The sequence below is a fragment of the Haliotis rufescens genome, unplaced genomic scaffold (genome assembly GCF_023055435.1).
Source record: "Haliotis rufescens isolate VD_foot unplaced genomic scaffold, xgHalRufe1.0.p SCAF_6, whole genome shotgun sequence".
Lineage (NCBI taxonomy): Eukaryota > Metazoa > Mollusca > Gastropoda > Lepetellida > Haliotidae > Haliotis > Haliotis rufescens.
This window is the reverse complement of record NW_025964334.1, coordinates 23,755,342-23,827,430: the sequence shown is the minus strand read 5'-3', so window position 1 is coordinate 23,827,430 and position 72,089 is coordinate 23,755,342. Positions and strand designations below refer to the sequence as shown.

Below are 72,089 nucleotides of genomic sequence, written 5' to 3'. Positions count from 1 at the left end.
CTGACCCACCAAGAGTGTCAGTCGGCATATATCAAATCTTTATATTGTGATAACTGTCTTAATCTGTTTACGTAAAGGAATTGTATGTTTAAACATAGGATTAGTATGTTCACATGACCACATCTCAGTAATTAATTATGATTTGGTAATCATGCCAATCATAGTAGCATGTTCAATCAGTGTCAATCTAAATTAATTAAATGAGCATTATTAAAAAGCGAGAAGTTACTTGCAAAATGGCAAACGCTCAAGTTGACATCAAATTCATACCATCCCATCGTGGAGGTAGGATTCTTTGTTTTCATGGATTTATGTTCCGTTGCAATAAGAAGAGAGACACGTGGCAGTCTTGGCTGTGTCTTGAAAAGACATGTCCTGCACGTGTTTCGACTGAAGGTCCTTGGTTACTCCACTGGAGACAACTGGCGACATCTTTCGAACCACTTCGGCAACGACGGTCCAAGAACTAACAACTTGAGCACGACTGATGGATGGTGCCGTATCCAGAATGGAGTATGCCGACCATCGCTTCACTTGGAGTAATGTAAAATGATACATTGTTGTGACATTGTTGATGGTGTGTTTTGTGAATAAAACGAGAGTGACAAAACTTTATATTATCTTGTTTTGTTATTAAAAGAAGAAATATATCTTATTTATGTGTCATATTTCGTGGTGATGTGAAACATGATATGGATTACTGTGTTGTTTTAAACCCTTAATGTGTTTTCATAAGGATTAGACATGGGATTTTAAACGCATTGTGCACTAAATCCGACCTAAATTGGTTCGTTAGCAAATCTAACGCGAGAGCCACACACAAGTTGAGTCAAATTGAGCTATTGTCCCGGTTCACTCCCAAAACTTCTACATGCCAAAACGTCTACATGCCAAAACATCTACAGAGAGTTGTCATGGCTGATTGAGTTTACCCATTGTTATAATGGTTTAGTCCTCCTTTAATTAAGAAGACTCATTAGCTTCTTTTCGATGTTGTTTTAGAAAGGCAAGGAAGGATACTTTGTGAAGATTAAATAGTTACAGATGTACCTAATGAAAACAACTTATTTGTAGATAAAGAAGATTATAATAAAAAAGACCCGTCACTTTTAATGAAATTAACTGGTTTAGGAAATCACAATTATACACTGTTTAAGATAAAAAAGTTTCATGTGTATGCAGGAAAAGCAACTTACAAGTTGTCGGGCTGAGAGTAGTTTGAACCTTAAATTGGGTTTACTCAATTTATTGTGGATTAACACTATAGTATATAACTAGAGTCCATCATGATGACATTTGACAAACCAAATTCTCTCTAAATCCCCCTTCACTCACTAACGAACCCCCTTTAGAAGCCACCCAGCAAATAAAAAATTCAATTTTCAAAAAGCCAATTGGCAACTCTTTACAAAACTATGCAACCAAACCGACACCCCCCCCAAAAAAATACAAAACAGCAACATAGACACATTCAACACCAACCTTACCAACACACTATTCGATATCGCAAGCCAATGCATACCCAAAACCAAACCCGCCCCTTCCCACAACCCAGTCCCCTGGTGGAACGACGACATCCAAAACTCTAGAAAATTAAGAAAAAGAGCCCTAAATAGAAGTAAACGGGATAAAACAAAAAAACCTGAATTCATTCATCTCAGAAACCATACTAAACAGCTTATTAAAACGGCCAGGAAAAAACACTGGCAGCTCTTCTGCAATACCCCCAAAATTAGCGAAAATAATTCAAGAAAAATCTGGAACAAACTTAAATGACTAAAAGGGACATTACGAAAATCAGTCCAACCCAACTTCAAAAACTGCCCATCCAATTAAGATCATATAGCTATCCACTTTGCCAAGACCAGAAGCACCGCCAATTACCCCCCCACCCCCCCCCCCCCCCCCCCTCCCATTCCAAGATACAATCAAAAACCCTATCCGACACACACCCCATTGAAAACGGTACTCCACAAGGAAGCATCTTATCGCCAACACTATTCAATTTTATGATAAATGACATCTTCTCAGATTCCAAAAATAAAGAAAAAAATACCACAGCGAAATTCGCAGATGACGTTTCCATTTGGACCTCCTCGGCCTCCATCAATTTATTAAAAACCAGAATGCAATCTGCTTTAAACAATATAAAAAAATAGGCTTCCAACTGGGGATTCCAAATCAACACCCAAAAGACCATTGGCATGCTCATCAAAAAACAATATATGGAAAATTACACACCCAAACTTCACCTTAATGACAAAGAAATTACATACCAAAAAGAAGCTAAGTTCCTAGGGGTTACATTTGACCGACACCTTACATGGGGCCCCCATATATCAAAATTGGTCAACTCTTGTGAAAAAGATTTAAACTTAATGAGAGCTATCAAAGGTAACAATTGGGGGTCTGACAAACAAACCCTCCTCAACATCTACAAAACACTTATTCAATCCAAAATCGACTACGCCGCTCCGGTCCTAAGCGGCATTTCAACTACTAACTACAACAAAATAAAATCAATTCAATATAAGGCCCTCAAAATAGCTACCGGCACCAGGACTGGTACCTCACACCACGCCATACTCATGACCAACACTCTCTCCATTACACACAGAATACAACAGACAATCCTCAACTACTGGGCTGGGGCGCAACACAATCCAATCTTTAAAATACTCAAACAAAAATATAACAACATTAACAAACAAACGGCATTCAAATTCAATAAATCCCCTGACCAAGCCCCATAAATGACCCACCTACACAAGCTAATACACACCCACAATCTAAGCAATATATCACACACACACCCCTCCCTACAATACATAGCCGACCTCCCACCCCCCCACCCCCAGTTGACACAACGCTCCACGAACTTTTCATACAAAGCCCCGGCACCCCAACTGCAAAAAAGGCCGAAGCAACCCTTAGACACCTCCACAATAACTGGCCGACACACACTTACATTTACACCGACGCATCCCAAACCAATGGAAAAACAGGACTAGGAATAAACATAGACAAACAACTAACTCAATAGAGTCGTTAAGCCAGCCGGCGCCAACAACAAGCCCACACCGCACACCACCAACCCACGTCACAACCCTCAGATCTGTGGAACCAGGTATACATCATACATGCAAGAAGTCGTTCCTGTATGTGACCAATTGTCTTCGCCCTCCTGCCTGACAGACAGACCACAACTTACACCAGACTGTTCAGCCGACTCAAAACAGAAGTCCAACAGAGATACAACCGTCCCCTCGCTCCTGCCACTGTCCAGACGGATTTTGAGAAGGCTGCCATTCGTGCCGTCAACACAGAGTTCCCGAATGCCGACGTCATAGGTTGTTTTTTTCATTATTGTCAGGCGATCTGGCGGAAGACACAGGATCTTGGATTAGCAGTACAGTAGAAGGAAGATCCTGGATCAGAAGAGCTGCTGGACTTGCCCTCCTGCCCTTGCGTGATGTCCAGGACACCTGGTTGGATGCTAAGCAGGCAGCTCCACCAGTTCCAAGAACTGAAGACTTCAATGACTATATGGTCATCAACTATATGGTCATCAATTGACGATGAAGCTCGGTTTCCAATACCTCTCTTGAATCACCACCAGACAGCCGGCCCTCGCACCAACAACAATCTTGAGGGATTTCCCCATGGCCTTAACAGAACCTTACCCCACCGCCACCCGAATATCTACCGATTTGTAGAAGTGATTAAGAAGATTGAGTGTGCAGACAGGACAAAAACAGTTAGACTTTGGTGCCGCCCCACCCAGCAGGAAGCGAGTTTACAGAGAGACTGAAAATCGCCTGAGACGTCTTAAGGACATGTTGACTCAAGGACAGAACACCCCTATCGAGTTCCTTGATGCTGTTGGTCATCTTCTCAAACTTGGTTAAGAGACTTGAAATATAATAGTTTTAGTGCTGTATGTGACAGAGTGAGGCCAGTTGTGACATTAAATTAGTGTGTGTACTATTTATTTATACCAGTGCTATATATAAGTTTATTATAAGTTGCCATTTTTTAAACATTTTTTCATAAGATGAAAGAAATGATGGTGCAGAAAAAAGACTAGCAATTAACATTATAACCGTGATGCAAATGCGTTACTTAATACAGTCCACAAAGAACAATATATAGGGCGCCTTTTTACTATTTATTCGTTATATGACATCAATAATTCATTTATGGATACTAAAGAATGAATTTATATCACACATTTGATTGTTTTTTATCATGAAATGTTTATTAATATGGAAAATCGTTTTTTAGATATCAATAACTGAATTCATTATCAAATGATGTACTTTATCATCTAAAAAATAAAATATGGTATTGTATCTATAGCCTTCGTCTCCGTGAACTTTATGCCCATTTTTTAATAATTCGTGAAGATAGGTACAGTTTCGTAACATTTGCATTTATAGTCATATTCAGATGATGTCTCATTGTAGTGCGATGTCTCATTGTATTGCGATTTGAATATTATTATTTACTATCGTACTTACTTATTGTTTTAAATGAGACGTTTAAATTTAGATGTAACCACAAATTAGAATTATTGCTTGTACGTTCACCACAATTGACAAATACTCTAAAATCTATGACTAGTAAACCATTAATGTACATTGAAAAATATTATAATGTAAATGCCACAATGATGGATCCAGGATCAAGTAGAAGATATATGGACAGCAGCGCTGGAAATTTATTCAACAGGCCCGTGAAAACAACACTGCTTTAGCTCAATGTTTAGCACTCCTGGCGGCCATTATGCGACGGCCATCTTACACACAACCCCGCGCTCACGTCTACAGGTCTCTTCCTGTGGTACGGTAATTAGTATAGCCCTCTCCCTCAAGTGTATCCTCAAGGATATATTCTACTCTCATTAACTAAATGATGCCCTTTCCCAGCGTCACGGCTATGGAGCTGAGACGAAGAGGCCAAACCATCATAAAGTAATTAGGGTCCAATAAAAACAATGCCCCACCAAACCTCATAAACATGATCACTGAAAGTCGTACTACAGACGCTTAATGTCAAATCACAAAAAAAGCATTTGAATAGCAATAACATGTAACAGGATCATGTATTCTCTTAACACCATCGCAAGACACCATGTAATCACATCTAAAAATGAAACATCAGCAAGTACATATAATAAAATGTGTATTAACACTTTTCGTCAGGAAATCAAAAAGTCATCTCCTTGTCACCACGTCCAGGTTCAGGTAGACATGCCCATGGGTCCTCCTTTGGTCAAAGGTTTGTTCCCCCTCTAATGAGTGTGACACGCGTTGCACACGGGTATCACACGCGTGGCGTACGGGTTCCACACGGGTGACCAACGGGGTGCACACGGGTTGCGTAACGCGTTGCCCATGCGTGTAAGGGGAATGAACTTCTAGGCCGTAGTGTACCAAGTTTCATTGAATATCATAAAATGCTTCGCGAGTTAGGCTGCAAATAACATAGGCATTAAAACATATTGTGAAGTTTTACTTTCAAAGAAAAACCTATTAAGAGGTTTTCCTTTAAAATTAAAACCTATTATGAGGTTTTCTTTTCGTTCCGGAGGTTTTACTTTGAATGTAAAACCTCCAATCCCAGGTTTAACCAAGTAACTGGATAAATGACAACAAGAAGCAATTCAAAATTTTAATTCAATTAAAATTGAATGTCATGTGTACAGTTCCGCGCGGACATTTAAAAGCGGCATCATTTGACTTTGAGGTTCCAGATGTAGATGGTTGTAGTTCAACAGATGCAGATGTAGATGGTAGTGGTTCTACAGATGCAGATGTAGATGGTAGTGGTTCAACAGATGCAGATGTAGATGGTAGTGTTCTACAGATGCAGATGTTTATGGTAGTGGTTCAACAGATACAGATGTTTATGGTAGTGGTTCTACAGATGTAGATGGTAGCGGTTCTACAGATGCAGATGTAGATGGTTGTGGTTCTACAGATGCAGATGTTTATGGTAGTGGTTCTACAGATGTAGATGGTAGTGTTTCAACAGATGCAGATGTAGATGGTAGTGGTTCTACAAATGCAGATGTAGAAGGTAGTGGTTAAACAGATGCAGATGTAGATGGTAGTGTTCTACAGATGCAGATGTTTATGGTAGTGGCTCAACAGATGCAGATGTTTATGGTAGTGGTTCTACAGATGTAGATGGTAGTGATTCTACAGATGCAGATGTAGATGGTAGTGGTTCAACAGATGCAGATGTTTATGGTAGTGGTTCAACAGATGCAGATGTAGATGGTAGTGGTTCTACAGATGCAGATGTAGATGGTAGTGGTTCAACAGATGCAGATGTAGATGGTTGTGGTTCTACAGATGCAGATGTAGATGGTATTGGTGATATGCCCTTCTTCCCCTTCTTGCCACAAATGACATCTGATGCTTTGGCTTTGAGGTCATCATTGGTACGTTTATATAACCGAACGGCATCACTACGATTACCTGGAATAAACATAAACATGAAGATAAAAATCATTATAATTCATGGAGGTGGAAGTGTTTACCGGTTTGGGGATCAAAATCTACTATTTTTATATACTGAGTCAAATTAAAAACTTCACATTTTTAAAAGTAATTCCATATATGATATACAACGGACAAATGTATCAGAAAAGGTAATTTTTAATCATTAATGTCCAAAGAAGGATTTTAATTAACGGTGATAACCATAATTTGTTCCAAGCACCTACGGTATTCGGTAGTAACATCAACAGTTTAAATCATAAGTCCCAAGCACGAGAATCTGATGGCACACAAGTTCAGTAGCGTGTATGGCCACCATGTGCGTTGACAACTGCTACACAACGCCTCCGCATGGACCTTGTGATGCTTGTGAACACATGATTAGGAAGACGACGCCATTGTTGCTGCAAAATAGTGCCAAGATCTTGCAAATTCTGTGGTTGGTTCTGGAGAGTGCGCAGACTTCTGCCAAGAGCATCCCAGACGTGTTCGAAGGGATTGAGGTCGGGAAACCTTGACGGCCAGTCCATGACTTTGACTCCCGCATTGTGAAGGAAATTCCTTATCAGAATTGCTGTGTAGGGTCTGGCATTGTCGTGATGGAAGATCATACCGGGTCCATGTGCTACCATAAAAGGCAGAAATTCTGGTGCCACTATCTGGTCGCGGTAAGCAGCAGCGTTTGCGTTGTCACGGATGACAAGAAGCCTGGAACGTTCATTGCCACAGAAAGCACCCCACACCATGACACTTCCGCCTCGAAATCTGTCATTTTCCTGTACACAACACTGGGCGTAACGTTCATGACGGCGCCTCCACATCATCGCCCTACCATCAGCAAATCGAAGAATAAATCAGGATTCATCACTGAAGACGACTTGATTCCAATTCCTCTGAGTCCATCGTAAGTGTCGCTGTGCCCACAACTGACGTTGACGTCTGTGTAATTGAGTTAGAATCGGCCCCCAGTGTGGCCGTCGTGCTTGAAGGTGAGCAGTTCTCAGACGGTTTCAAAAGTTTGCGCACTCAGTCTACCCCAAACATTTCATTTCTGGTTGATGTAGCCGTCGGTTACGGAGACAATCTGACGATCCTCTGCATGTGACGTCACACGTGGTCGACCTGGCTGAGGGCGATCAGCGGTGGTACCCGTTTGCTGTAGACGCGTCTGTAAATCATAAACAGTCCGTCGACTACAACCCATCGTCCTTGCGACTTCAGCTACGGACGTTCCCGTCTGCAACATGCCGATGGCACGTTCACGTTGCACATTTGAAAGGCGTGGCATGACAAATGGCTGTAAAGACTTTTGTTTTCTTGTGTTTTTCTTTTTTTGTTAATGACTGCTAACAAGTTTGGCTGAAAACACGTGCGGCCACGTAACCAGTTTCACGTGAAAAACCACTTTGCCCCTATAGTGCTGTGCACATGATTTTGATCGATTCACCTGCACAAAAACGGGTGTTATCTGAAGACAATACGTGGCCATTACTGTTTAAATACACAATAAGGGCCCACAATGACAACTGGTCAAAATGTTAAAATTTTAGGATTGTGAAGTTTTTAATTTGGTTCAGTATATTAAATCTGCAGACTTTACTTCGGACTGAAAATCAGATTCTTCTTTTATGTTCTTACTTTCTTCATGGTTTAAGTATTAAAATGTCCTTTTTTAAGTGTGTTTTAATGACAAATAATCAAATATACATTATAATGCCTTTGCAACCACAACCCACCGATTACGAAAATCATTCTCATGTACCAATTTTAAGCTAATAAAGATAATTTTTCAAATTAGTTTTGAAGGGCACGTTTGACCACAAACTATAGATATACAAATATTTATATGTATTTACAGTATTTCATCTCCTTTATGTATTATGGTCAACTAATATCTTGAAGTTTAGGGATACATATTTCTAAAAAAAGGAAAACTTGTCAGATAAAATTAATCTAACACCTTCATTGTCTTCTGTTAAAACCGTTAGAACAATAAAAAAGTCAATATTTATGCCTACCTGTGTGTTCGAAAATCTGCTGCCCGCTAATACTAGCCTCATACAGGCGGGTTGCAGCTGTTGATCGCAGGAATGGTTCGTCTTTCTGCCAGTAAGTCCGGCCATCCAGCACACCCGTTTCTCATTGTTTTGTAGAGTATTATGACCCACTGGAGATTCCAAAAACCACTTTTCCTCCCTTGGTTTTTTAGGGCAGCGAAGTAGAAAGCGTTCGCCCGTGTAGGCGACTGCGGACTGAAAAACAGATAAATAGAATGCGTGAGTGAATGAGTGAGTGAGTGAGTATGGTTTTACGCCGCTTTTAGCAATATTCCAGCAATATCACGACGGGGGAAACCAGAAATGGGCTTCACACACTGTACCCATGTCGGGAATCGAACCCGGGTCTTTGACGTGACGAGCGAACGCTTTAACCAACAGGCTACCCGACCGCCCCCAGATAAATAGAAATAGTTAATCAAAAATCGTTTGGGAGAATTGTTTTTTTTATTATACTATGACCTCTTAGGAAGGCTTAACATGACCTTTGGGGCTTTCAAATTAACAATAATCATTAAACGATTTGCCGTTTGACCTTCGTTCCAAATTGAACCTTTTGGATACTAACCCAGCCCAAACTTTAAATATTTTTTCTGACGGCATTCTCATAGTATTGCATAATTGCAGTATTTGTTTTCGTGCTTTCATGAGGGGTGCCAATAGTGGGACAAGAATTTTTTACTCCTTTACCTGGTGACATTACTTCATGAAAATATTAATAACCAAAGTTTTGAAAAATATAGGGACTAGATACTGAAAAAAGGTCCTGTATATTGAGGAAAGGTTATTCTATTAAAATATGTAAATATATGTGGGTTAGAAATAAATTAATATAACCATTGTTCTTGCCACAAGGATTTGTGTCTTTCAAAACCTTCAGGTAACATCTCTCCTGAAGTTCCGTGTTCTTGTTTGTCCGGACCCTTTTTTACTCCACCTTACGCTCCCGAATACCACCCAGGTTGGTTTTGGACACATCTTCAACGTACTCTAAATACCTGCCCCCATTCTTATCAGTGTAAGGGCCGGTGATCTGAGGATTCAAGTGAAGCCTCACAGCACGATGCTCTTTTCCGCCTCGTAAAGCAAAATGAAGACCTAAAATGGAATCAATTAAGACCAATTTATAAGATTTACAAGACCCAACTTTTAAATTTTAAAACTCTTTTGAACGGCCATTCTTAATTTAGAGCTTTAAAAGAAACCAACGAAAATGTTTAGGAACGCTAATGGCTAACTTTCAAATTTCATCCATGTAAATGGCATTTCAGCATCTTTATATTTATCAAATGAGCCTCATCCAAGAGACTGTTTTCGTCAAACTGTGTACTAGCAGGAGGGGGTAAAAAAAATATGGTTCACATTTTAATGTACCTTTAAATTACCGAAAATTAATGCTTTTACCTGTAAGATACAAAACTGTTTCATGTAACTATTGAGGAGAGCTGTCCCCAAGAGCATCTTTCTTCCACAGAGCATCCTCCTCTTCTCTTGTTATCACCTCGGTCGGCTTTCTGCAATCAGCTCCTAATCCTGCGGCGGATCGCTCACGCATGACTGCATCCCGAGCTTTCCGACTGTCTTGAAATATGTCATCGTCCATTTATTTGAAGGATGAGCTACTTGCTTTTAGAGCTGATGCTAGTGCGGTAAAGAGCCCATAAACAGTTGTATCGGGATATAGTTCTCCATTGTTTTTTTTGGTCTCAAAAAGGAAAAGCTTTAAGCCAACATTTAAATCTCCGGCGCTCAGTTGCATAAATTTTTGATTGAAAATTGATGACGATAGTCCCAAATTTTCCCCGATAGGGCGATGTAACCGCTACTTTTGCCACCTTTCAAACACTCCTATGGCCAAATCATTCTTGTAGGTTGTAGATTTCGATACACATATTTACAAACGTTTATCAAGTTCTTCTTCGGTTAATGGCTTTCCAAATCGATAAGAAAAGTCATCCCTTTCTTCAGTGAATGGAGACTGGGTAACCAAATGAAAGTCGTCGTCGCTCATCTTTCCACTTCAGAGTCTCTGGTGAAAGGACAGCGAGGTTTCAATACACGTGCTTTTAAACAAGTGCTTATCAATGCTGCACAATTTGCACGTGCAGTAACTGCTAGCCGTTACGTCACAACTACCTCTATGTAACAGTTGAATTGTTTAAAGACGAACATCTTGTAAAGCAAAAAACACCTTTAACATTGTTAATTTTCGTTTTGAAAAGTTTAAAAGAAGTGGAATATTGCAACACAAACATTTAGAAACCGAAGATTTCACTTTCATTTAAAAGTAAATATTTTAGTTGTGTTTTGTTGTTGACACATCGAAGTGCTCTTAAACGCCTGGCAAGTCAGCGAATTTCATGTGCAAGTAATTATATCACGTCTTCAAGGAAGCGCTATAAAGAAGCGCCTCATTTATAGATGCTCGTTGAAACATTTAATCAATTTAGATGGTTTATAAGTTGGAAAAACACTTTCCCTCGGTTTTGGCTTCGCCCTTTTGGTTTTTCCCTCTACCAAGGGCATGCTCTGTCTACCAAAACCCCGTAAGCGTGTTTTCTCCAATACACATCATCCTATACGAACCAAAGGTCATGTTTTCACATAACTTAATAAAAAAACACATGAACAGTACTCAAGTGAGGTTAGGACCGAGATATATGTGCAGTGGTGGACGTAAATTCACAATGTGGTGGCAATGTTAAATGTCACATCAAAATCTCTTAGATACAATACTGGTGGTTTCATGTAAGTGTAGGCCAAGTATCAGCTTCTCGAGTCTAGGCCAGGTTCCACAAAGCGATAGTGGCGGCGTAAAACCATGGTCTTCTTCCTCTTTCATGTTGGAGGAAAGTAAAAGGTGTAGACCTTTGCTGTTGAAATGAACACGGGCATGGAACTAACAAACTAAGACTCACAATCCATTAACTTCAGATCTGTGTTCGCATCTTTCATGGATCCAATCGCGTCCCTGACACTGATAAGAGTCTAATTTATTGTCTGGCGTCTTGTGTCTATTAATGGAATATGCATGTAAGTTTAATGATTGATTATCTTTGAGTACGCTCCAATACAGACGCATCCGGAAAACATTCATTGAGCCGACGGAAAACTCACTAACGGCCAACATGGTAGTCTGAATCATCCGAAAACACACATACGACCAGGGAGCTTGATTCCATTTGTTGTGTAACCTGAGAGGAGAGTTTGATCTAAATGTGATATATTGGTGAGGTTGTAACCAACATACATTTAAGGTTCCATCTCATCAGGTCAAAGATTTTATTCTTAATGTGGTGCTATGTAAACATGTTCCACATGTTCCACCTTTCAATATTTCTTTCTCGGTTTTGTTAAAAAGATAAAACATTGTATGAAGTTTCAACATTTCAATTATTTCAAAAATAATATTGTGTTTTTTCATGTATTTGGTTTTACTGACATAAACAAATCTGAATCCTCTCCTGTTGTGATACACCTTATAAATGTTTCAGAGCCCTGTGTCATGTGTCTTGAAAGAAGATTCTTCAGTATGTTTCAGGCTTTAAAGAATTTCGCGTATCTGGCGTGAATTTATACGAACGTCCTAGCCTACGTGTCCGTCATCAAATGTGTCGTAAATCTATGTTAACGAATGGGTGCTACTCCTGTGTGGATAAAATATATTGTCAGTGTGCTTCAAGAAATACTTGGCCAAAATATATAATAGTACATACTCAAGGAAGATATTGCATCGTCAACGTCTTCTATTAATAGCTGAAACAATTGCATTGATAAAGCTGAAACTTGGCATTCCTGTTCACAATAGTGATGACACATCAATTCTTTCAAAAAAGCACAGATTCAAATTTCAATATGGCCGTCTCGGCAGCCATAATGAAGGATCTATTGTACATTGCCATTACGCGGCTATTTGTTTTCGAAATGTAATAAAATTTACTAGCTGTCCGTTCATTTTTCTCAAAATGCATTGCACCTTGATTCCGTAATCATTCACTTGTGAATAACCAGTGGACCAATGAAGCTGCAACTTCAGAAACGTGCTGTCTTGATGCTGGTAACCTCATATTTTCTTGGAGAGTGTCTGCTGTGCTGCTGCCTGTCGTCTTCTTCATTTATCAGGATTGATGGTTCCCCTCGGTATTGGTAGCTGGTGACTAAAGACGTTGAAACAGTTATGTCAAAAGTTATGCCTTCATGCAGACCATCACTCGTGTACGATCAGATACATGCAGGTGAAACCAAGTCATTTGTTTGTCATGGTCATGATATAGTTGGAATCATACTATCGACTCTGCTTTTTGCAGAGATTTCATATGAATATGGGAAACGTTTTGTCTCTTTTATTGAAGTATCATGCGTTGTGCCACACTTTTTTGTTTGGGGAGGCGATTTGCAAAGACCAAGTTCAGGACTGGTCGAGTGGAGGTACCACCAGCATAATGCTTAAAACGTATTGGTCATAAAGGTGAAATATCAAGTTTATGGGAGTAGTGAGTGAGTTATTATTTAAAGTCACGTCGGCAATTATTCATTGATAATAAAAGATGTATTCTATATCAAACCTATTGACAATGGACAGAAGAAACGGGCGAAAGATCAACAGCAACCAAAGTCAGGTCACCATACCATAGGGACCATGGAGACTTACGATACTTCCGCTACATACGTGGTACCCAAACAGGATTTACATCATCCCTGGCTAATGGCGATTGTGAGAAAATTAAGCCGCCAATTAAAAAATTTACCAGTATGCTACGATTAAAACTATGTTAGGAATTAACGTTATTTGAAAAATGTGGTAGTACATACTCTAACAGGGGAGACAATAATTTTACGCTGCTCCAACCATCTTTGAGAGTGTAGTCACTAACAATCTAATATATCAAATTTACTCATACCATTTTTAGAATATGATAATATATTTATTAATTACAAAATTTGATCTTCAAAATTGATCTGACAAAGATATTTCTTTAAATGATATATGATTAAATAACAACTTACACTATTAAAAATATATTTAAGACATGAAGCTTTAAAATGTTTATCCCTTGGGATGGAAAAATATACGGGAGTAGATGATACCCCTTGAGTATTCATAATCGTATCTCTGTTGTTACATAAAAGGAAAAATAAAACAAAAAGTCCATATTTATTTAATCACAGATAAGTGCACTTCATTGCAGTCATGTTCAAGAATTGATTTCAGAATGAGTGGGTGAATTTGATTTCACGGCTCTTGGGGAAAGTATTTTAGCAATATCAAGACTTTTAGGCTTTGTGTGTCAGAAAACCCAAAGAAATGCAGGTCCAAGACATTTAACGTCCCGGTTAAACCCATATGCACGGCAGAGAAACTAAACAAAGTTGGATTCGAACACACGATCATAAGATTCTAGCGTGTCGATGGTCGCAACTTTGCTCAACAAATCACGACGAGTTAGACAGGGCAGTCCCATGCTCTCGTGATCTGTCATTTAAGGGAAAGGTTAAACGTATATATACATCAGGGGTTATTCTTTTCCATTAGGGCTGATTAATGTACTAAAATAAAACAGAAATAACGAGTGCTTTATCAACAATTCTTTGATAATTTAAAATTAGATAGAATCATGAATAATCAGCCCCAGCAAGGGATCGTCACGTGCGTGCCTTGATAAGCCGATGCCGCGCAGCCATTGAAAACCGATTTGTCACAAGTTTGATGATTTCCTTTCTGCTTATATTTCAGATCTGAAAGATTCAAGTTAGAGTATAATCGTATTCGGCGCATATAATCTAAGAAATCTTTACCATGTACTTTTCGATAAGATCTGTAACTGTGACATAACGTTCCTGAGGACACAACCCGATCTACTCTTAACATATGTGCAATTTGTTTAATTGTTTTCTTATATATGTACATATTCGAAATGCATATACACGTTTGTCACAAAGCTAGTGTAGTTTAAAGAATAAATCCCTACAAGGGTAGCGAAACAATACTTCAATCTGTCATGATACGGATGACGTTTGGCAAACATAAATATAAAGCTTCCACTACCCGTCTCGTATTTACACGACGAGAACAATAAATCACGACCAGGAGTCAGAGGGGAATGTAATTCTATGTGACTGGGTTGTCGGGTGTATCCAGACTAAATTATAAAGGCGATATCCATGGCCTCTGTGTACACATGTGACAGGGGAAAAGCTATTGAGACACACTACAGTTATAAATAACCTTACACACTCAACAACCTTGAAGTGCGTTCATTCCCGCAGTAGGGTGTATTCGTGTCATATCAGTGTTACTGGTGTCCGCCGACGTTGTGCACACACTGACTGGGAACGGGGATTTAACATTAAACTTTTCACAACTGTTGTCAATATCGGCAACAAAATGTTCGAAGGATTGACATATCTTTTTGGATACGTTGTTTTCAACAACGTTTGCCATTTAAGACAGTGTTTCTCAGTGGTTATACTGTCAGAACATTATCGGAATGGCCGTTCATTGTTAATGAATCACACTGAACCTTCTATCTGTACTTCCATGTGTACTAGCATCTCTTTCGGTACCACTTGTTTTATTTGTCTAATGAAAACCACCGGACTGTTGGTTGGTTGGTTGGTTTGTTGTTTAACGCCGCACTCAGCAATAATCCAGCTATTTGACGGCGGTCTGTAAATAATTGAGTCTGGAACAGACAACCCAGTGACTAATATCATGAGCATCGATCCACGCATCAACCACGTCAGCGAGCCTGACCACCCGATCCCGTTAGTCGCCTCTTACAGCATGTATTGGTTGCTGAAGACCTATTCTACCCCGGATCTTCACGGGTCACCGCATGATTGAAGTGATTAAGTAAACGGCAAGTGTTTTCAAAATCACTATATATGCCCCAAGAAAATTATATAAGTGCCCGCCCATGCTCACTGACACTGGGGGCGGTGGGGTAGACTAGCGGTTAAAGCGTTCGCTCGTCACGACGAAGACCCGGGTTCGATTCCCCACATGGGTAAAATGTGTGAAGCCCATTTCTGGTGTCTTCCGCCGTGATATTGATTGAATATTGCTAAAAGCGGCGTAAAACCATACTCACTCACTCACTCACTCACTCACATTCACTGATATAATTAAAAAGCACTAAATCGGATAATATTCGTTTTATAAATCAAAAATTAATTTGAACTTTAGTTTTGTAACTGTATGTTTGACAATGCCTGATTTATTAATATCAATATGAATTGTGGAGTTGGCTGTCAAGTTACATATAGGTTCTTAAAGCGCCGGTATTATTTTCATTATAGGGAAGATACACTTCTGTTGCAGTCTGCCTAATACTGGATCACCATTTTCCTTCTTTCGCAATGACACCTATGATTTTGCAACAAAAGTGAACAATGTTGGCGCATTTGGTTAGGCGTCGAAACCCGCTGTGCAGAGAAATAGTCATGGCAGGATGTATCAGGGAAAATGTAAATATTGACTTGGTTGTTTCAATTAATTCGCAAGAAATGCTGACGGATTTGACATATTAATCTGAATCAGCCTTTTCTGTCAGACATATCTTCATCTTACGCATAAGCGGGTTTAGGGCTTAACACACATGATACAGCTATACATAGTATACCTTACAACCTGGCAGGGGAGCAATTTCGTTATTTGCAGATAAAATACACCCTAGTTTCCATAATTTTAAGAAATCTCTGCTAAAGCCAGTGTCCACTGTTCCGTTCCGACTCCATCATAAGGATGCGTGTATTTGATTTATTCCCTTTTAATATCACTATATTCCAGCCAAAGTTGGTATTAGATTATTAAACAGTCATACATAACTGGATATTACATTTAAAGACAATCGTTGCATGAACAAAACATCTGTCTATTTAGCTATCACCATATTTCATCAACAACCAGACCTGTTCGTCACGGGTGGAACGAGCATTCATTGTAACAGCCATCTGCATAATGCTACCCCTGCGTCACAGGGCCATATGACACAGTTGAACCAGTCAACTCAACTCGAAAGGTTGCACGGGAATCACGCACGCACGAATACGGTGTTAGCGTTGGGCGAATCAAGCAGTTATTTAATAATATTTATCAAATTATTTTTGCATTCTTTTTCAGGTCAGTGTTATTGACTTGAATGTATCATTCCTTGCCACATTATTATATTTCATGCATCATGTTATTAGGTGTAATATATCATACGTAATTATTCATTTAGACAAATCATTGCTTTATGGTTTCGAAGAACAGGTCTGCTTGTTGATGAAATATAGTGACAGCTAAATAGACAGATTTTTTATTCATGCACCGATTGTCTTTAAATGTAATATCCAGTTATGTATGACTGTTTAATAATCTCATACCAACATTGATTGGAGTAGGTCCAATAGTTTTTCAGATATTGTAGTAAACGTCGGTACCTGAAATTAACTTCCAGACTATACGTGCACAAATCTTGCACGTGACGTTAAACCCGATTTCACCTCACCTCATGCAAGTCTCCGCTGTCAAACCTACGAATTTGTTTTGTGGCATGTTGATACTGACTGTACTGATGCGTTGCTCGAATAGACATGCCTGGTCGGCCGGTGAAAGACATAACGGGCTCTCCACACCCTTGACAGTTGTTGACATGTGGTCAAAGAAAGCAGACATTCCAGATCAAAGCTTAGATCTTAACATACACATACATACACCACATGAGCAACAATAAAATACAAGCTGACTCAAAATCCAATTAAAACAATATTGACAAACCCTGATCATGATCTTACCCAAATTGAACACATTTGGGGTTTTACCTTGGCCGCCAATTGAAAATTAGAGACCAGTCTGTTCAAAACCGTTAACGAAGGGACTCAGACACCAAGAATAGCAGAGGGTTCCAATGTTGAAAACCAGGCGTCTAATCTTAGCAGGATGGGCTGAGAGGGGTTGATACTGCAAATACTGAGTGCAGAGTGAGTGGTGAAAGGTTGATAATAATCCTTTATAGCTGCGTAAGGTGACAGTCTGATTCGTGCTATTGGGTGGGTGCTGATTTTTTCAACGTTGTTGGAAGTGAATATGGACAACGATCTATAGTCATTCATATTCATATTCTCAGATAAGGGACAAGGGCAATATAGCAGTGAAAACTATAAAGGATGGGCCACTGAAAATAAGTCATGTTACCAAGTGTTCAAGAAAAAATGAAATCTCTGCTAATTTTAATATCAACATTTAATATATACATACTGGAGTAAATAAAGAAACGTCGGACTTTAGTTCTACCAAACTTATTTTTCATTGTCATAATGATGTAAACTATGATATACTATTCCATAACATGCACTGTGAGTAGGTATCAACAGAAATCAGTCAATGAAACATCCGTAGAACGATGTGGCTGACGTTACTGTGGAAGCGGTATTACAACTGAAAGTCATATTATCAAAACCGTTTTCGGCCACCGTCAGCATCAATCAAAGCTCTGCATCTTCGTCTCATTGACGTCACTAATGTCTGGATTTATTGTTGTGTAATGTTATTCCATTCTGCAAACAAGGCAGTTGCAAGCTCCCGGATGTTCTGATGCTGATTCTGTTGTCGTCTTACACGTCTGTCCAAAGTGTTTCACAAATGTTCAATTGCAATTAGATTCATGTCCGGACGTTTTGCTGGCTGAGGCATAACATCCACGTGGTTAGCCTGCAGGAAGTCTTGTAGATTTGTAAATGTTAAATTATGTACACCTGTTCGCAGCTTTTAAAATTGTTAGTTATATTTTTATATTAAGTAGTTATTTTTTTTCAAAATGAATGTGTGTATGGACACTAAATATTGGTCAATGCATCAGAACAGTGTAACTGATCAAAGTGATCACCTGAACATAAATTATTTGAATAAGTAACTATTTGAATACATTATTTAATTTTAGAATTCCAAGAATAATAAATAAGTAGATAAGATCCTTAACAACTCATGTGGACACTAATCTTGAGTATTTAGTGATTTGTTTCCTCACAAAACGATTCTAAAATAATATTGTAATATGAAAATGATACTTTAATTTCTTTTAACAGTTTCTTGTAATGATATTTTTGTGTGTGTTTAATCTCAAGCACCAGGGTGGCACTTAAGCTGGTGAGTTAGCCATATGTTTATTAGAGAGTGTTATCGTTTGAGAAAGGAGGAAAGCAAATACATGGACATTGACAATTCTTGCATTTCCGTTCTATTGGAGAAAAGTACATGGATAATATCCTACCTTGTGTATTTGTTACTGGTTTCTCACAAATGAAATAATGAGTTATTAGTCTGGCAGGACTTTCCAGGTTTGTTGCAGTATGCTCAGGTGTGTGACAGTGATGCCCATGGATATCCCTAAAGGAACACGAACCATGCATGGTGAAGTGTTGGCAATTGGTTTTTGTCTATCAGTCAGTCTATCAGTCAGTGTGAATCAGAATCAAGTTAGATAGAATTATAACTTTTAAAGCACTCATTGCTGAGGTGTACGTATTTTTCAGATTTCTTTCTACTTCTAGGTCAAAACATGAGCCGTTTACCTGCATTTGGTTACCTATACAAATACTCATTTTTGAAATGTGATATGGAATTCTACTGACGCGAAATATTTTTATCCCATCTTTCAACGAAATCCAGTTTAAATGTTATTTTTAACCTAAAGTTCCTAAACCGGTTTGTGCTTTTGCACCCACCCAGAAATGTTTTGTATTAGTATCAAAGATACACATTACTTTCGTGTCAAACAGTGAATTTATCATCACTTGCCTATCAAAACACTACGATTACCAATTCATCAGGCCTCTTTTTCAGATTTTACTTTCCTATCAAAATCAAACAATCAATGTGAGGTGTGCCAATGTGGACTGACTTCACCTAAGGACCACGTACAGTTAGTTATATTATGAATTTGATGAAATGTTTTATCATAATGTTCTGCTCATTGTTTGCAATAAACATGACAAAAAAGATATAATCATATATATTTAGTATAGTTTTCTTGGGTACAAGTATTTTGGTTACAGTTTTTGGGTACAAAATCAAACAGAACCTGCATTCAGACAGTCACCGTGTACCTAGTTTCATCCGTCCTGGGGATTTGGGAGGTTAGGGGTAGACGTGTTAGAAACATCCATGATATTTTACGTTGTCCTTCTTGCAATGACAGATCAATCACAATATTGTGTTGTTATTATTATGGCACATCAATGTGTTATATCGCTTACCATTGCCGTCGTTTTGAGAAAATAATTATAAAATCATCGTTCGTGGAATCCTTTACGATTTCGGATTTTTTCCTTCAAATTTGATGTCACGCACCGGCGGCAACCATGAAAATATAGCGAGGAAAACTATTACCGCGGTGGATATACTTTTCTGTATTTTCATTTAGTTTTTGACATTTTCGCTTTTATTTTTGACATTTTCATTTTAGTTTTCGACATTTTCGCTTAACTTTTCAGCGATTCAATATCTACTTTATACATGATCGATCACATATTTGTATGATAAGTCGTGTTAATTTGCAAAAGGGTACGATAACAGTAAGTGAAATATCAAAATATTGAAAAGCAGACTCCATGTTCCTTATGGGCCACCGTACAATGAAGTAAGATATTGAAGATCCGATCTCAAGAGCAACATGAAAAAGACTTACAGTTTAATGACATTACAGGCGGATTTTGGAAAACATTTGTATCACTTTATAAGGGAAAGTCAAATGCCACTCGACCCGTGAAGATCCGGGGTAGAATAGGTCTTCAGCAACCCATGCTTGCCGTAAAAGGCGACTATGCTTGTCGTAAAAGGCGACTAACGGGATCGGGTGGTCAGGCTCCTGACTTGGTTGATGCATGTCATCAGTACCAATTGCGTGGATCGTTGCTCATGATATCAATCACTGGATTGTCTGGTCCAGACTCGAATATTTACAGACCGCCTTCATATAGCTGGAATATTGCTGAGTGCGGCTTTAAACAACAAACCAACCAACCAAATTCCACTCCTTACCTCAATAACAAAGTTATTAGCACTTTCAGTTTAATACAGGGGCGTTCGGGTAGCCAGGTGGTTTGAGCGTTTAGTCGCAAGCCCATTTCTGGGGTCCCCCGCCGTGATATTGCTGGAATATTGCTAAAAGCGGCGTTAAACAACACTTACGTACTCCAGTTTCATGACCTTGACCTTTAAACGCTGTGATGAACTGGCAGAAAATATTACATAATGTGGTGTAAGAACACGTAGGATACATGCTTTCAAGCTCACGTGTATTACCTTCTTTATCCTTTCATTATTTTAATAATATGGTTTATAGAAATTGTAGCCAGGTTTCATAACATGATCTCTGAATATATTGACCATATACCGTGGTCACTCAAAAGTTAATTCCGTGGAGACCCCTTAAGCTTCCTAGATATAAATGTCCTCAAAAGCCATTCTTAATTAAAAACACAAGTTATTATTAAACTGCCTTCTTCAATTTGACTCCTACATAATAATATTATCTAATTAAACTCTTTTCTAAAACTTTGTTCTTTAAAGAAATTGCAGTTTGAACTTATGGCAATTAATTAGGAATAATGACCAAGTACACAAAATATAATTGATGGATATTTCATTAATTTAAAATATTTCTTCATTTCCAAGCGTAAATGTAAGTGAAATAACATTGAACTCGTCATTAAATCATATTTTACCTCATCTCTGAATAAGATTCAAGTGAATCCAAATTGCTTTCTAAAGTATGCTTTATTAGTTTAATATGGACAGTTCAATTCAGTATTACAGTTCTATGTATCACTGTAACTTAATTACCAATATAACTACATAAGGCGGCATAGTAATAGTGGATAGAGATTTCAAATGTGCACTTGTTTATTCGACACTGATCGGTAGTATATCACATATTATAATGTAGAATACTGTTCCTTTTCAGCATTTCTTCTGCACAAACATGCGGCAATGATGATTCCGATGATCTGGGAAATAAAGAAGTAAAATTATCGTTAACTTTATATCTTTATTATAAAATTTACTTCAGTGTTTCTAAAATATGTCCAGCATGAGCAACACAATTACGGCGTCTCCTCTTAAGGGATAGTCAGCATTATCTGTGTATCATTCGCTTTAATGAAGGCACATATTGATGGGTGGATACAACTGTACCATTGTGTACATGTTTCTATATAACTGTGCCAATTTGCCTCTCTTGGGCACGCAGTGATCGTTGGTTCGAATCCCGGTTCGTTTTGATTATGTTTCCACGTTTGTCAGTACCATATCCGTGATATAACCGGATATGGGTCACAAAGAAACACTATAAAAAACGGCTATAAAAAATATATATTGCTATTGTAATTGAAATGGACAACTATTTTGTATTTTCGGTCATATTTCACTCATGTGTTCCGTATGTAATTATTCAAAGATAATCTGCCTAATCAATGTCTGTTTAACCCGCAACAAGATACTTACTGCCAACGCAACGATAACGGTGTCAGCAAGAAAGCCTCTCTTCGCAAAGAGGCGTAGATAATAACGTAGTTGTGAGGAACATCCCTGTAAGATACACAGACACATGCGTATCAAAATCAACATAAACATGGCCGTACCTGATGTTCACATGCATGTAGTTTGCATGTTGGAAAAATAGTTCAGTAAAAACAAAACTAAATTTACATCGACACGGAACTACCATAATGACTTTTCCATGGTCTGATAAATTCCGAGAAGTATTTATTTGAGAAAGGTATGTGTGTATGCTTAGATAGGTTTTGGTTATTTAGATGAGACTAAGATATCCAGAACATTAGGACGAGATGTACGGATAACCCATTCACCACATCTTGCATAAAATATTTATGAACCATATAGTTTAAGATACGCTAGAGTTATGATCCTTGGAAATTTTAGAAAAGAATCCCCCCCCCCCCCCCCCCCCCTCTCTCTCTCTCTCTCTCTCTCTCTCTCTCTCTCTCTTACTTCAGAATACATCAGCTGATTCGGGCAGAAGTTGCTGCTGATGGTCCAACTTGCGTCAAGATCAGTATCAGCTGATGACACACAACAACTTATTGGCAATTTCCCCTGAAACATGTTTTACAAATATTTTGACCGTATGGACGGCTGTTCGGTTTGAGAATACATCAATTGTCATGTTTTGCGATTATTAGTGCGTCATTAGTCAGGTGATAATACATCTTTGATAGTAATTTGACATGTTAATCGAAAATTACATTTTTCTTAGCTTTAATGATATTTAGTCCGCTGTTATTGTTCATTGTTTTTCAATGCCTTTATTATAAAAAGGTGCATTTACAATACGTCTCACTTCCCTGGCGGAGTTTACTGAGGGCGCGCTAATAATCATCTATATGACGTCACAAAGTTGGTGCACGGGGAATGACATAATACATAAATACGTTGCGAACATGGGTGTAGCGATGCCCATGGCATGCAGGTATCATATACACAGCAGAATAAGCCCAAATAGCTCTGAATGTTTTACAAATTGCAGCTCCATCAGACATTCTTTATTGGGAATGTTGCCATTTTAACATTAAGTGGTTGGTGCCCCTATGTGTGCACTGACGATCTTGCATGTTTTTAATTTTTGCTACCTATATTAAATCTGTCCTGTTAGGGTTGTTCAATGATGTCAATTTTGTTCTTTGAGTCTCATTATCAGTAAGAAAATAATTATTTTCAAGTAATACTTTATTGGAAACATTTGACTATTGTTGAACTCTATTTCACTTGTACTTTTTGACAGAATTGCGGCCATTATCACCGTCCACAGTATCAGGACCACACGTACCTGCAAAACGTATTCTACAGTCTTCAATCGCTGTTTACCTTTGGTAAATTAAACATCAGGTCATTTTCTATTTGGCTAAGGTCGTTAATATACATTGTGATGACCACTTTCAATTTCAATCTTGTAATTTTCAGTGACACCTATAACAATCATAATATGAATGTTATGTTGCATATGATGACGTCACCCGTTGCAAGAGACAATCCACGCCTTAATGAAACAACATGGTACGTTTACAAATACCACCATGGACACGACTTTATAGCCAAAATGGAGGCATGAGTTGTGTATCGAACTATAACTCATTACTAATTATTGTTTACAATACCTTCTTTGAAACAATGAAATCACGGTACACACCTTGTCATTGCCAGTAAACACCGCATCATAATCTCTTGGGCTGAGAACGCCACAGCATTGCATCTGTAAAGAGGAAGATAAGTGTCAGATTGGACCCCTAGACTGAAAGGTAGAGTGAGGGCTTTTTAAGTCTGTTACTTGTATATGCATATGAAATGCACATACATTTTTTATAATGGAGGACATGCTATCAAAACAAAGACATTTTCTGCTTTAATAAGTGAGGTTGGATAATGAATAGTTATGTAAATAAAAGAGGCCAAACCTTTGCAATAATCATAGTTTTACGATTTCGACAATATCATGGCCATGTATGTATGTACATGTTGCCCCGTGCATAAAACACTAGTCAGTAATCTACAGTTAACACATGACGGGATTCATGTCAAAGAAAAGCAAATATAAACATCTTGTATACGGTCTTAACAAATCTTAAAATAAACATAAAAAAGATCCGTGAATTACTTTATTTTCTTAGATAATAACGTTGATCTGCTCGAGTGAGCTACATGTACAGTTCCTGCACAGAGAAACCACATCATTCAGTGGTGTGACAACCATAAATTTGCTGAAATATTGCCGATGGTGCGTTTCAATTCAAGTAAAGTAGCATTGGACACATTGGTTTGGGTATCGTTTTCCTGATTAAAGGTACATTCTGCCCATAAAGCCGTTTCCTGTTACCTGTTTTTGAACATAGTCCCAAGGTTTGGTGAACTCGGTAGCATTCTCGCTGTACTTGTTCTGCAAACGGTTTTTAAGGGTGCTACTGAAATGGTCTCTATCCTTTCCCTGAAAACATTAAACATATGTATGAACGGGTTATAAAATATAAAGAAATGTCTGTGATTTAGTCGTTCAGAAAAAAAGTAGTTCACGACTAGCCTCAGCACCATCCTCCGCCTTCTGAAGATAACACCTTTGGGGCGTATTTCCTGAAGGCGCTCGAAAATGACGTTACATGTCTCTGATACTATGATTTTGTTGATGCCCGAATAAATCCTGTAACTATCATCCCCACTAAGACAGCATATGTGAAACTTTGAGCAAAAGGTTAAAATTACATGAGTCAAGAGAAGACAAACGTCAGAAACAATTGCACACTAGGTGGAGAACAGACAAGTATAACAATATTGAAAGTGAGAAATCTCTTAAAGTGTTCTAAGTGTTGATGGGTGTGTGGGATGGGCCCGTGAGCTGCAACCCTTGATTGGTGTAGTGAGTTGCGCCTCTTGATTGGTGATGTGAGATGCGACTCCTGGGCAGGCCAAAAGTCTATGATCAATGTTTCAAATGAAACTAAGATCATAATTCTTGCCGTAAAAATAGAACTATGCCATTCTTTAAATTGTTATGCGAGGTAACCGTGTTAAAAAGATGAAAGGATATGTCCTACACATTGTGGGTTAGACGTACCTGATCAAAGTACTTGGCTGCCGATATGATGAACACCAGAATTACGATGGGGATGGTCAGGAACAAGGCGATGTACTGAATAATTAAGAGCACACTATCATACGATATGAACATTACAAAAGAGCTAAAAAACAGTGTCAGGTACGCAGTTTCAAAGTACCCTTGGGGCATTGACTGTTACACACACACACTGGTTCGTCGGTTACATATAGCGTTTTTTTAAACTGTTGCTTAAATATTGTTTCGGTATTGTAACATAACATTCACTTATACCTAAGTATTATGACACCATAAGGGATTCAATTGGACAGATGTGATCAGGGGCGTCATGTGTGAACGAACATGTCATGGTAAGTAATCATATACAATATATTGGAAAGGATTAGGGGTGACTAAGGGGTTGTTTCTGCTCTTCAGTCTTGTGTCAATGTATAATGCTGTAAACCATTACCTTTGCTTAAATGCAATTGTGCAAGTATATACCCTCATGAACTGTAGTCCTTGCTATGATGCTATTGTAGTAACTGATATTTCTGTGATCTATTATCGTTGCTTGGATGCTATTGTGTCACTGTATATAGTGGTGAACAATTACCCACGCTTTTCTATAATTATATACAGCAACAAGTAAAATGTTATGAAAAATGTTAGTAAAATGTTGTTTGTTCATACCATTCCTAGCAAATACTTGTTCCTGGCAGCAGCTCCGACACAGCCACAGAAGCCAACAAAGACCACAAGGGCCCCAATGCCAATGATGATCCAGACGCTGTTGGCGAGAAATGTACTACTTCCATCCAGCTTAATTTGAGTGATGTAAGTAATAAAGGGGTTCACTTTGAGAAAAATGCCAAGTCCTATTGTGGCTATTCCGACAATCTGTAAAGATAAAGATCTCAATACATTATCATTGTGACATAGAAGAGGTTCCCGGTTAATATATTCAGAAAATATGCATAAATCACATTTCAGTTGCAAATGTGCTTCTTGTAAGAGGATATTTCAGCACTAGTGCACAAAACCATACCAAGGACACCCTCAACACATTGTACAGCTTTGGGGACACTCAAAGCTTGCTGGATTCTCCGGACATGTATTGTATTAAGAGCACAAAGTTCACGAGTAAAGGTAGTTGCTAAACTCATACTGGTGTATTACGGTGTCCTCACTCACTCACGTATAGTGCTAATTTTTAAAGCATTAAGTTTATATGCGAAGACGTATTACCTGCCCTGTCCGGTGTGTTACCCAAACGTAAAGATTATATTTGCATACATAACAAACATAAACAAAATCATATGAAATCTCGGTTGATAGGCACACACTGTAAATATACACTGTAAATATACACTGTAAAAAACAGAGTCAATAGCACGTGCACACTTCTGATGTATTAAGATTTTGCGAAAGGTTCATAGCCCTGATATAAGCAGATAATTGAACTGTAATTTGTTATCAGCTATTATCACCCTGGCAATATCACTGGTAAAACCACTATGAAACAGTATATATCCTGCCTCACGGGTGGTACCCGTCACAAACACATGCAAAGGCGAGTAATTTTGTCGCAACAATTGAAGCAACCATTCTTTTTGCTACTGCTATGTCCTTAGGGGTGGAATGTTGTAACCCTGAAATCGCTTTTGAAATCTTCAAAGAAAGAGCGTGCTAAATTGTACCTCGAACGTTGTGACATGTAGACAAAAAAGGCTTTAGTTGAGGGGATATTTATCAACATGAAGGGAAAGTTGAAGTCATCCCTCATGTCATGCTGTTTTGTGTATATATTTTGGTCACTCTGAGTCTGTATGTATATATTTAAATATGAAACAGACGAGGTCATTTCTCTCGTCTATCTTATATCGACCTCAGGTGAGTAAATCAGTGGAAGGTGATTGGCAATTTGACCATCACAGAACAATATGAGATCATTTATGTTCCTGAAGATTAAGTGAAACGTTTTTGGCCAAATTAGGTCAGCAAGGAGGGGAGCACAATTGATACTCTACATGAATGAATGTCTACATGAAATGTGTCGCCAAACTCATGCGAGTGCCATCTCCTAGCCTAGAATGCGTCATGACATTTATGCAATTAGCCCCTACCTTGATCAATATAAAAACTAATCATCATATAATATAGTAAGGTATGAAAACAACTCTGTTGAATAACACCGTCCGCTTTTTCCTGCTACAAAACGTCTTCCGCTTGACTTGCGAATGACTTATCTTCCATCAAAACAATACTGGGACAATTTTTACTTTTTCAAATGAGACAGGTCAGATAAATTGATGGAATGTTAGAGGAGTAAAGTGAGCGTTGATATGTATAATCAAAAAATGTTGTTTCGGATTTGTACGAGGGTGAACACTTGTTTGCATGTAAACTTAAATTTACAAGGCTACACAGAAAACCACGCCGACATTTATATCTTGAAAGTAATGCTTGTTTAACGAGTGTGAAACACACTTTAATTGAAAAGTCATTTATATTTCGTAGGTGACGAGGAAAAGCAATTGAACTTACAGCAAATATGACATTGAAGAAGATGAAGAGGCACCTGAAGGTCTTTATACACCACCCCTGCTCCATCTTAGCGTCTGTATTCGTGAGGAATAAGGCTCCAGGTGTAACAGATGTTGGTGAGACGTTTGGCCTTAGAGCTTAACTCTGAAGCAAAACATACATCTCATAAAAACCTCTAATTTAAGTAGAAAAACTAATTATGCTTTTAAAACTATTTTCTGCACAGACATGCTACAATGATGCTTCCAGTCGTGAGTACCGCCGTACTAATCCGCCAGGGGCGTGCGTGTACTAGTTGTCATACACTGTGACGGTTCCGCGATTAGAATGTGCTGCGAATCATTTAGCGCGAATTTCAAGTAGAGCCGTAGTCACGTTTATGTAAACATGGCCAGCCAGTTCCTGCTATAGTCAGTGCCAAAACTCAAATGTGCGCTCCTTTAACGAAAACCTTCGACAGCTGGAAGGAAACTTGAACTGATCGAGAGGTATGTAACCCATTTTTTTAGTTATCAAATATGCTTTCATTCATAATCTGCGATATGCTTCGCAATTTCTACTATGCCCTTTTCTTGCCTGTCAAATAAGCGCCATCTCTGTCACTGTCAGGCCTACTGTGACTGACAAAATCAACTATCGATATATTTCAGTTGTTGCCTTCCATTAAACCATGACCTACTGTATAGTTACCCACAACAAAAGTACTAACTTTGGTGCCCGGTTTCAGATTATATAAATCCTCGATAAAAGGCGCAGTCTCCATTGCGTCGTCTGTTAACATTCATCGCACCCAAGAGACGTCATCTGTTTTCGAACACCCGATTGCTTTTGTAGTTTAGCGGGGCTTTTTATGAATATGATCAGCAGTGTTTTAACACGTAGTTCTCAACAAAATTCGGTACGACTTCCGCCCGTATCCGCCAAGATTTGTTTTAAAAATAATTAAAAGGATTGAGCGTCAATATATTGGACATATTACTTTAGTATGGGGATTTCGGGCAGAAGATGTTCCCATAATTCTTTGGCATTAAAACCCATAAGGTTTATATAACTTTGAAACCTGTTGTATTTACAAAATATAGATGTTTGTCAAATTATAGTGTTATATTCCTTTTCCTCTTCCTTTTCGTCATGATATGGGCACCAAAATTCTGAATGACTTATAATAGTTTACAGTGCAGTGCTTACTGACATTTCTGTGTCCATGAAATGATTACTGAAACTTGTCGAGTCTAAGTCACATTAACAGTTACCATATTTTTATCTAGGTATTTTATAAAACAGGTAAGTTTGCCTTCATGTCAATGTCCTTGTCGAAATGAAAATATTTTTCCCCTAAAAGGAAATAAAAGGAGGGAAGGGGTGAGAATATTCTCTCTCTCTCTCACACTCACACAAAAATATGTGAAAATGCGTTTTCAAATGGTATCAGTATATCTGGTATTAATTTGTCTTCTGGATATACAGGCATGAGATTATCAAACACAATTTAATCGTACAGGTTTCATTGCTTATTCATGATGCATGTCATTTATGAGATATATTAGTCATGATGATAATGATATGAATTGTTTTCCTATAATATTATGCACTAATGCAAATCTGAAGTTGCACAAGTTAAAATGTATTTAATTTTCATTTCAGACTTGAATCATATGACAGAAATAATGATTTTGTTGGGCCATCTGTCTCCATCCCACGTCCAGAAGATACATCATGGCCAGTGTCAGGATTTCAACAGCTGATGCCTTCCCATCGTCAACTGCTGCCTCCCATTTCCAAAGAAACCATTGAGGGTTACTGCATCTACCGTATGGCAGGAGACAACCAAGCTGCACATGATATCAAGGCTATAGAGAAAGGTTCTCTGATGCTTGAGGGGGGTAGGTTGCTGACATGCAGTGTTCACATACGTGCATCTATTGATGTATACTTAAGTGGCATCGTCAGTGCATCCATGAAAAACAAGGCAAAATATTTACACACCATAAAATAAAAATATAAAATAAAACCTTTTTAAAATTATGATGAAATTTGTACTCAAAGATGATGCTAATCCGAATTAGATTGAAACAGATTGAAAGTGAATTTATTAATGGGAAATCAAATGCACATACATCACATTTTATGCATGACTTCTATGCTTGGGTTAATGGGGGTAGCCTAGTGGTCTAAGTGTTTACTCGTCTTGCTGAAGGGCCAGGTTCGATTCCCTAAAAGGGTTCAATGTGTGAAGCCCATTTCTGGTGTCTCTAGCTGTGAAAGAGCTGGAATATTGCAGTTGTTCCAAAAATCGTACAAAGGTAGATCATATTACATCCAAGGAAATATCATACCCAGGCGTCAACTACAATGTTATGATGAGGAAGAGAATATATGGATGTCAACTTCTTTATTATGAGGTTAAGGGGGGTTCCTCATTATATAGAAGTTGACATCCATATATTCTCTTCCTTATGTGTATCACTTCTAAATGCCTCAGAAAAGTTGATGATTTATGATTTTGTTTATAAAAGAGAAACTGTATATGACTAAATACTTATGTGTTGGATATTGGAGTGGAAAATGTTTTTAAATATTTTTATAAGTGTTGTTTTGAACAGGATTATTATGGCAATGTAGTATCTAAATATTGTATTCAGAATCACCCGTAACAGCTGCAGAACTGCCGTCAAAAAGAAAATGGTCTCGGCATATGCTGGAAGATCCAAGGCCACATAAATACAGACAGATGAGTGGCTACAATGATCATGTGCGCAACATGATGACAAACTACTGCTCAAAGTCATCTCATAATATCGCCCTGAGATATCTTCACCCTTCATGCTAAGGACCATCACTACCTTAAACAGCCATTTACAGAGTACATGGTTAACATGGCACTGAAGGTACACAACAATGGAAATTCTGTTGTATAATTCATGTACATGTAAATTTCTTTAAAACCTGAAGTCTTTAAGATTTGATCTTTGTAATACACAGTTAAAATCATAGCTTGTGAGGAAACATAGCAACATCTTACTGTTTAGGGTTGTGTGTTAATGAGTGAGTGAGTTAAAATTTATGTCGCATCGGCATTATCTCAGCCATATAGCGACGAGACCAAGTTAATATATTTACAATTTAGTCATTAATGCAAAGTGTTGTTTAAAAACATATTTGAGCATACTACACTACTGCCTAGAAGTTCATTCCCCTTACACGCATGGGCAACGCGTTCCGCAACCCGTGTGCACCCCGTTGGTCACTCGTGTGGAACCCGTCCGACACGCGTGTGATACCCGTGTGCAACGCGTTGAACACGGGTGTGCACCCCTTTCGTCACTCGTGTGCAACGCGTGTCACACTCATTAGAGGGGGAACATACTTTTGACCAAAGGAGGACCCATGTTTAACTGAACCTGGAGGTGGTAACAAGGAGATAACCTTTTGATTTCCTGACGAATAATGTTAATGCACATTTTATTATACATATGTACTTGCTGATGTCTCATTTTTACATGTGATTTTGTTGGAAAATATGAGTACTGTTGTGGCTTCTACATGATGTTTTGCGATGGTGTTAAAGGGGCACTGATCTAACGCTATTCCCCGGGACTGGTTGTTGCCTTTGTTATTGTTTTTTCCCAGTGAGTACCCGGATGTATAGCAGAAATCTAGACTAGTTCGCGACCTCTGCTGCGCCATTCGTAAGCGCATTAGTCACTTTTATTGTTAGTAATAAGGGCGTATGGTCACATTGATCAACAAAATAAAATAGCATCGGTAATGGTGACGAAGTTTTGATAAGTCACTTGCTTGGTAATTTTGCGATTTTCGTTTACACTATTTTGACTTGCAACACAAAGTAAATATTTCACCTGAGCATTGCTTTTTTTATAGTGTGTAATTTTTTTTACTGTCAAATGTGTAACACATTTATTAAACGTCTAAATATTCAGTTATTTTACAAAGTGACTGAAAAACATTTCCATCTGTATTATTATGATAACAAATTCCAAACATTTTGATGTTTAATGTCATCACCAAGAGACTGAAAATGTTACGTTGAAAAGTACATTTCTATGTTGTTTGGCTTCTAATCCTACATAATAATCTGTTGTGATGTTTGTAGCCCCTTTTGGTCGTCCTAATCATTCTGGACAGATTTTTTAGTCGAAATGACTGAAATATTTACACATTTTATAAATTGCCTGAGAGAATCACATTTTACAAAATGACGGTAATATATACACGCTTACAAAGAAAAAGACCTGTGAAAACAACGTCTATCGCGCATTGAAGAATTTCCCAACCAAGACGTAGAGAAACAAGAACGAATCGGTTTAAAAGAAGGAAAACAAAATGCAAACATCATAATTACAACCTACCAAATTTATGTGTATAAATTTTAGGCAGCTTCCTTGTTCGAGGAATGTATCCGTGAATATCCACACAAAGGAACAATATCCCACTCGTCTGCAGCTGTACAAAGAAACTTATTCGATGTCACGAGTCTCACTAACAATCAAATATTTTAAAAGATATATATCGTTTCGGGATATTATAACCCGTGTTCGTTTCTCAACTGATCACTTGGATTGTTTCAGGTGCTTTACATAGGTGTCTCGTCTCAATGGTCGGCTGAGAAAGCCCACGTGACAACTATTTTCATAACGTCCACGGTTCCTAAAAAATCCATTGAGTGATAGATAACAATGACAAATCAATCAACGTATTATCAGTTAACCCTTTGAACAAAGTATGTTGTTTTTACATCGGCACTTCACGCCATTATATGAGTGTATTCCCTTTGTATTAGAAAACCTAGACATGTAAACACTCACTCTTGACATATCCACTGTGCAAGATAACAGTGATTAATCAATCAACGTATTTTCTGTTAATCCTTTGATGACTAGGAACGATCCGTTGATTTACAAAACAAAGTAAATCAACTGATCATTCATCTCTTGCTGGGCTGACACGTGCATATTACATAACACACATTTCACCTCACTTCAAACCTGGATTTAGATTGAATAATTACCCCAGACACAATAAATGCCAAATGGAAACCTTTGTCAGGTAATGTAAGTGGTGCTTCCACTAATTGTACCTGTAATAAATTCATTAACTGAGCATCAAGTGAATGACGACAAATACACAAGTGTAGGGTTATACGAGAAAACGTGGATGACAACAAGGGAGTAGTAATCGTATTATCGACGCAAGCCGAAATCCGAAAATCCTTTCACTGCATGGATACTTTTTTTAGTATTAAACTATAACCATCTTGGGTATTTCCAAATGACATCTGATGAGCTCCGCTGTTCTTTTTGTCCGTTTGTTTAGTCTGAAGAAATTAATTAACATGCGCCCTTTGTCGAAATCTTTATAGATCACAGTTAACCAATCAGTGTTTATGCAAAAATGCGTAAAACAAATATTGCCTCCATCCTCCAAGTTTATTTAGCTGTCCTTGCAGACGGTAGCCCAGTCTCTGGTCACGCTCAGTTGCGTTGCGTATCATCCGGGTACTCACGGGGGAAAAAAACAATAACAAAGGCAACAACCAGTCCGGGGAATGGCGTTAGATTAGTGCCCCTTTAAGAGAATACATGATCCTGTTAAATGTTATTGATATTCAAATGCTTTTTTGTGATTTGACATTAATTGTCTGTAGTACGACTTTCAGTGATCATGTCTATGAGGTTTGGTGGAGCATTGTTTTTTATTGGACCCTAATTACTTTATGATGGCTGGGTCTCTTTGTCTCAGCCCGATAGCCGTGACGCGGGGAAATGGCAGCATTTAATTAATGAGAGTAGGTTATATCATGGAGGATACACTTGAGGGAGAGGGTTCTACTAATTACCGTACCACTGGAAGAGACCTGTAAGATGGCCGTTGCATAATGGCCGCCAGGAGTGGTAAACATTGAGGAAAGCGGTGTTGTTTTCACGGGCTATAAATTCCCAGCGCTGCTGCCCATATATCTTCTACTTGATCCTAGATTCTAGATCATTCTGGCATTTATAATATATACAATATATATTTTTCAAAGTACATTAATGGTTTACTAGTCATATCTTTTAGAGTATTTGTTAATTGTGTTGAGCTTACAAGCAATAATTGTAACTTATTAATAAATATAAACCGTTTCATTTAAAACATGAAGTGAGTACGATAGTAAAAAATAATATTCAAATAGCATTAAAATTAAAAGATAACAAGATTCATATGTAACCCTAAAGCCTGTTGTCCACATCCATAGCCAGGAGAAAAGCTGCTGACTAAACAAAATGTGTTAATTGTTAGTCTTTTTTCTGCACCATAATTTCTTTCATCTTATGAAAAACTGTTTAAAAAATGGCAACTTATAATTAACCAAGGTAATAATACTTACCCGACCTGCGTTTATTTATCTCTCTGTCATTATTATAGTTAACATGTGTCTACTTTTAAGTGTATATACTTTTGCCATACATCGTACTGATTAAGGAATGACACATCATCGTGATATATATGTACTCCATACACATGCAGCACAACGGTACTTTGATTCTATAGCACAAAAAATCGTTACCCCGAGTTACTGTGTCAGACGTGTCATTCAGACAAATAAGTCAGGTGTGACAGTTATCACAATCTCACTGGTTATAAAGATTTGATATATGCCGACTGACACTCTTGATGGGTCAGTGATTAAGACAACAGATCAATACACAGGCTTCCTATTCAGTATGTACGTATGATTATATGGCTGTGTATATGCATGGTATGTATGGCTGTATGTATGATTAAATGTATGTAAATTATGTATGTGTATTTGTGTGTGTGCGTGTGTGTGTGTATAAATGCATGTAAGCCTAGATTACAAAATAAATGCTTCGGTCGTTTGAGGCCAGAAGGCAGAGGTATTCCCGGGAAAGAAGCCTACTCTCGCAGTTGGTCACTTAAGCTGAAACTACTCGCGGATTTTGTTTTGAATAAGGCGAATGGAGCAGAGTAAGCTTAGGGATTATCGGCTGTTTTGTGAAAACAATGTTCAGAAAGATCGACGTCCTGTCCCTATGAACAAACCTACAGATTACGGATTGAACGTCAAACGTGTCTGTCAGGTTTCTTAATGCTTAAGAACTGTCCTAGCATTTCTAAAGTTCCTATCATTCTTTATATCTAAAGACTAGTATTATATCTAATTATATACCACTTTATTGTCTCATATTTCGGTAGTTAAAGAAAACACAGTGCTCAAAGTGAAGCCCCACTCTACATTCTCAACATAGTCTCTATTAGAAATGTTTGGCTCGTGTTGGGTCAGACTTGGCCGGGGCTGTCAAAAGCACTTGTAACACACAGATGTATCATCGAATGTGTTTACATCTGTAGCTTAGTATTTTATCTACCTATTTGCCACTTTATAATGTCACAGTACATCGTATTTAAAGAAAACAAGGTGCTCAAAGGGAAGCCCTTTTCCCTCTACAGTTCTCAACATAGTCTTCATCAGAATTGTTTTGTCTGTGTTGGGCCCGACTTGGCCCGGGCTGTCAAAATCAACTTAAACATCACAGATGTAACATCAAATGTGTTTGCATCTTTTGACAAGTATGATGTCTACCTAAATGCCACTTTATAGTGTCTCAGATCGTGGTATTTAAAGAAGCTCAAAGATGCTCAAAGTGAAGCTCCTGTGTGTAATCGGTTTAATTGTACGGTATACATTGTAGACAGACAGACAATAATTTATTAATGTCTCACTTCTGTACATATATAAAACAGCTTTGTACAAATATACATTGATAGAATGTACAGAACCATTCAATAGAATTAGATTATTAACAGAACATCCACTGCTAAGTATATGATAAATTGTTGAATTAACATTGGATAAGTTTGAGAATTAACTGTGTGGTTTTTCAATACATCTTAGACTGGTGAGTCGTCTGCTCGATGATAACCAGCCTACTCATATTTTTACCCTTTTCCCCATTGTTGGAAAGTGTGTCGTCTGCTACTCCAGCTGGAGCCATCTGGTAAGAATTAATCACAAGCTGTCAATATACAATACATTATAATACATCAAGATGGCAGTTTCCATGTAACGATTAAGTATTTCTAAGCAACTTAAAGATATGTACAATATCTAGATATATGTATCTTTAATTTTCTTAGAAATACTTAATCTTTACATGAAAACTGTCATCTTGATGTATTATTCTGTTTTGTATGTTGACAGCTGGTGATTGAGCCGTGATTGCTGCCAAGGGCGGTTACAGGAGAGTTCAGCGCACCTTGTGGCGTTATGTGACGTGACAATGAACAGTTTTCAATGCCTTCGTACAACGACAACATGTGCCTATCGGACTCCAAAATTTCATATTTGTATCTATGATATTAAATTAAATATATAGACTTTATTAGGTTCAATAAATTTACTAACAAATCTACCTATTACGCATTGAGCGATTATCTCCTTTAGCTGTGTGCGCAGTATAAAGCTTTATCACGCGTGACCTTGCAATGCTGTACATCGTATCTTATTTAAGCTGTATCACTGAGAGTGAGTGATTATCTCCCTTACCCGAATAGCTCTTTTGCGCACTACCTCTGCAATGTATCGTATGTTATTCGGTCAACCAGCGAGAATGGTTCCAGGGAGGAATTAGGGCCAAGCATGTAACGCGCACGCAGTCTTTCTCCCTTCACACTGCTATTGCAAATTATTGTTCAACACGATTAAATACCAGGCTTCTATGAAGTAAGTGAGTGAGTTGGGTTCAACGCCGCGTTTAACAGTATTCCAGTTATATCGCGGCGTGTCAGCTTAATGTGGGAGGAAATCCCCAGGTGATGCAGGTCTTAGACGTTTACCACTTCGGTGAAACCCCCAGTGATCTTTTCGCGATTCCGAGCCTTGCGCATAACCATTGTCATGACCTGGTTGAGTGACTTCCTTCCATCAACGTGAAAGGATTACCCACTATCCAAATGGTATAAGTACTCACAACCAATTTCTTCTAATATTAAATTGTCACCTTTGGTATCCCCAACAATACTCACCATGGTCATTGGGCAAATGTATGACGATACTTGGTCATGTATTAGAGTAAATGATCACCGCGCAGACCGCTTTCCAGTAGACTCAGGTGTACGTCAAGGGTGTGTGTTATCACCAACTTTGATCTCTGTATTTATAAATGATTTAGCTGCTGAAATTAATAGCTTACACTGTGGTATCCACCAGGACACTGACATGCTGAGTATCCTAATGTATGCTGACGATGTTGCTCTCGTAGCACCTGACGAGCACTCCACGCTGGCGCTTACTTGTCAACATCAAGAAAACTAAAGTTGTGCATTATTGTCCCAGTTACATTAAAATGTCCGATTTTGTTTTTTACAATTGGGTCTGATCAGGTTGAAAGTACTCACGCTTATAAATACCTATGTGTTTGGTTACAGGAACATCTTGATTTGAATTTTACAGTTAAAGAAATAGCTAAATCTGCAAATAGGGCACTTGGTGTTATAATTTGTAAATTCAAAGCAGCTAGTGGTTTAGCTTATAACATTTTTACAACTTTGTACAATAACTTAGTCCAGCCTATCTTATCTTATGGATCGGCAATTTGGGGAACTAAGGAATTTAGCTGTATAAATGCTGTCCAAAACCGAGCGTGTAGATTTTTCTTAGCAGTCGGTAGAAAGACTTCAAATTTAGATGTCCGTGGTGAAATGGGCTGGACATCCTCATTTACAAAACAAATAATTGAAATTCTTCGGTTCTGGCGCAGTTTGCATACTGCAGATCAATCCCGAATGCTGAGTATTATTTGCAGATGGTCAGTAAAATTCCGTAGATCCTGGAATAATACAGTTTTCAACTACTTTGTCAGTTTACATTTACCCATTTATGATCTAAATAATATTTCTACTGAGGAGTTTAACTTGTCTAAAGTATGTCTGTTATCCTTAGACCATTTTGATTGGTTACATGGACTCTGGAACGATACGGGCCAGGTAAATGGTAATAAGTTACGTACATTTAAAGATTCTTTATCATTAGAACCGCTGCCGATCAGACCGTGTTCTTTATGCGGAACAATAAGGTGGTCAGACCCCTAGCCGCGCTTCTCATCACATGTATCAGCGAAGACAACTGGGTCTTTCGTCTCTAACTTAGTTCAATGTATCTTAGTATCAGAATGTTCTGATAACTGGTGAAAACTCATTTCTATGTATATGTATGTACTGTGATAATTCTCATTTTTACTCATATGTATGTGAAGTCCTGCGTGTCTCGTAGGCCATAATGGTCGGACACTGTACACACTATTTGTGTATTTTTATTGTCACTGTTGTACAGTGTCTGACAGGTAAATAAAATAATTTTCTTCTTCTTCTTCTTCTTCTTCTTCTGTAAAAATCATCAAACCTAACGAGATTCTGTCTGCATGGTCACACCCGGTGATTGTGAAGATCTAAAATTCTATCAAAAGTGAGACAAAATGACTGTTCATATTCATTTCCAATATCCTCTTAGAATTAGTGAGTCCCACACAAAACTTTCTTTAATAATTCTGCAAAATACCAAACAGAAACTGGGATGTGGGAAAATGGGACATATTCCTTCGTGAAATAATAAGACATAAGCAGTGACTGTTCAATCATAATTATACTATCTAATAGGGCTGCAACGATACACCTAGGTCACGATACGATACGTATCTCGATACTTACAACACGATTCGATACGTATCTCGATACGCTACGATACACATAGTGACAAGAGAAGACAAGTGATAAATGAATAAAACTTAATTTATTAAAATGAAAAATCAAATGAACGTGAATGAATGTTCATGAGTCATAAAATATGTACTGTAATGAGTATTTTAACTTAATAAATCATCTGCTATTTCCATGTAATGGCAAGCAAACACAAAAGTAAAAGTTCTACATATTTGTGAGTTCTGCCTAGATGGTGGGAGTAAATACTAAGTGTACCAGTGTCCAGAAACTAATGATTTGCCATTTTCATGTATAAAGGCAAAAAAACAACAATTAAAATCAATTATCTATAGCAACAGCCATGTCATACACAATTTGAAAGGTCTAATCCTAGTGTTTATAAATATGAACGTTATGTTATTACATTATTTAAATAATGCATTGACAACTTAATTAAGTTCGTTGTAAATTTAAAAAATGTGAGCTAACACATTCATAACGTCCAAATTAAGGACCAAGGAAGCGAAAATTTGACGATTTGGGGCAAATATAAGATTTCAAAAGATCTACTTATTATTTCTTTTTTATTTTCATTGTTTAGGTAATTGGAAACTTATTTTAAAAAGAATTATATATAGTATCTGTCTTCACTCATTTCCAGGTAACAGCGGCTGTTTGCTCAGTTACATGAAGAAATATCTCCGTTTTCGAAAGATTCAAATGAATAACACGTTCGTCGAAGACTGACATATGACACATCGCTAGAAAGCTTGTTTTGTTTTCATCTACACGCTCGTAACATTGCCCGGAGTCCTTTCGTAGCTATAACATAAGGTTTCATTGGATAACAAATGGTTTCTAACGACGCTTTCTTGCCGAAATCTGCTACAAGGTTCATGATTGGTCAAATTTGAGCACGTGACCTGAGGCAGGCAATCAAATTACAAATCCTCGTGTATGATGAATTTCAGATTTTTACGAAATATTTTGGTTAAATCGTGTTATTCTGAACGTTTTAAGCAGGAAATCGCGATCTATATTAACAATACTGAGCTTCGTGGATGTGTCATGTTAGGTTACAAGCTGTGACAAAGAATTTTCATGCATATATTTTGGCATTGAACATCGTGTCCGAGCCGAGAATTCGAGGCGCCGAAAGCCGAGATGTCATTTGACTAATATTACACGCGATCGCATGAAAAGATGGAAATAATAACTTAGCTGTAAGTTTGACCACTTTTAGATATATTTTTGTTTGTTTTATTTATCACTTTGTATAATACATTTAAAGATTTGCTTGAAATGTCTTTGTTTTGCTCGAAGTGTGTTTCCGAGAATTATATTTTCAATGACATTGCGGGAAATAGTGAATAACTTTTTAATCTGTAGATAAAAAATGATAAATTGAAATAGAATACTAATTTCAGACATTATGAGATGTGATAGATTTAATAAATGAATGGTATGACAGGTAGGTTCTTAAAACTATATACTATTTTGACGTGACTAAGGCCTGGCCGGTTAACCGGCCTACGGACCTTGGGGAGTCGATGCTTCTTGGCCGGTTTACCGGCCTACGGTGTTGAAAGGGTTAAAACACATTTAAAACGTATCTGTGATAAAAGTTTATTTACAAACAAAAAAAGACGAACGTATATACGTCTTTAAACAAACATATCGTGAAAAATCGAAATACAGCACCTCACAAATCGCACACCGTGTCGTATGGAGTGAATCGCGATGCATCGGTTTCCCGTTACTTCGTTTCAGCCCTACTCTCTAAAGCATAAATTTGGCGAACGAAAAACGTCATATTTGCAGTAACCCTGAATGACTCACGTGGGCAAAACTTAAAACGAATATGTTGGCAATCCACAAACAATCACTTCATTAATGGCGAGCATTTACCAACCCGCGTCAATCGTGTCAACTCGGGGATTCCCCTAGCAATAAACTCACTTCTAAACTCACTACTGTTCTACTGTCGGGTAGCCACCATGGCTAGACTGAACCCTTGTGGAATGGTTCATGCCATTAAAGTCCAGCAACCGAACACTAATTAAGACGGGTCGACCTTGTGTTCATGGTCTGGTGAACACAGGTCAATGGCCGCTCATTAACTCAAGATTCACATCTTACTGTTTTGATTTATCTCACCATCCATTTGATATATTTTCCAACTTCAACTGAAACCCGGTCCCGTGTTACACGCATAGCACATGCGTGTGCAAAGAGTGACTCATGCGTGCTCAACGGGTTGCAGACGCGCTGCACACCCGTTGCACACGCTCAACCCGTGTGCAACCCGTTGAGCACGCGTGTCACATGCGTGTTACACGCCTTCTCAACGCGTGTGGAACCCGTTGAGCACGCGTGTCACATGCGTGTTACTCGCCTTCTCAACGCGTGTTAGGGGAATGAACTTTCAGGCAGTAGTGTATATTTAGAAACAATTCATGAAACATATTTGAGCACAACAATATTATATATACAGTTTCAAAACACGGGCTATAGGCCACCAGTAGCCAAAGCTAGGCCACCTCACTGGGGATCATGAGGTCTTGCAGTACCTCTGCATCCTGCATGATACCCTAGCAAGTTTTACGTCATCACTTTAGCCACTGGTGGTTGTGCACAATGCTAGCCAATATTAAAAAATACTCATCAATGAGTTGGCTTAAAGCCACTGGTTGATGATAGTTACATTGATTATGGACCCGTGAAGATTCCGGGATAGAATAGGTCTTCAGCAACCCATGCTTCCCGTAAAAGGTGACTATGCTTGTCGTAAAAGGTGACTAACGGGATCGGGTGGTCAGGCTCGCTGACTTGAGTGATGCATGTCATCGATCCCAATTGCGTGGATCGATGCTCATAACATTAATCACTGGATTGACTGGTCCAGACTCGATCATTTACAGACCGCCGTCATATAGCTGGAATATTGCTGAGTGCAGCGTTAAACAACAAACAAAAAACCCCACATTGATTATGATAAGATTACGTGTCACTGAGGGGGCAATATTTTTACGGTACTTTAACCTCCTGGACAGAGCCTTCAATAATGTCTGTTAATAGTAGCATCACACCAAAGTTAAAAACAAGCATTTAATTATTCACATACATATTTAAAATGTATAATACAGACCAATTTCTTTCAAGTAGTTTATGATGAGATGCCCGCTGACACGGGAAAAGAGATCTTTTAGATTTACACTTTGATAATGTGATTCCCTTGCGATTGCAAAGTCCACACAGTCAAGCAATATATGCTTGACGATGTTATATTGCTTGACGATGAACCTTTCATCACAAGTGATACGCTTAGGAGGTTCGTCCTCATCTGTCTCAAGCAGGTATTCTTGTGTAAACCGACTGTGGCCGATACGACATCGTCGTAAAACGACTTCGTCATGCCTTGACTGACAACCCAAGTAGGTGTGACCGATTGTTGGTTTCAATTTGTGTAGTTTATTGCTTCCTACTTGAGTGTCCCACCTATTTTGCGTGAGATCCCGAGTATAAGATTTGATGGTTGGTTTGAAATCACTATACGGGATAAAAAGTAGAGATAACGGTTGATCAAGAGCTGCTTTAGCTGCAGCATCGGCTTTTGAGTTACCAGTTATGCCTACATGACTTGGTAACCAGCAAAAGACGATGTCACATTGGCCAGTGGAAAGATCATTTTAGAGTTCTAAAATGTCAAAGATAACAGGGTGATATGGTAAGACAATATTAAGTGCCTGAAGGCAAAAAAACGAATCAGAGAAGATGATGGTTTTGATTGGTTTTGTTGTTGAACATAGGTCAAAGCAGTTAGGATAGCTTTGGCCTCAGCAGTAAAAATTGAACCAAAATCGAGGTTTCTAAGAAGACAGTTCTGCATTCCATGATGGTGGCACTTGCAACTTTGCCACCATCCTGTGTTAATGAGTCATTTGTAAAATGCAATTAACTAATTTTGAAAATGCCTAATCATGATCAAGCAGATTAGTTCCCTTGTAACAGAAAAATAGACTTGTATATTAGGTATTTTTCAGATTACTGACATGTAAAATAAACTATGTGAAAAATATTGTTTGGGGCATCTCTTTTATGTCTTGACTTTTGTTTTTCTTTGCATGTAACTGAGAAATCTGCAAAAGATAGTGAGGCAGCAACGCAAGACTAGTCCCGGAGCCTAGTGTGACACAGAGAAAGAAAGTGGCGCCTCACAGCCTCAATGTTTGGTGAAGTGAGCAAAATGACCAAGCGAAGAAATAAGGAGAAGTTATGCAAATCAATTGTGTCCACAAACATATTATCATGTAAGTCTGTAATTCATGGAAAGCAGTATGAGAAAAGAGCACTTTCAAAATTTGAGTACAATATCAAAACAAAAAAGGCAGGTCTATTTGTTTCCTGTTCTGAACCCTATCTAGGTGCTACGCGAGATGCCAGTATCGATGGTGATAACTTGATTGAGGTAAAATGTCCATATGCTGGAAGGAATGATCACATTAAACCTGGTAAACATTTTCCATATCTTCATTACAATGTAAACAATCAGATCTGTTTAAATCCCAGTAGTCACTACTACAGTCAGGTATAGGGACAGATGTATTTAGCAAAGCGTCAATTTTGCTATTCTGTTCTTTACACATTCTGTGACATGTTTGTAGAAAAGATCAGTGTTGATAAAGATTTCAGTTAGTACTCATTAAATCCAAAACTTGAACTGTTCTATACCAAACATCTAAGACCATACATTGCTTCTACATTGTAAATCATGTTTTTTCCCCTGGAAACATCATAAAGGCATTTATGAGTCCGAGCTTGTGTATGTACCAATGGTAATAACCTTACATGTATGTTTGATTCCCATTGGGAGTTTGTGTTTGTGCATTAAGCACATTTAGGTTGTCTTATTCTTGAAATTAACTCAAAATCTGAAAATACTATACAATTATATCCAGATCTAATAGAAATATTCCTTTGACTTTTTGTTCATGATGTTCTTTTCTCTTCGGTAATTGGTCTCCAGCGTCAAATCAATATTTTGGAAACTTATTGTAAAAAATATTGACTGTTCGTCAGTCTTTATAACTAAAGTATTATTTTATGCTTGGGTGTAAATTCTGTATCAATCCAAATCCAAATAAGTTCACATCTTTTCCAAATATCAATTTGTTTCACATGCTCATGTCAACATCAAATGTTATATTAATATAAATTATTATATTGTGCATACATCAAGCATATTCTGTGCCTTGATCTATATTTGCAATGAATAAGCAATTTGAATTGTAAATCATGCACATGTCCAATATGATTTAGCTACCATTAAGACAGTTTAGTGTGAAGTTGAAGATTCATGAAGATTCCATTTGAAGAATATACACAGTACTGAAATAATGTTCCATATATACACATATATTTATTCAGACACTCAAGAGAGAGATTTTGGATTTCCGCCAGATTTCACTGAACAGGTTTACAACATGCTACCACAATGTACACACACATTGTAAGAGCATCAGTGGAGCGGTACATTGAGCTCAGGTGTACATAAAGTAAACAGAGTTAGAAATAATAATCTGCTGTGGTTTGAGACTATTACAAGTCATTGACAAAGTTAAAATATTGTGGTTTTGGTTTGCCAATCAATTGTTTGACTAAATATGGTAATACCACCAAACAAAAATGACAGCATGTCACCTTCATCTTGCATTTCAAAGCTTACCATAACCAATGAAAAGAAGCAATTCCTTTGACACAAGAGAGATTCACATTTTGATATGACATGCTTTTTGGGTCGTGAGGAGATTTTCACACTAAGTTGAAAGCCAGAAGCCAGTACAAATGTAAGGTTAGCCTTGTATGAATATGTTTTCAGTGGGATAAGCCTCAAATAACTGAAATAGTGTGAGCCCATTGCTGTTCTTCGCAGTTAAAGACTGTCTCGTTGACTAAAAATGACATATGTTTGATTGAAATGATTCAACTTTTGAAAAATGTTGGTGAAAATAATGAAGTAATTTTCAGACAATGTAGGACTATATATATCACAGAAGTGATTGTCAATAGTATTGATTATGTACACTCATTGTTACAGTTTCACATTCTCACTTCTTGATTGCTACAACACTAGTGAGTGAGTGAGTGAGTGAGTATGGTTTTACGCCGCTTTTAGGAATATTCCAGCAATATCACGGCGGGGGACACCAGAAATGGGCTTCACACATTGTACCCATGTCGGGAATCGAACCCGGGTCTTCGGCGTGACGAGCGAACGCTTTAACCACAAGGCTACCCGACCGCCCTGCTACAACACTAACATTGATTATAAAATGATTCAATACAACTCATTTTTTTCTTAATTAGTCCTTTTCACTAATGATATTTGAATTATTATTTATCAATAAAACACACCATATTAGGTATTGTTAGACTTTACCTTACAAATTGAATTATCAGCACCACCAGTCACATTTCAAAGCCCTAATGAATTCAGTTCAGCTCCATAAATGTGAAAATGTAGGTAACTCTAATACTTTACGAGAAGATGAGTTCATATTATGTTTATATGCCCTAGGTATTCTGTGATTAGAATAAGGTATTTACCTTTTCATAGCTTCAACAACACTCATTCAATGGTCAATTAGCTAAATACAAGAAATGCACATCTCCATAAATCTGTTGCTCTGTATATGAAACATGTTTTCAAATTACGAGCTCTCACATGACTACTTATTATTACGGAAAACTGTACTATAGGCCATGTGACCATACCGATTTTATTATTAATGTATAAGGCCTTGTGGTTGAAGTGTTTGCTCGTCACGCTGAAAACCCGGGTTGAATTCCCGACATGGGTACCATGGCTGAAGCTCATTTCTGGGGTCCCCTCCCACCCCACCCCCAACCTATGATATTGCTGGAATATTGCTAAAAGCGGTGTAAAACAATTCTCAATCACTAACACTACTGAATAAAATTCTACTACTACAAATTTCAGTCACAAATATCGCAAAGAAGAAATGCTTCAAGCAAACTCATTTTCAATGGAATATCTTAAATTTGAAATAGCAAAACAAACATAAACAATCCGCGATCCAAGTACTACTTTACTTGGTGGGAGATGTTTTTCTTACTCAGACCAATTATCCGTTCAACATGGATTCTTTTAGAAGCAATTCTTCTGTCCTTAACAACATCTTCTGGTTCTAACTGTGATTTGCCTTTTAACATAGTTGGGGTGTTTACTTGAACATCTTGGGCTGCAAATAAGACTTGAACCATAATGCCCCTGTCAGCCATAATGCTATCCTGTTTTTCAAACATACCATGTGATAGGTTAAGTAAAGGAAACTGTTCTATGATCCGCCTGTCACTTGCAGACCCCCCAAAAGATTCGCTAATAAATGAGACACCCCCCCCCCCATGTTATTACAGTTTGGGAAACAGTGGATGATGATATGCCAAACAAGAATCTAAATGAGGGTGTTGAACACTATGACATTAATTTAAAGAACAATGCTATGGTAATGTAAATGCATTGTAAGTATCACCTCCTTTACGGTTTGATATTACGGAGTTGGTGGGGTACATTTGTATAATTTACATTCATTGTTTTCATTAAAAATGGTTACCACATGGTTGCTTTCGTTGCATATCTAACTCAAGAGTAAAAACAACTGAACTTTGAAGGCATAGCGTTCTCTCTGTTTCGGCATGCACATATACATGTAACAAATGATAAAACTTTCATAATACAGTTTTGGGCACGTCTTCGCTGACCCTTATCCATTTTGCTGTGAACAAATAATAATAAATCACACAAAAAGGAACATTTTTACCAGAGGAGTAGATACTTACAATGCTTTTACATTACCATAACATTGTTCTTTAAATTAATGTCATAGTGTTCAACACCATCATTATTGGACTGATATCATAAACTTGAATCTAACGTTCTAAATTTAAATATCTTCAAGCAAGCCTTCAAACTGTATATCAGTTGGCCTGTTTTGCTGTTTTGTTGTTTTGTTTATCAAATCATATAAATATCCAACATCTATTTTCAACGATGAGCAATCGTCGGGTTCTATTTCATTATATAAATCAAAGTAACTGAATGATATTTGAATTTACACATTCAAAGAGACAAGGGAAATAAGAAATTGAAGAATTCTATCTGACCTGATGTATGCTGCCAGTACATTCGGTGTTCTCCGGGCAAATACAACGTGCAATATGTTTGTGTACTACCAACTGGCAACATCAGGCAAAGTTCGATAGCTTAGCTTTTCAAATCACCACACCTGTCGTTCTCGTCTTATGAACGACTGAACAATTAGTTCTATGGCCTTCGAAATTGAGTTTGTTGTAAATACTAATATGTTATAAAAGGGTTATTTTAAAATAATCCATGATAGTAAACTACAGTAAACTACGGTTCTAACGAACTCGAATGGACCACTAACTTTAGTTTGTTATAACCGTAGTTCGTTATAAGCGTACATACAGCATAACTATAGCAAATAGTCGGGACCCAAAGATCAGTTCGTTATATCCGTCAGCTCGTTATAAGCGTGTTCGTTATAAACGTACTTTACTGTATTCATATAACGACGAACGCGCCTTGTCAACTTAGATCTTGGATTCATGTGACTATTTTCAGATCACAGGTTTTTAGTAGGACCAGATTTAATGACAAAACGAAACAACTGTTCTTAGGGAACTGTAAGCAGTAACAAATATACCTTGAAAAAGTATATGGCTTACTATCTCGAATTTGTGCAACATTCACGAAGCTTTCTGTAAACAGCAAAGAATCTGCAGTTTTTACTAAACAGCCCAATTTATACACACTGCCCACTGCGTGGAATGGAAGTATTAAAGCCCCACCCTGAATATAAATAGCCCGCAAAGTGGCGGTGTTTCAGTTTTGAACAGTGACTGACAGTGTAAACACAACCGAGTGTGGGGAGAAGCTTTTTGAAAACCGTACGCAAACAAGATCACCATTGACCGTCAAACTTCGTATCAACTTGAATGACAAACCATGGATACCACAAATGGCTCCATATCTATTTATTAGTCAATACATTTTCTGTAGTTGTATCATAAAAAATCGAATCGATCGTGTTTGAGGCCTGCATCAATCACAGTGAGCGGAGCTTACATGTATTTACGGTTGCGCTATAAATAGCAAAGCACATGGTCATGTGTACATGTGACACATTCAATGCATTTGTGGTCAAAGTGTATTGTGTTGCATTTTTTTACGACAGAACATCAGCTGAACAACAGTATCGGTTACTATAACAGTAACGATACATAAATACGACATTGACGACAAGATTCTTTCAGTTCAATCCGAAAACTACAGATATTTGTTTAGTTTTGGTCATTTGCATTCAACAGTTAGATTCTAGATCTATACCACACAATAATCAGATTATATTTATAAAACTTAAATTATTACACAGATTTTTCAACCAGTGTTTAGGAAGGGGCCTAATTTGAAGCATCAGAAGTTGCGCCAATATTTCTTAGCTTTACTACAAAATCTGAATATGTCACGTGTATCAACATTACAATGCACACAAGCAACAGATAAATATGTAACGAAACACACCAGATGTTTTGACCTACATTAGGCGTATCAAGATAATATAATATACTTACGATAAACGAAAACTCCAATACACACATCTTCCAAGACAACTCTAATCATGGATTTCCTTTTCTTTTACGGAATTTTCACACACAAAACTGAGTTTTATCATTAGATCCACACTTGTCCCATGTGATTTCTATTCGGGGGATTTGGATACACATCGCGCACAAGTTTTAAAATACAATCTGGGAACATAAAAAAACCATGTGCATTTCTGCAAACTCATCTTCAACTGAAAGGTTTGTGGCCTAATATTGTGGCCTAAATATTTTTCTGCTAACCTAATATGACACCGTATACGGCAATTAAAGACACCATAACGAATATATTATGCCGAAAAGTTTACACTCTCTGGTATCTATATCGCACGTGTCATGTCAAAATGAAAACTTGACACTTACAACCGTACCTTGACTTGGAGGGTCAAAGGGAGACTACTCTTTAAACCTTAGAAGCCAAACCTTGTTGAAACTTTTAACAATAATCGTTATCAATAGAGTCACGAACACATGACTTTGCAAATCACAATTAATGATAGTAAAACACAAAACAGTGTCAAATAACGAATTTCGGTACCAGAATTTCCATGTGATATAAGTGAGGTGGGTGCTGGAAAATCCAAGATGGTTGTTACTGACGGTATACGGTCTCATATTAGGTCAGTATCAACCATCTTGGATTTTTACTGACGGTATACGGGCTCATGTGGGGTCAGTAGATCTGCTCTCTGATTGGTCAATCTCACTTTGAGGCATAATCAATACTAATATTGCTTTGTGTAATACGACGGTTCAACACCTGTGTGACGAATATCATCTGTTAGAAGATACGGCACAAACATGATTTTTCTGCATCTGGTTTTCGAAGATTCAAACGGGTAATTTGACAGGGGTGGGATAAACTAAGAAAACACAGAAAACGAGCTCTGATTGAGTACTTGCATAAAAAGGACACGTCACCAAAGGTATGAAAATCAGGCTTCTTTGTGACGACTGCCCTTCTTTTTTTACTGTCAGTAATGGACGATTGATTTAAATCGCGGCAGAAGTAGCACAGATGTTAGATGGTCCTAGGTACAGTCGTTCTAGATGCTACGTCTGGAACTTAAGTGGAAGCTGTTCGCTACAAAGTTATGGCTGATTGTCGAGTTACAATTCAGTACATTGCTGACACTGTTGTGATACCTTTAATTTCAGTCCATCGTTGTTGACACACTCCACAAGATGAGTATGATGTCCTCACGGTGGTGGGTATCGCGAATGTGACACAGATCAACCTCGGACTCGTATAAACACATCCATAGACCATTTGGCCCATTATGTTGACCAAGAGTCTAAACTTCAGAACAAGCGACCATTTAGCCTCACCTAAGCCAAAGAAGTATAAGCGGGTGGTGTCAGTTGCAAAAGTCATATTTTCGGTTTTCTAGAACAGTTAGGACTATCTGAAATGGGCAATTGGATGCCATAGAAGAACATCAGTTATCAGAAGCTTTTACGGAAACTTCATTCAGCATCACGCCTATGCACATGCCACAACTTGCAATGGATGTGCCAGTGAATTACTTTCATATGACCAATACTGTTCTGTCGAAGCACATGTCACTTAAACGACACCTGTGTGGTAAATGGTTTACCAGTTACGACAAGACGTTTGCCACCGCCTAGACTTTTCTGAGGGTTAAGGATGAACAAAGGTGGAGCATTGCTTGAAAACGTATTGAAGGCCAAACAATTACATCGAAAATATATCTGTAAATCTTATTTTATTTTGATAGTTTTGTGTGAGACCACGGATTATTCGCTTTACCCTCGTTTGTGTACCAATCACATAGAAAGCGACAAAACCCTTTATATACCCACAGGAAATCTCTGCTAAAAGCAGAGTCGATTGTACGATTCCAAGCATGAGTCAATGAATCACTATCAAATAGTGATACTATTAGGTGCTCGCGAAAATGTGAGCGTATCCTCACCCACCAAAGGCAAGTAAAACATCTGTGATGATGTCTTAGAATCATTCTACCGTGCAGACATGTATAAGACATCAGAAATCAGATGTTAACTTTCTGGATGACGCACAGGTGAGGTTACGTGAAATGGGGTTTAACGTCGTGTCCAAGATTATTGCATTTATATAGCGACGTACATGCACGTGTGTGTATATGTGGCTGCTTGTACTAGTTTAGATTGATGTCGATTTATAGTGCTAAACCATTGAGATACCATGCCACAGTTAAACATGAATACCCCACTCAGACACAGTATACTGACCCCGAGCCGACCAGTCCTTGTTTTAGCCTCTTAATGCCCAACGTTGGATGGTTGGTTGGTTGGTTGGTTTGTTGTTTAACGGCGCACAATATTTCAGCTATATGACGGCGGTCTGTAAACAATCGAGTCTGGACCAGACAATCCAGTGATTAATATCATGGGCATCGATCCACGCAATTGGGATTGATGACATGTATCAACCAAATCAGCGAGCCTGACCACCCGATCCCGTTAGTCGCCTCTTACGACAAGCATAGTCGCCTTTTGCGGGAAGCATGGGTTGCTGAAGACCTATTCTATCCCGGATCTTCAAGGGTAATGCCCAGCGCCACACTGGGTAAGCACAAGTACTATCATTTAACGTCTTTTGGTATGACTGGACGGGATCGAACCCCGGACCTTCCTCTCTCCGGGCGGACACTCTACCACGAGACCATGGAGGCGGTCGGATGATCCACAGGGATTGTGACCATTTAGAACTCCCTTTTGAAGGAAAAGTTTAAGAAGAATCAATTACAATCGAGAAATGTCACAATATGAGGGGGAACATGAGTGAGTGAGGGGGTGAGTTGGTTTTAGCGCCGCTTTTAACAATATTCGAGTTATATCTCGGCGTGTCAGCTTATTGTTGGAGGAAAGCCCGAAGTGACGAAGGTCTTCGACGGTTACCACTTTGGTTAAACCAAAGAGCACGGGTATGGTGTTGACAAACCTAAAAATATAATCGGGGCGAACCGGGATTCGAACCCAAAATCACAGGTGTCTGGCATAGCCAAGGAACGCAACTCTGCACAGCGAATTGCGGCGCCTCAGACGACTGGGCCACCCGTGCCCCCGAGGGGAACATGAATATAGCTCATGTACATATACGTATGCATTTGATATGTATCGTTAGTGGCATTGGGTAACTGTATGAGTCTAACCATATCATTATATGCATATCTGCCGGACATCTAAGGCTTATAAGAATGACATGAAAGTAACACAACAACAACTGTTGAAAGCATGCTTTATTAATTTAACGTTTACAGTACACACCTCACACAATTAGTTAAAATAACTCGTCGGTAAAATAAGTCTTCAGCAACCCATGCTTGCCGTAAAAGGCGAATATGCTTGTCGTAAGAAGCGACTAACGGGATCGGGTGGTCAGGCTCGCTGACTTGGTTGATGCATGTCATCAATCCCAATTGTGTGGATCGATGCTCGTCATATTAATCACTGGATTGTCTGGTCCAGACTCGATTATTTACAGACCGCCGTCATATAGCTGCAATATTGCTGAGTGCGGCGTTAAAAAACCAACCAATCAACCAACCAACATAGTCGATACTGCTTGTTTCCTCGACATTGTGACTATCGCATGGAAGTGAGTTTAATGCTGCTTTGAGTAGTAACTTAGAAATCATGAAGACTATATGGAAGTTCAGCTGTGGTGCTGACAAACCAAGAAATAAAATAGTGCGAATGTGTATTCGAGTCCACGACCAGATGATCTCAGGACTTCTTATGTACTCAATTCTGCAAATAGAGTCCATGCTTCCAATTGTTTATGCGCAATCTGTTCGAGAAAGGTGGATACAGAATTTACAGTGAAAGACGTACAATAAGTCCCAACCTTGTAATTACGTAGCATTTAAAATTAACACATTCACATGAAGTTATATCGAGGGACCAACCATCTAGTATACGAGTGCGTTGTGTGCTTGGATCCATATTAGGGGCGGAATGCGTTTACTGCCACTGCATCAGTTCAAACAAATTATTTTGACCCGCACTTCATCTTATTCCAGGATACCCTCCACCCCACCGCACCACCACCATCACCATACCCCACCCCACCCACCCTTCTTCCTCAAAATCAAATAGTTGGTCCCTACGAATACTTTCGTATTTTCTATGAAAGGTCTTATGCTCATTGGTTAAATGGGAAGAGCATCTGCAGAAAAAAAGATTAAAGCGTGGAATAATTATCTTTTTCGCCACTTCCTCTGCAGAGACATGCAGCAATGATGATCCCGATTATCTGTAAAAACAGACATTAAACCTTCCATTACCAAACAATTACCTCAGTGTTTATAGCGTTATCAGACAAATATTTTATGGTGTTATTTCTTCACCTATTTTAAAGTGGTACAATCTTATTCTCGTGGTTTTCAAAGTGCATCTTTGGAGACATACAGCTTTTTCTCATAAGACAGCATAGTCCCTGTCGTTCACAACAAAAGGTTTTCACGATGATTTGACAAACACAATTAGATACACCAGATCTGTAAACTAACCTCGAGAATGTATCAATGTAAAGGGCATTTTTTTCAGTCAAATAATCACCGTTCAAATGTAACAAGATTTTTACATGACATTAATTTACAATTCACAGCACATGTATAGTTATCACCAACAAGCATTATTGTTTTTTTAGTTTACATTCCAGAAAATCTGTACAAATACTCTCGTGATCCTATTTTGATGTTTTGGTTATCTGTTTGTTGTTTAACGCCGCAATCAGCAATATTCCCGCTAAATGACGGCGGTCTGTAAATAATCAAGTCTGGAGCAGACAATCCAGTGACTGACATCATGACCATCGATCTACGCAATTGGGATACGATGACATGCATCAACCAAGTCAGCGAGCCTGACCACCATATCTGTTAGTTGCCTCTGACAACATGCATAGTCGCCTCTTACAGCAATCATGGGTTGCTGAAGACCTATTCCCTACCCGGATCTTCACGGGTCGACGTAATGACATCTTAAGGAATTGTCACCATGACATTGTTCGCTACACCATTCTCGCTGAACATACCAATGACGTGGAGACATTTTAAGGGATTGTCACCATGACTGTGTTCGCTACACCATTCTCGTTGAACATACCAATGACGTGGATACATCTTAAGGAATTGTCACCATGACATTGTTCGCTACACCATTCTCGCTGAACATACCAATGACGTGAAGACATTTTAAGGGATTGTCACCATGACATTGTTCGCTACACCATTCTCGTTGAACATACCGATGACGTGGAGACATCTTAAGGGATTGTCACCATGACTGTGTTCGCTACACCATTCTCGATGAACATACCAATGACGTGGAGACATCTTAAGGGATTGTCACCATGACTGTGTTCGCTACACCATTCTCGATGAACATACCAATGACGTGGAGACATCTTAAGGGATTGTCACCGTGACATTGTTCGATACACCATTCTCGTTGAACATACCAATGACGTGGAGACATTTTAAGGGATTGTCACCATGACTGTGTTCGCTACACCATTCTCGATAAACACACCAATGACGTGGAGACCTTTAAGGGATTGTCACCATGACATTGTTCGGTACACCATTCTCGTTGAACATACCAATGACGTGGGAGACATTTGAAGGGATTGTCACCATGACATTGTTCGGAACACCATTTTAACCTTTAACCATATGACTTGAAGGCTCATCTGACCGACTGAATATACAATTAAATATCTATTTTGATATTGACATATTTGCGACAAAGTAATAGGTTGAAACCCTAGCTAATTACCTGAAACAGATTAGTTGACGTGAAATCGTAACAAAATACTTACTGCCAAAGTAATGATAAAGAATTCAGCAACAAGAAGCAAACTGCTGTAATCATTTAGAATGGCTTGAAGTTTCCCAAAGCAAACGTGCAAGATTGTAAACACAGAGACATGAGTATCATCTTTATCAAGATCTTACAAGCTGTTCGCATGCATGCAGTGTAAACCGGTGATCAAACAGTGTGGTAAACATAACATACAACACAAGAACTATATGTGGACCTTTTTTGATGATATGATCATATTATCATACATGGGTAACTCATTTATCATATCTGGCATATGATATGTACAATACTAAATGAATCATCGTTAGATATCTGTTTTGTTACAAATAGAGAAATCGAGTCGGATACGTTTTGAAGTACACGGGTATTTGACGGGGACGAGTGAAGTTATTATTTATGATTTATTACTCAAATAAGTCATGTCGTTTGATTTTTGGGGTGTATTTACCGAAATTGGAATTTCGACGAATATCGTTTTGGTCAATCATGTGTCAGATGTAGAACTGTCCTCCACATGTGTACCATAGCACATGACGTAATGCGGACACCAATGTGGCAAATGACAGACACGGTTGTCAATATTATGTGTTAAGGCCACTTTGGTGAAGATGTTAAAATCAATCAATTGGTGACCTCATGCGATCATGTTCATGAGTTTTAACGCATTTAGTTGTACGACCTTGTCAAAAAGAAACCAATATTTCTGCACAGCATATAACAGTAAACAGCGCATAATATAGATAGTATTGGAATGACATTGGAATGTGTATCATACAAATTTGACGTGGCAGTAAGAATACTAAATGTACATAATATTCTATGGGTAGTCACAAACCTATATATATAGCTGTTTTGATGTAAATGACGCAGGCGTGACAACAGAAGAGTTAATTCGGAAAAGTCGGATCACTTTTTTATGTAAAAGGTAGGTGTTCATTGTTAACTATTAAGATAAACCCCTTCTATTCTCTCTATCATCTTACGAACATCCATGTCTTACCTCAGAATACATATCATTCGGGCAGGACTCACTGCTTGCTGCCTCAGGAGCTTCAGTGCCGTTGTCAGAGGATGCACAGCAGCTTGGCGGCACTTTACCCTTTAACATAACACTTATTATGATGACAATCTGTCGGCTGTCTGTATGTTATTTCCAGATTACAAATGCAGAAACAATCAGAAAGCCACAAAAGGGAGTTGTTGTGTTGAACATGGGACAGACCTTTAGAACTGTTCGCAAATACTTCTTTGAAGTCAACGAAGTTATAGTACACACCTTATCATTGCCAGTAAACACCGCATCATAATCTTTGTAGCTGGATACGCCACAGCATTGGAACTGTAAATATAATGACATTGACATGTGTCAGAGAGAGCGGTGATGGTACATGTAGTCTATTACAAGCGTGAAAAATATAACAACTGACTGAATGAATGGTCTTTATAAGTTGTGAACAATGTTTATGAATCTATATTTTTGTTGCATCTTCCCGAGGAAAGGGAGTTAACTGACTGTAGAAGTCCAGTTCCCAACGTTACCGAGCAAGGCTGGAGTTATAATTGGGCTGGACTAATAAGCCTATGCATATTCCAATAAAATGTCGCGCAACGAAATCTATATCCTCCCGTGCAGATTTCGGTCGAATTCAGGATTTGCAAAGAATGTGTACCGTCAACTTAGCATCGACAGATGTTTTTCCAAACGTTTTATGCGTTTTCAATCATCTTGCTCAAGTTATTTGATGTACTGGTGGAGCTACGATCTATCCACGACATTTCAAGTTCGGCAAATGTGGAAACTGGACTTTTATAGTCACTTAAACTCCCTTGCCTCGGGAAGAGGATTTTGTTCTTGACACAATAGGGCTAATATTATCGATGGGGCTTTCAGTTGCAACGTTCACTACATATTGAGTACAATATTTAATCTGACCACGCGGGCATCCTAGCAATTATAAGAGCACCAAGGATCACATAACCTCGTTAACATAGCATTATGGAAAGTTTTCCTCTTCCTATATCAGTACATTACTTTCTTGACAATAAAGATATTACCTGACTCTGAACATAATCCCAAGGCTTTGTGAACTCGGTAGCTTTTTCTTTGTACTTGGTCTGCAAAGTTTTTGTAAGAGATCCAGTGAAATGGTCGAGGTCCTCAAACTGAAAACATTTAGACATATAATGTTTCATGATATCGAGATCATGTTCTTCAGGTATAAGTTTGTGAAAGATCACTTCATGTGAAACAAATGAAAGCGACTACATATTTGCTAGGATTGCAACTGATGGGGGAAGAGTGTGGCTCAATCTATTAAGGCGCTGTGAAAAGAGGCATACCTTACATGTAGGAAGGAATATATTCTATGATCGTTTGATTAAATCCTAGATTCGCCCTGAATATGGTTCTTACATTCTATACATTAAATTCGAGGATAACGAAAATGACTTTCAACAAAATGTATAAGTAGCTTAGACCTACCCGCACAAAGTAAACGATTGTGGAAATAAAGATCGCTAGAACTCCGAAGCTGATGATCAGCGAGAAGGTGATGTACTGAAACAGTTACAGTATACTATCAGCATACGAATTGGCGCTGGAAAACACAAAGATAATCAGTTACGGAAACTTGGTTCATCAGTGTACTGGAAAGGTTGAACGCCACACAAAATTACTTTTGAAAAATAACATGAAATTTAACAGGTGGGATATTGGGAAGAAAATCCATATTAAAGAAGTGAGTTAGTAAGTGAATGTTGTTTTTGTCACAGTTAACACTATTCCAGCTATATAATGACGACCTGTAAATAATCCACTGTGGTACAGACATATCAATGGTTCAAGTGTCAAATGTTCTGAAAGTGAAACACAACCCTAGTCTCTGAGAAAGTGGCATCACAAGTCAGTATCCCGTGTGTCTGCCATGTGCATTGATGACTGCCGTGCAACGTCGATACATGGAATGGATGAGGCGGTTGATGAAGGCCATAGGCACTTGAGCCCACACTCCGAGGAACGCCTGACGCAAGTTCAGCTGCAGTTGTCGGCCTTGGTCGAACGTCATTCAGCCGTCTTTCAATCTCGTCCCACAGGTGCTCAATGGGATTTAAACCGGGGCTGAAGGCAGGCCACTGCATGGTTCTGATGCCATTTTCCTGGACGAAGTCTCTTGTTGCTCTCGCAGTGTGGGCACGGGCGTTATCATGCTGAAACTCGTGGTTGCGACGACGTGCTAAATGAGGTATGGCGTGTGGTCTCAAGACTTGATCAATGTACCGAGTCTGCTGTGACACCATTGCCTCTCTCTGGACCGATGGTCTGGAAGACCAATTCCACCCCATACCATGATGTTCGGACCACCCCATGAGTCTCTCTCAACAACACAAGCATCCGAATAACATTCCCACGACGTCGCCAGATTCTCTCTCTGTCATCTGCTGTCGAGATACAGTAACGGCTCTCGTCTGAGAAGAGGACTCTTCTCCACTGCCGGCAATGCCAATGCTGGTGCTGTGCTGCCCACTGAAGACGGTCCCGGCGATGACGTGATTCCAGAATGGGTCCTCGGTGTGGCCTGTGATAGTGGAGGTGTCTGCTCGGCAATCGTCGACACACGGTGTCCGCACTAATGTGTCGCTGGTGTGTCCACATTGTCTGTCGGGCAGTTTCCGCAGCAGTTACAAAGCGATCTTGAAGATGCTGTCGCACGATCTGACGATCCTGACGTCGGGTGGTGACCCTTGGTCTTCCACTACGTGGTCGGTCATCTGTAGTGTTGGTACCGGTACCGTTGCTGGGGCCTGTATATGGACCTTACGTGGACTTGAAATGCATTGGCTACTTGCCGGGCTGTTTTTCCATCTTGCAATCGTCCAAGGGCTGGGTGTCGCTGATTCCTTGTCAATCTTGGCATGTGGTAGCCATTCAATAATGAATGAATGTTATCCGATCTGGGTGGAATTTGATAGGGCAATAAATAGGGGAACGCATGTGCATTTCAATTTGCACGGAACGCACGTGCATCGGCCGTTGCCGTGATGCGTTTGGGCGATCGGTTTTATTGTCATCTGCTTTGTTTTTTTATCATCAAATTTCATTTTTCCGGACAAGGTATTGTTAAATTTTAGAAACTTTGACAAAAAGTACACAGATACATAAATGACAAATTTTCATGCAATGTTAATTGGGGTGGTTTCCTTTGCGGTTCAGTATATAATATGGTGAATCATCAACCGTGTTTTGCTGTCAATCTATATTGACGACATATAACATGTTCTTTGTTCCTACCATTCCCAGCAAACACTCGCTCTTATTGGAAGCTCCGACACAGCCGCAGAATGAGACAAGCAACACAAGGGCACCGAAGACAATGATGATCCAGGCGCTATTGTTGAGATATTGTTCATATCCATGCAGCTCAATTTGAGTTAGGAATTGGGTTGGTGAAGGGTGAACCTTGATAAAAATTCCAAAACCAATTGTGGCCATCCCAACAACCTGAAAAGAGTCAAGAGCCTTAACATTGTAAAACTTTTAGAGTTTGTGGGGTGATATATTCAGAAAACATACACGAACATGCAAATCTATGACTGAGAACAAAACTGAGGGTATTGTGGTGAGTGATTAGTGTTTTACGTCACGTTTAGGAATATCCAACCATACCATGACGAAGGTACACAAGAAATAGGCTTTAGGATGTCCCATAGTCTGAATTAGGAGTATGTTGTATAGTAATCTAGATTATTGAATCTAACTGTCCAAATGATAAAAACATGTGGTCGGTTCATTCAATTGCCGTGAGCCCACTTTTGAAATAGTCTTCATATGAGCTTCAGCATGGCTTAACATATGTCTGTAAAGTTTTCCTGATAATGTTAACTCCATTGCTATCCCTACTATCCCTCCGCTCCCATTAGAACAAAGATCATTTGTAAGGTCATTGGAAAAAGTCATACTTGTGCGTTGAGGTATTCAAGATTGATACTCAATTAATTCAAAACAACACTGAGTCCAAGCCACTCACTGACAGTAGGGAGAACACAAACAAGTTATTTATATTTACATATAGGTGTGTTTTCTAGAGTCCAGAAATTAAAAAGGCAAAATCAAACCATGTACATATATTTCATAAAATGTATTTATTTGACATTTTAGGGTTTGAAAAGTATGTTTTATATAAAATAAATGACCATGAAAAAGGAAGAGGTAATTTCTGTACATACCGCAAAGATGAAATTGAAGAAGATGAAGAGGCAACTAAAGGTTTTCCCACAACAGCCCAGCTCCATCTTTGTATATGTAGTCGTAGGAAAAGAAGTCCAGTTGTAACTGTTGTAGATAGATGAGTTTATTCAACTTGAGCAAGAGCTAAAGGCTGAAGTTCAATTCGCTGATAAAACGATAAAACAGTTACATCTTCCCATGCAAGACACCATATTGTATTTGTAGAGTTCGTAAAGTGTGATCGTGCCACGAGCAAAGAGTTTGGGTAATGCTTATGCAACGTTACTACCATTTATTTACGGTGGATGTTCGATAGTCAGGACCCCATTATTCCAGAATCTCTACCGTTTGGGCGCATAATGTTGGGAACGCGGATATGAAACTAAAGCGTTATTACAGAATACCCATGATTCGTTAAACCCGAAATCCGGTTCCTCTGGAATTGCCTTTACCATAAAGTCATCGACAGTTTAGAAGTTTTTAGCAGCACTGTTAATTAAGTATAAACATATTTGAAAGGGTTTCTGCTCAACATGTCATATATTCTTGTTGAAAATGACTTGAAGTTCCTATTGGTTTATATGGACAAATTCTTGACTCCAAAAGTGAAGGTCAATGCCACGATACAGTGAAGCCAAAATATACGTAACACAATACTGTTACACCTATATGAAATATTTGTGCTCCATGTCAACTGATATAAAAGTAGAAACACCGTATGGCCAGGACAGGTATGAATATGAATGACGGCCGCTTGTCAGATGACTTTGTCTTTCCCACATCACCACATATTGTATGTATGAAGAATCACATGGATTGAAATATATATTTTCCTTCCTCAAAATGTCAATGGTAAGTTTTAATTTCAGAGACATCGTTTGCATACACATACACAACATACGAGGAGTTGCTGAAACGTTCTGAGCCTCACTATGATGGACTATGTTGATGGAACTGGTTGCTAATTATTTTACAATATATTCCACTCCGAAGTCCACAAACGTCGGGCAACGAGTCTCTTCATCGCAATTGTGCAAAGGGCTCTCACCCCTTACATTCTATTCCTGTGATCGGATTGATCTATGAATTTGATTACACGTGTTCTTCAAACGCATGCCAAGAATTGCAAAAAACACCTCTCATTGTCCTTTCCTTTTTATAATTCGTACTTTGGAAGGGGAACATACGAAGAAAAAGGGAAAAAACACAATACTATTCCTACGGTATTAGCATTTTAGTGGTTGGTAAGTAACCGTAAAGACAAAATATTTTATGGATGACAACTTCTTTATCTATTAGGGTCCGACGGTTCGGTGTAGATCCTTATATCGTTGTCAAGCACCAGCTCTATACCAAAACGTCGCATCGTAATAAATAAAGGAGTTGTCGTCCATGAATAATCTTGTCTTTACAATAAGTGCGATTCCACAGACAAATTGAAGTAACCCTCTAAATGAAGAAAATTTCAAGACACGTGTTAACGAAGCACGTTTTAAAAGTATTTCATATCTGCAATGGTCTTATCGATAGCTTCATCACAGAAGTAATGACATTCCGAAAACTAAATCGTTTGAAGTTTCAATCACTAAGGTTTTGTCGTATCGGTTGTGGTGATATTTTCCATGGCTGAACCATGGGATACAGAGTATCGGGATTGAAGAGATGGATCAAGATCAACATGGGGGCCATCACATTACCGCATCTCTGAGGTGGGTTGAATATTCAATCCTGCCAATTAGAGGTGGAGAAGCCTTAGCACTTTGACAACCCTACTCAAAGTTTTACGTACGTACACACGGACTACTGTGCACGATGCAATATACTTATATTAATGCAACAAGACACAATTCCATTGAACGTATATTCCCATGTTGTTTCTGTGGCCTTGCGTTTGAAGCAGATAACATGTTTGTGCATGTTCATGATACGAATAAACATCAAAACCTCTAACATTTACCTCACAAGTAACAATGGTCCAAGTAAGTGTATAACGTCTATTCGCCTGTCGTCCTTCCGTCTTCCGGACGTCTCCGAATCAGGTGAAGAGATGAACCTGAACTTGTAGGGGGGTGTCTGGCACCATATATAAAGACGGACTTGATAACAGGGTTCAATGTTTCGTACAATAAAATTTAAAACATATATAAAATAGATTGGATAAAAAATCACAAACTTCTCAAAAACCGTAATGCAGGACGGCTGACATGTATTTGTCATTCATAAGAACCTGATGTGACATGGGAGTGTTCATACTTGCATGCACATGACAAACTATATACAGTTGTATCATATATCATCTGAGAAACCTCAAGGTAAAACTATTTGTTTCTCATAAAATTAAAAGAAATGCTATTCAATTACATGATAAACTATGTTAACCTAAATCCAACGTATGCAGTTCATGTTAGTATACTTAATAATTACCTGTGACTGTTATGTGTATTACATTTTGTAATTTTCATTCACTATATAGTCGGTTTTTGTGGCATTACGCAGTCACATAATCATATCTAAACACAAATACACAGTGAACATATATATGGCCACCAATTGTTGACACGTAGGAGACAAACTCACTGAGAATACATGACTTTTCGCATAATTTCTAAGGTAAAGGTTGTTGTCTCACCTGTTGAGTGCTACCTGTATCTTCGGCGTTGTCGAGGCAAATACAGCAGCGTATCTGTACTCACGAACAGCAATAGCAAGTTGACATTGATTAAGTTATGTTGCCATTTCACCGCATATGGTGTCCTGGATTATTGCATGGCGTGATTGAACTGTCACAATGTGAAATGGGTCTGAGGTAGTAACGTTGTTGACTGTGAAATAATCCATAGTCGACTGTTCATTTAACGATCCCCACGCCCTGCATAAACTTTCTCTGAGTTCAGACCCTCGGACTTTAGTGTGACCAGATGTATTGGACTTGGAAATTTATGTTCCTAGGATGTCGGGCAGAAGAAGTAACACGTACAGATATGTCTTGGGAAAGTCTTTACTGTCTGGGGATGTACAATTTTATTTAGAAACCCAAAACATATTTCTTGTGCACATGCTTTGTTAAAAGTATTTTATTCGTCAAAATAGTCATTGTGGACTGCAATAGACGAATGTGTACAAAGTGACATGTGACAATCAATGGATGTTAGGAATGAAAGCGTCATGATGAAGATGTAGGGGCGTGCATTTCTGCGAGATCGGCTCAGGTTACACAGGATAAAATAAATCCACAGTGAATGTGTATAACTGGACTCGTCAATAGTGTTTCACGTACTCCATGTCCACTAGGCCCGTGAACCCGGATGTTCACGGGCCCAACACAGGTACATATATATATATATTAAATAAGGTACAGTTGACGAATTCTCAACTGTAGACACACTGAAAGCCATTTTCTGTGTGGCATTGGGAACTAGAATCAATGTCTGTAAAACAAGGACGTACAAGTAGAAAATATAAATGAGTAAGTATGGTTTTACGCCGCTTTTAGCAATATTCCTGCAATATCACGGCGGGGGACACCAGAAATGGCCTTCACACATTTCACCCATGACGGGAATCGAACCGGGGTCTTCCGCGTGCCGAGCGAATGCTTTAACCACGAGGCTACCCGACCGCCCCTAGAAAATATAAAGAAACCAGTGTTATATGTTATATAGAGTGAGTATGGGTTCAGGCCTTCTTTGTTCCAGCAATGTCATAGAGTGAAACAACAAGCATAGGCTTTATGCATTGTCAACAGATGGCTATTGAACCCGGTCTTTGATTTGACGAACCAACGCTTCAATCATACCTCATACTCGATAGCACTTCATGTGTACCCCTATATATATGCGCTAAAACACAAGTCATCTAACGTAATGCAACAGGCATCATATCAGAAACGTGTAACCACATTATTAAAACGCCAACGCCAGGGAATAATCAGTCTATTATCCGCCGAAACAGGTTCCGTTGGGCGGAAAAGGCACAATAGTGTTGAAAATGATATGAGTGGGTTGTCACAACCCTTAATGTAAAAATTATTTAAGCCTTGTTGCAACCCTTAATGTAAAAAATACTCTTAAAGTAAAACTTTTTTACATTATGGGTTGAAGTGATAGATGATATTTTATTTTTACAATAAGGGTTGTCATGAGCACTATGAAATAATACTTATCGAACATTCATGAGACGTCGCAGATTTAATTGATCGTTACTTTGTCTAGATATGCCTAATCACGTTTAGATTCCCTCTCTACAACGACCACCTGGTTGCTTTCTGCAGGCTTTATAAAAGGGTTTATCACCCCTTACCCTTTTAACCGATTTCTATCAACCTTACTGTGTCACAGAGGTTATTTTTCGATACAAGGTAACCTCATTTCCGTTACTATCCTTATACCATGACGACGGAAAGGAGGCATCAGACCAGGAAGATCAGGTTGGCCTGATATTCGACAAACAATGCCTCAGAACGCAGCCATTGTCGATTTGCAATGTCTTAAACGGCATCGTTTTCACACTTGTTAAAAAATGTCATGGAGGAAAACAGTAAAGCAAAATGCACGTCCAAGTTATGGCATTCACCGTAGCTACACCTACGTACATATCTGATCGAAGGAAATCGATGTAGTAGTTTAGAAGTTATCCCGACAAATTGAAATTACGATCATACCAGGTCGATCTCTCCCGTTGGATGTATGTAAATACACATAATATATCTCTAATGAAACCCACTTTTATCAAACATAATAGTCATAATATTTTCTCCGTATCGAACATCAACAACATATCTTACCAGTGAATATTTTATAATACCCGTATACCTCCCGAATACGTTCCGAATTGGAACCTGGCCAACCCGTTATTACCCTGAGGCTTAGTTAACCTTCGACCTTGACGGCAGCACCAGCTCCTGATCCTCAGCTGACGATATTCCACTTGCATCACGATCTGATGCTCATCACCTTCCAGAGTAGAACTGGCATGTCCTCAATAACGAGCCTGCCATTCTTCTAATAGCCCCTCTTGTTCTCAGAGCTGAGCAAACTAAGTTTCTCACGCTGTTGCTTATTACGAATAATTACAAGAAACCGAGCAAAAACAATAAAAAATGTGAAAATAGCAAAGAGGACCCTATATTTCCAATAATACTTTGTTTTGAAGAATCTTTTACAATAAGGGGCAATATGTACGATATTAACCCTTAATGTAATGTAATGTAATGTAAAACTTTTTACATTAAGAGGGGCGGTCGGGTAGCCTAGTGGTTAAAGCGTTCGCTCGCCACGCCAAAGACCCGGGTTCGATTCCCGACATGGGTACAATGTGTGAAGCCCATTTCTGGTGTCCCCCGCCGTGATATTGCAGGAATATTGCCACAAGCGGCGTAAAACCATACTCACTCACTCACTTTACATTAAGAGTAGTTTTTACATTAAGGGTTGTAACAGTGGGACACTAAATATCAGAGATGACACCAGGTGTTCCCGAAAATGGTAAGTATGCTCTGCCCCACCGGAATCACAGGCAACTACCACAATTTGCATAAAAATTGTAAGTGTGTTGCCTAACTCCGAACAGCAGTACAAAATAGTCAATCAAGTGATCGATGGACCAGAAAATCTTGTGACACGATAGCGCATGAAAGAAAGAAATACAATTGGAAACAGAATCAGACTTGACCTTTGTGGTTCCAGACATGTCTTTCTCTGAAGCAACTTGAGTCATACGTCTGTGTATCTGTCACCTTTATCGAATGTAATACAAGCGTAACTCGTTTACATATTGATTCGCTATTTACTTATGCAGAATAACCCAACTTTATCGTGTGTAAATAAAGTCGAAATCGATATATTGATAATCTCCCGTCTTGACCTGATGACTAGGTTTCCGAGGACCGCAGGTTTGTATTGATATGAGGATATGACACAACCAGACAAAGCACACAGTCTAACATGTATGTCTCATTTAGAAAGTTGCAAATGCTCTTAAGAACATAGAATTCAAAACAAGCTTTGTATATGATCACAGAACAATATAATTGTCAAGACCAATGACATTACTAACGGGAATGAGTGGACTTAACGAAATAGGAATTTGACGACTGCGGCAGGTGGACCGCGGCTTACTTGCTGTTATCGCTGTCACCTCATGTCAGGATTAAGTTCCAGGGATCCATTCATACTGTTTTCGCCGCTGTTTTACCTTTTGCGTCCGTTTGTTTCTGCGGATAATCCCGACTGGTTATTCTGTGGCGTTTTATGTATGTTATGTTTGAAAATTTATTGTGCTAATATTCGTCTGTTGTCTTTTGATTCAGTCTTAATACGTAAACATCCCACTAAATGGATCAGATAGGTAAATTGTGATTCATAGGGAATGAAGTATTAAACTGGTTACGGCATATCAAAATGTCTTCGCAAGGCTGATACACCTGGGTAGGTAAACCGTACACTGTATATTGACCAAAACAAATGACGTCATCTAGATGTGAATGTGGTAGTATGCTTTTGTGCCGCTTTGAGCAATATTCCTTCAATAGCACGACCGAAGAACACCAGAAATTGGCGATACACATTGGGACATGTGGGAAATCGAAACGGACATTAGACGTGTCAAGCGAATGCTTTAAACACCTCCCAGTCCCTTTTCCCAACAAGAGTACAATGTGTGTTGCTACAAACGTTGTGTAAGCCAACTCATCATACATTTTCAACACAATGAATGTCCATGATATATGTACATTCCTTTAGTTATATATGGCACGTGTACACACATAGAACAAAACCCCGATTGCATTATTAAACTTTATAAGCACAGCCGGTGGCGTTACACACGTTTCAACATTAAGAACTAAGCTATGGTTCAAGTCTACTTGTACACACAATTTAAGATAACAACAATTCAGTGCTTCAGAAAGATACAGAATCGGCCTTATTTTACATTTGAGCACGTTTTGTGTATTAATGTATACTTATTACAGATTTGACAGTAACTGATATAAGAAAGAGAGACAGCCCTTTCCATATTCAGAAATGTCAACCGTTAGCAGATTCCGGCTCTGACATGAGCACGAGTTATGAAACACTATCCAACAGTGGTGATAACAAATGTTTGCGGAATGTGCCCCGCCGGTACCACCCGTCACCATTACATGTCAAGGCAAGTCAAGTTTTCACCTGGCAAAACAAGGAATTGAAAGTTGAGGCAGTGAATGCTGTAACCCTGATCAAAAACCTTTTTAGCACCAATCGTATGACGCTCTTTGGGATGCCAGAAGACTCGATTCTACTTTAAAAGTTGGGAAATGTAGACACCACAGTACATATTCTTTGAGCAACGATGTTCCGGGTATATTGTTCAAAAGGTTTGTCAGAAACGACAATATATTTTGAATTATCTCCCTTTCTTCACGCAACAAAAGGCTTGTGCTTTAACACTGACGAATTTTATCTCATGTATATACTCTTCATGAAAAGAATTATACATGCATAAATTTGATGACACTGGACCCGATCGATTTTGTATGGTAGAAATTTAATTTTATTTCTAAGGAATCATTACAATTCATTAAATTTTCGAGTAAACATACAGATTTCCCGAAAAAGTAATGTTGTGACGTTGCGACGGAGTAATTCACCCAAACGCAACTGCCACGCCATAAACGTGCCGCATGCAACTGTCTGAACTGTAGTGACAATTCCTCTGTCAGCAAGGTTTAAAAGACCACGTCAGAAAAAACAGAAAACGAGCCGTTAAAATGCCACGTCTATCAGAAGCACAACGCAACAACGCCATCGGCCGACTGGAAGCTGTGGCGCAGGTGATGGTAGTGACCAGATTGACCATCTCTAACTTGTGGAGACGTTACACCACCGGTAAAGTTCGTGACGGGCCAAGGTCAGGACGACCTCGCGTTACAACGCCTGGCCAAGATCGCTACATCTGGGTACGACACCTGCGGGACCGTTTCATCACGAAGACGTCAACAGCCTCACAAATACCGGGACTGCGTTGAAAATCGGATCAGACTGTTCGAAATCGTCTGAGAGCAGCCGGTATTCTAGCCAGGAGACCCGTACGGGATAACATCCTGACGCCGCATCACCTCCGTGAACGTCAAGCAAGATGGAGACGTGTTCTCTTTACAGTCGAGTCCCGTTTTCTGCTGAAACGTGCTGACAGACCTGCCCGTGTGAACCGACTTCGTAACGAACGTTACGCTGAAAATTGCGTTCAGCAAGTGTTTCCGTTTGGAGGGGGAAGCGTTATGGTGTGGGGAGGCATTCATCACGGAGGCCGGACAGCTATTGTGAGAATGGATGGTGCTCTGAATGGTCTACGCTACCGCGACGAGATCCTGCAGCGTCACGTTGCCCACTTCATCAACGTCAATGGCGTCATCTTTCAGCAGGACAAAGCCAGACCCCATAACGCATGTTTCTGCGTCAGAACAACGTGCCTACGTTACCCTGGCCTGCCCGCTCGCCAAACTTGTCCCATATTAAACATATGTGGAACGTGCTGGATCGTCGTGTCCGTCAACGCCAACCACCGCCACAGGCACTTCAGGATCTGTTTGTGGCGCTAGAGCAGGAGTGGCAGAACAACCCCCAGGCTGTTATTCGGAATTTGATAGCGTCTGTGGGCAGTCGCTGCCATGGCCATGTGGTGATAGCAGCTCGAGGAGGCCATAATCGTTACTGACTTTCCACCTACCCCGGACGTCCTTGCGCCTGTTTTTGTTAAGCGCATATTGTACAGCAATACTTTACCTATACATCCCACTATTTATAATATTTATTAAATGTAAACTCGAAAAATAAACCAAGTTGCAATCCTGATGCATAGTTTCTTTTTTTTAAAGAGTATATATTGACATGATAAGAAAACGGTCAACATGTAGCTTAAGTGTCTAAGCATGGTTCTAATAGTGCGTGTCTGTTTTCAAAGTCTTTAACTATGCAGATAAGTAACTGATCCATGAATATCGGATCAGACTGTTCGAAATCGTCTGAGAGCAGCCGGTATTCTAGCCAGGAGACCCGTACGGAATAACATCCTGACGCCGCATCACCTCCGTGAACGTCTGCACTGATGTCGTCAGAGAGTCACATGGCCTCAAGCAAGATGGAGACGTGTTCTCTTTACAGTCGAGTCCCGTTTTCTGCTGAGACGTGCTGACGGACCTGCCCGTGTGTACCGACTTCGTAACGAACGTTACGCTGAAAATTGCGTTCAGCAAGTGGTTCCGTTTGGAGGGGGAAGCGTTATGGTGTAGGGAGGCATTCATCACGGAGGCCGTGATAAGAAAACGGTCAACATGTAGCTTAAGTGTCTATGCATGGTTCTAACAGTGCGTGTCTGTTTTCAAAGGTCTTTAACTTTGCAGATTAGTAACTAAGTCTCTAAGGACACTTGAACATCCCTAAGAGCGTCGACCAGGTCTGTTCTTAAATCCTGAAAAGCTGCTTTGTTCTATTGAAATACATAATAATTATGACACGCAAGTTCTCTTCAGAAAATGTTTATTCGTAAATATTGAAAGATCATTTACAAAGTTAAATGCACAGTTTAACGACGACGAAAGAAGTTCAGACATAAAGATGAATCCGACAAAGGTGACAACCGACATGATGAAGTAAAACAAAACCAAAACAGTCGGAACCTACAAAACTAACTTGAAATGTCTGACAATGTTTTGCAGAAAAAATAAATGGCTTATATATAGTTCAGATAACAAAATGATTCCGACAAAATCAATCTTCAACCTTCAAAGCTAACAAGTAATAATGTCTTGTAAGATATCTTATGATTATGGAAATTGTTTTATCGCTTTTATTAGTACAATTGGATATAAATATTTGTAATTGTACATACAACTATTGATTGCCAAAACAGTACAATTGTGCCAAAACAATTAATTTGAGTAATGGTTATCAAAAATATGTCTCCATACCCTTGAGTTTTATGTGACTCTATAATGAACAAGATACACTATTCATGATAATGGCTACACCAATGTTTGAGGACGAAACCTCCACCTTAAAAACGAAAAAAACATTCTTGTGTGTGAAATTCATGCTTTAGTAATAAACAGAACTAACACAGACAAATGTGTATAATATTGAATACTCGATTTTAATGATAGTTTATGTCCGAATGCAATGTTTATAATCTCAGTTCAGCTAAAATGTTATAGTCAGTAAGACACGGACAAACTAAAATAACATGATCTATTTATTTGAGTAAAAAAAAATTGTAACATACATATCAAAGTGAATAAACGTGTACCTAAGACACCGGTGGCTATGAGCATACAACGCATTATGTTGTAACTTCTGACGTCTTACGTTCTGACTCACACATTATGCTTTTGCACTGTGGTGACGTTTATATTTGGAAACTATATTTGAAAATAAACCTTTTCATATAACTCGTCACAGACAATAATTGCATTGATATTCGGTTGATAAAACGTTTTATATTTAAGTGTTTCCCATGGGGTTAGTCCTTAGAAGGCTGCAAAAATGCTTTGAGATATGTGTATTATTTAGATAATCAAACATCGTTGTGTCGAAGTTGACGGGACCTTCGTAAACACTTCTCGTTATCCAGGATTCCACACAACCGAAAATGATGAATAAAGAAGGAATATGCAGAGACCAAGCGTTCGACACATCAAGGTTCGACAAAACGGTTTTTGACTGCACATGTAAGTGTTAACCATATGAACAGAACTATAAATGTCCAAAAGAGAATACTTTGTTAACACAAACACAAATTCAGTAAAATGGTTCATAAGTTGCTTTGGTGTCATAAAAGCAAACATATGCCCTTCTATTCTTTCATTAGAGCGTCCTTCATTAATCACACTAGAGGCATGATAAGAATGATATAATAATAAGTGCATGTGTATTGCGCCCTTTCACAAATGGATGCTCACAACGCTTCCAGGTAAATAAACTGATGCATGTTGTATGAATACACATATGAGTAGCACTTAAACAAAACATTAAACATTACCACTTTTCGGCAGGTTTTATTAATGTAATGTTTAAGTACAGTGCTCTGAATATCGCCTCATATAAAGTCTTCGATAATCATTGACCGTAACTGATTTGAAACATGGACACTACACTTCCTGGTATCACGAAAAGAAACAACCGTCATTGAAAGTTCGAACACTGGCGTTACCTCTAATTAACAGCCTGCACTTTGCCTAGTGTTTAATATTTACACATTCAAATGCATGTGTCTTGAGAAGCTTTTCATATTTTTCTGTACAACATCAGATCTTCGTAGGGAAAGTTGAAACACAGATTATACTTTTTCACCAGTGCGTCTGCACAGACATGCTGCAATGATGATACCGATTATCTGAAATGATCAATGCAAAGGTGTAAGTATTATTTACACGTATTTCGTAGTTTTGAATGAAATAGTCAGCATTAACGACATTAAATGTCCGTTCTATCAGTCAGCTGTCGCACGCAAATTGGACTGTTTATACAAACTGGATTCTCTTGAAACGGGTTGTGAGGAGACTGTCAAGTTAGTGGGACATTAATAAGTGGATAATTTATATGATATGTCAAACAAATGAAATGCAGAAAGAGAAAACACAAGCCTGGACTGTATAACCTGACAAATGAAATACAACAACTATGAATTTTACAAATAATCTGTGATATTATGTATCAAATCTGGTTTGAACAGTTTTGAACTCCTTGTATCGAACTTTGCAACACAATATTAACAGATATAATGTAACACATGTGAATTGACACGATGAAGGCACAGTTAGTGAGTAATAAGAGCGGAGGAACTTCCCACAACTGAATACTTACCAATTTAGTAAGGGACCGACCATTTGATATTCTTTGGGGTTTGGGTAGGGGTGTGTGGGATGTGGGGTGTGGGCCGTGTGTTTGTATCAAAAAAAATAAATCGTCCCCGAAAGATTCTTGGAAAAAATGAAGATGCCTGCAACAAAATTTACATTATTGCAAGGTATTTTTCTTTTAAAAAACCCATTCACGCCTATAGTTATAAATAAAAAAATGTCTGGTTTTGTAGCTGCAGCTGAACAAATATATAATCTCAATACAAAATCCCAGCCGACACCCTGCAACCCCCAGAATATTGAATAGTCGGTCCCTAACGTGTAAATGAAAATGCAAAAAATGTAATTTTCTCAAAACGTTGACACGTGCATCTTTCAGATTTAGAGATAAATAATGTAACTGCAATGACGACGGCCTCCGTTATGAAAAGGGTAGTGCTGTGACAATTCAACGTTACTCAATTTCACCGCAATGACGATTGCTTCAAATATGAAGATCGCGGTGCTGTTTGAATACATAGATACTTACTGTTACCGCAATAACGATTGCTTCAAATATGAAGAGTGCAGTGCTGTCAGAATACATAGATACTTACTGTCACCGCAATGACGATGGCTTCAAATATGAAGAGTGCAGTGCTGTCAGAATACATAGCTAATTACTGTCACCGCAATGACGATGGCTTCAAATATAAAGAACGCAGTGCTGACAATACACATATATACTTACTGTCACCGCAATGACGACGGCTTCAAATATGAAGAGCGCGGTGCTATATTCATGCACCTTTTCCTTCAGCAGTTGGAAGCATCCCTGGAAAATGCACATGCGCATTAATATCACGCTGAAGCTCTATAGTCATATATTTAGTATGCAGATGACCGTTTAGTATCTTTATAACATACTAAAAGTTATAGTAATTACACTACAATGCGAAAGTCTGTTATAGTGTTCTGCTGTAAATTTGCGAATAATCCGGAGACAAATTCCAAATTATTCACAAATAATCCACGATTTTTTACGAAACTTTGTTTTTTTTACGTCACTAATGGGACTCAATGGCAATTCCCTTTATATAA

General features: G+C 38.6%; 3 protein-coding genes across 5 annotated transcripts in view; all 3 read right to left on the bottom strand.

The window, feature by feature from the left end:
* Positions 1-21,312: 21,312 nt before the first annotated feature.
* On the bottom strand, positions 21,313-46,634 carry LOC124111283 (CD82 antigen-like). 2 transcript variants are annotated; one of them, XM_046470934.2, is made up of 9 exons: positions 46,597-46,634; positions 27,694-27,837; positions 25,840-26,046; positions 25,168-25,242; positions 24,436-24,543; positions 23,752-23,814; positions 22,557-22,661; positions 22,050-22,133; positions 21,313-21,553 (listed from the first exon to the last, which is right to left on the bottom strand). In XM_046470934.2, the coding sequence occupies exons 2-9, from the start codon at positions 27,757-27,759 to the stop codon at positions 21,482-21,484; spliced, it is 780 nt and encodes a 259-aa protein (XP_046326890.2). In that variant the 5' UTR covers positions 27,760-27,837; positions 46,597-46,634; the 3' UTR covers positions 21,313-21,481. The 2 variants fall into 2 exon arrangements, with proteins under 2 accessions (XP_046326890.2, XP_046326889.2); XM_046470933.2 differs by lacking the exon at positions 46,597-46,634 and adding an exon at positions 32,064-32,121.
* Positions 46,635-52,207: 5,573 nt separating this feature from the next.
* Positions 52,208-61,908, bottom strand: LOC124111265 (CD82 antigen-like). Its single transcript, XM_046470913.2, has 10 exons — positions 61,806-61,908; positions 61,134-61,249; positions 59,176-59,281; positions 58,241-58,450; positions 56,435-56,509; positions 56,008-56,115; positions 55,229-55,291; positions 54,953-55,051; positions 53,948-54,031; positions 52,208-52,378 (listed from the first exon to the last, which is right to left on the bottom strand). Exons 3-10 carry the CDS (start codon positions 59,239-59,241, stop codon positions 52,307-52,309), a joined length of 777 nt encoding a protein of 258 aa, XP_046326869.2. The 5' UTR covers positions 59,242-59,281; positions 61,134-61,249; positions 61,806-61,908; the 3' UTR covers positions 52,208-52,306.
* A 6,766-nt stretch (positions 61,909-68,674) lies between these two features.
* LOC124111282 (CD82 antigen-like) overlaps positions 68,675-72,089 on the bottom strand; it is a 16,663-nt gene continuing 13,248 nt past the window's right edge. For both annotated transcript variants that reach the window (XM_046470932.2, XM_046470931.2), the window contains 2 exons: positions 71,740-71,823; positions 68,675-70,543 (listed from right to left, as the gene is read on the bottom strand). In XM_046470932.2, coding sequence (XP_046326888.2) covers positions 70,487-70,543; positions 71,740-71,823 — 141 coding nt within the window. In that variant the 3' untranslated portion in view covers positions 68,675-70,486. The remainder of the gene's footprint in view (positions 70,544-71,739; positions 71,824-72,089) is intronic.

Bases quoted from the DNA above. Each gene is read 5' to 3' on its own strand.
- LOC124111283 (XM_046470934.2), bottom strand. From the start codon at position 27,759: ATGGAGCAGGGGTGGTGTATAAAGACCTTCAGGTGCCTCTTCATCTTC. The intron at 25,243-25,839 runs GTATGAACAAAC...TTAATTATTCAG, and splicing joins ACAAGTATTTGCTAGGAATG to TACATCGCCTTGTTCCTGAC. The intron at 22,662-23,751 runs GTGTGTACCGTG...AACATGTTTCAG, and splicing joins TGTTTACTGGCAATGACAAG to GGGAAATTGCCAATAAGTTG.
- LOC124111265 (XM_046470913.2), bottom strand. From the start codon at position 59,241: ATGGAGCTGGGCTGTTGTGGGAAAACCTTTAGTTGCCTCTTCATCTTC. The intron at 55,292-56,007 runs GTAATATCTTTA...TTATATTTACAG, and splicing joins GGGATTATGTTCAGAGTCAG to TTCCAATGCTGTGGCGTATC. The intron at 55,052-55,228 runs GTGTGTACTATA...GTTATGTTAAAG, and splicing joins TGTTTACTGGCAATGATAAG to GGTAAAGTGCCGCCAAGCTG.